Below are 64,928 nucleotides of genomic sequence, written 5' to 3'. Positions count from 1 at the left end.
GTTGCTTTCATGGAGGGAGGGGCGACTGACGACATGTACCCAAAGCCACCTGTGACAATGTTTTTGCCCCATCAGGCATTGGGAGCTTAACCCAGAATTACAATAGGCAGCGGAGACTGTGGGAACTGTGGGATAGCTCCCACAGTGCAGTGCTCCGTAAATTGATGCTAGCCACAGTAGCTGCTGACTTAATGCGCTTAGTGTAGACATACGCAATCTACTGTATAAAATCAATTTCTAAAAATTGACTTCTATAAAATCGACCTAATTTCATAGTGTAGACATACCCTGAGGCTAGCTTGTGATTGTGCATTTACCTCTGAGTAACAGGCAGCTTGCAGTGTACCAACCCATGACGAGCCCTGAGTGGCACCGAGTTGGACTCAGATTCTCATTGCTTTCTTGCCCACAAATTTGGAGGGAAATCATTTACTGCAGCCTTTGAAAGTGATAATAGTGACCATAATATAATTAAGTTTAATATCCCTGTGGCAGGAAAAACACCACAGCGGCCCAACACTGTAGCATTTAATTTCAGAAAGGGGAACTACACAAAAATGAGGAGGTTAGTTAAACAGAAATTAAAGGGTACAGTGCCAAAAGTGAAATCTCTGCAAGCTGCGTGGAAACTTTTTAAAGACACCATAATAGAGGCTCAACTTAAATGTATACCCCAAATTAAAAAAAAACATAGTAAGAGAACCAAAAAAGAGCCACCATGGCTAAACAACAAAGTAAAAGAAGCAGTAAGAGGCAAAAAGGCATCCTTTAAAAAGTGGAAGTTAAATCCGAGTGAGGAAAATAGAAAGGAGCATTTTACACTGGCAAATGAAGTATAAAAATACAATTAGGAAGGCCAAAAAAGAATTTGAGGAACAGTTAGCCAAAGACTCATAAAGTAATAGCAAATTTTTTTTTAAAGTACATCAGAAGCAGGAAGCCTGCTAAACAACCAGTGGGCCACTGGACAACCGAGGTGCTAAAGGAGCACTCAAGGATGATAAGGCCATTGGGGAGAAACTAAATGGATTCTTTGCATTGGTCTTCACAGCTGAAGATGTGAGGGAGATTCCTAAACCTGAGACAGTCTTCTTAGGTGACAGATCTGAGGAACTGTCCCAAATTGAGGTATCATTAGAGGAGGTTTTGAAACAAATTGATACATTAAACAGCAATAAGTCACCAGGACCAGATGGTATTCACCCAAGAGTCCTGAAGGAACTCAAATGTGAAACTGCAGAACTACTAACTGTAGTCTGTAACCTATGATTTAAATCAGCTTCTGTACCAGATGACTGGAGGATAGCTAATGTGACGCCAATTTTAAAAAGGGCTCCAGAGGTGATCCTGGCACTTACAGGCCTGTAAGCTTGACTTCAATCCGGGCAAACTGGTTGAAACTATAATAAAGAACAATATTGTCAGACATATAGATGAACATAATTTGTTGAGGAAGAGTCAACATGGTTTTAGTAAAGCGAAATCATCACCAATCTACTAGAATTCTTTTGAGGGAGTCAACAAGCATGTGGACCAAGGGGATTCAGTGAATATAGTACTTAGATTTTCAGAAAGGGACAAGGTCCCTCACCAAAGGCTCTTAAGCAAAGTAAAGGGATAAGAGGGAAGGTCTTATCATGGATTGGTAACTGGTTAAAAGATAGGAATCAAAGGATAGGTATAAATGGTCAGTTTTCAGAATGGAGAGAGGTAAATAGTGGTGTCCCCCAGGGGTCTGTTCTGGGACCAGTCCTGTTCAACATATTAATAACTGATCTGGAAAAAGGGATAAACAGTGAGGTGGCAAAATTTGCAGATGATACAAAATTACTAAAGATAATTAAGACCCAGGCAGTCTGTAAAGAGCTACAAATGGATCTCTCAAAACTGGGTTACTGGGCAACAAAATGGCAGATAAAATTTAATGTTGATAAATGCAAAGTGATGCACATTGGAAAGCATAATCCCAACTATACATATAAAATCATGGGGTCTAAATTAGCTGTTACCACTGAAGAAAGAGATCTTGGAGTCATTGTGGATAGTTCTCTGAAAATGTCCACTCAATGAACAGTGGCAGTAAAAAAGGGAACAGAATGTTTGGAATCATTAAGAAAGGGATAGCTAATTGGACAAAAAATATCATGTTGCCTCTATATAAATCCATGGTTTGCCCACATCTTGAATACTGTGTGCAGATGTGGTCGCCCCATCTCAAAAAAGATATATTGGAATCGGAAAAGATTCAGAAAAGGACAACAAAAATGATTAGGGTTATGGAATGGCTTCCTTATGAGGAGAGATTAATAAGACTGGGTCTTTTCAGCTTGGAAAAGAGTCAGCTAAAGGGAGATATGATTGAGGTCTATAAAATCAAGACCGATGTAGAGAAAGTAGATAAGGAAGTGTTGTTTACTACTTCTCTTAACACAAGAACTAGGGGTTACCAAATGAAATTAATAGGCAGCAGGTTTAAAACATATACATTTCTTCACACAGTGCACAGTCAACCTGTGGAACTCCTTGCTGGAGGATGTTGTGAAGGCCAAGACCATAACAGGGTTCAAAAAGAACTAGATAAATTCATGGAGGATAGGTCCACCAGTGGCTATTAGCCAGGATGGGCAGGAATGGTGTCCCTTGCCTCTGTTTGCCAGAAGCTGGAAATGTCAGCAGGATGGATCACTTGATGGATCACCTGTTCTGTTCATTCCCTCCGGGGCACCTAGCACTGGCCACTGTCTGAAGATAGGATACTGGGCTAGACGGACCTTTGGTTTGACCCAGTAGGGCCATTCTTATATTAAATCCCCACCCCCCCACCGGTGGGGAGGAGAGCTGAAACATCACCCCCAACCCCCTGTGGGCTGCTCCCAGCCACCATTCACCAGAGGTCCAGAGGACTCAGGAGGAGCAAGGGGGAGCTATGCAGCTGGAGAGAAGCACTGATTCTCTCTGGCCGCTGCGCGGCCACCCTGTGCTCCTCCTGCATCTCCCACCTGCTCCTCTGAGGCTACGGGTGTGCCTCCCTCCCTGTTCTCCTGCCCCCCACAGCCTCCCCTGTGGGCTGCCCAAGTGCCTGGCCCAGGGGCCCCCTGTTGTTGTGAGGGCCCCATGCCAGGGCATGGTATGTTTCATGGTAAAGCTGCCCCTGCATCAAGACCTGAGTACATTAAAAAACAAAAAACCTGCACGCAGGATGATTGGAATGTTGCAATGCTTAGTGTAACTTGATAAAGCTTAACCCAACTGGCTGCTCCTATTTGCTTTGCTGCTCAATGCAGGGGTAAAAAATGTAGCTCATTTTCATTTGTTAGGGCTGATTTGTTTGTGTTAAAAACATTTTCGTGGGTGTGTGCAAATTAGACCTATCTGATTTTTTCACAACTACATCACACTTATCCACTGGGTACGCTGAAACTTGCACTCAGTATTTCCCCTAACACATCCTTAAGGCAGAGTAGGTGGAAGGTCCCTTTTCTTACACAAGTGAAATAAATTGTAGGGGGTTTGTGACAACACTGTGAGATCTCTCCGAGAGACCGTGGGAATTTGCAATGGGGATCATAACCTGTGTCTTCCAAGGTTTCCAGAAATATGTTTCTATTAGAAAAAGAGTTTCCCAGTCCTAGAGCTTCATTCTATCATAGATTAAAATGGTCATATGATCAGTGTAAACACAGAGTTACGTTATTGACTTCCATCATTCGCTGCGACACCCAGACTTTTTTTTGTTAAGGATAAATCCAGCCCTTCCTATTATTTTCAATAAGCATGGAGTCATTTAATATTCATAATTAGCTCTCTCAAGATTTGTCATTGGTAGATACTAGAAATATGCACAAGGAACTGCAGGGTGGGCAGCTATCAGTGGACTATACATACTTACAGTGCTTCTTGATTCCTTCTTTGTCTACTTGGTGGAATAGTGGTGAGTTCAGTGAAGGTAAATCTTTTTGCTGACTTTCTGAGAACCTGGGAATTCACTTGGAGAATATGAATTCATGTGTTCTGTTTTCAGATTCTAGAGTGATGGGTGTCCTAGAGATACCTAGGATAGGTAATCAGACTAGTAGGATTAGGAATCGGGGGAGGACGATTGGAGCTCCACAAATAAACAGAGCTGGTATAAAGAAAAGGAGTACTTGTGGCACCTTAGAGACTAACAAATTTATTAGAGCATAAGCTTTCGTGTAGCTCACGAAAGCTTATGCTCTAATAAATTTGTTAGTCTCTAAGGTGCCACAAGTACTCCTTTTCTTTTTGCGAATACAGACTAACACGGCTGCTACTCTGAGAGCTGGTATAGATTTTCTGAAAACAGAAATTCTCTTTACAGATATGGGGTCCAATTGTTACCTCCAGTGGTTTCAATGAAGGAGATGAAGTGAGCTGAAAACTCTTCTGTCTACAAATATTGTCATAAAGAGATGGTTTGAGACAACACAGCCTCATTCCTTCCTCTCCCTTGCCCCCGTTCCTGACTCATTGGAGCTACCTCCACACAATGTAAATGTATATGGTGTGGGATGTGGAGGCATGGCTGTGTGAAGAGGGAGGGGGGGAGTCACCCTGCATGGTATCAGCCTCTTTCATAGCCACCGGGATTTTCCCACGTAATGCTTAAATTCTCTGTTTATATGAAGAATCCTGGCTCTTTCTCAAACTGTCCTAATGGGATTTTTTTTTGGTTCAGATACAGGTGAAGCAGATGATTAAGGTTAAGTGCATTTTAGCTCTTCCTCTCTGAACCTTTGTCAACCTACAGTTAAGGGCATAAAAATTTAACAGCTTTAGTCATGTGATCATCAACAGAACTTCTGCTGCCTAGTATCTTCACGGGATGGGACAAATGCTGTTCCACCTACCCAATCTTTGGATACTTGAAGCCCAAAATACAGAGGAACTGGCACAGCTCTGATTCATGGGGCTGGAGTGAGGCCAGATCTTGGAGAAGCCATGCACGGAACTCCACAGTTGACCTGCTTTCTCCCTTCCATTGCTGCCAGAGGTAATAATTTGTAGTAATTCCCAAGGATGCAGTTACTTTAGCTGGTGAGTTGTTAGGTGGTAGTAGAGAAAGTGAATATGGACAATGTTCCTGACATTTTTAAAACCACAACAAACTGTACATCACTGTGATGGCCTTTTCTTCTTTTCCCCCTCTTCCCCTCTCTCCTGAGTGCTGCGGTGTTGGTGGACTGCAAGTAACCTTTATGGCAGTACTTGCAGAGTTGTCACGCAGTGACAGCCTTTCCCTGTGGGCCTCCTTGGACAGTATCTCTAATGGCCTGACTGCAATATAGGCATTAGTTATAGATGGAGTCCCAAACACCCCTGCTAAAAAGATGGAAGTATTAGGTAGCCATGGAAACTGGACACAACCTATGTCACTGATGATTTCCCTGCTGAATAAGCCTCCATGACTTCAGATCCCAACTGTGCCAAGCAGCTCCCCTATGTTCCAAGCTATGTACTCATTTATGCCCAAATTTGGGTCCATTTGCAGGAACTAATACTTAATAGAAATCACGTACATTTATTACTAGGATAATATTTTTTTTCAGTTCAACACAACATGGCATTGTGCAGCATCTCTTCATAGAACATGTCCCAAAACAATATTCGTAATTAAATAAATGGTGGGTGAGGAGGAAGGGTCTTAAAATACGGAATCACTTAATTTTCAGGAATGAGAAAGGCAATGTAATATATACTATGTAAAATATTGCTATAAACTCTATATGATGGGTGGCCAACCTGTGGCTCCGGAGCCAAATGTGGCTCTTCAGAAGTTAATATGTGGCTCCTTGTATAGGCACTGACTCCGGGGCTGAATCTATAGGCACCAACTTTCCAATGTGCCGGGGGCTGTTCACTGCTCAACCCCTGGCTCTGCCACAGGCCCTGCCCATACTCCACCCCTTCCTGCCCCCGCCCTTCAGTCTGCCATGCCCTTGTTCCTCTACCCTTCCCCCATAGCCTCTTGCATGCTACGAAACAGCTGATCGGGAGGTGTGTGGAGGGAGGGAGAGGTGCTGATCGGCGGGGCTGCTGGTGGGTGGGAGGCCCTGGGAACAGGGTGGGGGAGTTGATGCAGGGCTGCTGATATATTACTGTGGCTCTTTGGCAATGTACATTGGTAAATTCTGGCTCCTTCTCAGGCTCAGATTGGCCACTCCTGCTCTATACACACATGCAAGTTATGCTGTGCAGAAGGAAATGTATTATTTCTCTTCTAAGATCAGTTCTAAATTTGTAAACATTGCTCTTCTACTTCAAAAATGGCTCTTTCCTTTTTAAATAATTTTAAAATTTCTTAAACATTTAATACATCAGGGGGCTGATCTGAGCCCAGAGACGTCACAGGGAGTCTTTCCATTAACTTCAGTGAGCTTTGAATCGCATTCTGTGTCTTTAATATCCTGTTAATGGGAAGCGCACGCAGCTGGTGAATATGAGCAGCTCTCTTCCTTTTTGTGGGCTTCTGATTTGCAGAGTGTATTGTCCCTAAGCAGTAACCTGAGAAGCTTGTGGGGGCTGGTTCAGTCACTTCAATTTCTCATCACCATTTTACATAGGGTGGCTGTTTCAGCTTTGAAAAGGCTATTTGGTGTCAGAACTTCTTCTGAATTATTCAGGCACTTTTCAGGGGCTAAACAAAAATTCCTTTACTTCTAAATTATTAACCATAGTGTATTTGTATGTGTGAAGGACAATGCGATTAGACATGCAGTACAAACACAATGGATTGCATAAAGCAGATATCTTTTTATTTCTCCTAGTGTTTCAAAAGTAACCTGGATATGCTTGGGGACTATTCTTTCTGAATGTATATTCCTACATATATGATTTTCCTGTGGTTTTAAACTCTTCTGCTTATCAGAAAAAATTTTGGTTAAAAAGACAGACCAGTCTTGAAATCTGTAAGATTCAAAGCAGTTAAGCTTATTGATATGGTTTCAGTGACGTGCTGGAATTAATTGATTCCATTTCCTGAAAGTAGACTTTGAGTTTTTGATAAATGAATATAACACTAAGGGAAGGAGGGAAATTTTGTCCTATGATTTCACTGGGTATCCATTCAGATGCCAGGATTTGCTTGCATGGATCCTGGTGCAGGATCTGGGCCCTAAAGGTCAAATTCTGGTTGCTTGCGGAAAGCCTGGATAAAAGGGAGTCATGAGATAAGACGGAATGCTCCCTCAGAAACAGGGCTCGTGGGAGTCCATTGGTAAAATTTTCCACCAAATTAAAGCAGGGTGGAGTGATTTCCATGCCTCCCGAGTTTACCTCTCACTGGATGCCATGAAATTTTTCCCATTAGAAATGACTCTTATCACCATGAATCATAACAAGATTGCCCCAAGCATTAGATATTGTCAGTATCCTTTCCCAAGGTAGGATACCTCAGACCCCTGTGCCAGGCATTCACGCCTCTCTTCATTTAAATTACACAGCCTGAATGCTGTTCTACACTACTCAGTATATTTCTGGCCAAGTGCATCTTATTATAAGTTTCTTTGCCAAGTGGTGATGCCGGTTTCCTTGGTTGTGAGAATATTTTTGTTTTACAGAGAAACAAGTGGATAGATTCCAGAGTTCCTTACTTCTCTTTGCAGGCACATACATTCCCAAGGCATGAAATTTATCACCCACTGAAGGGGAACATCTTTGTGCGAGCCACTTGTTCAAATATTGGCAGCACATCGCTGCCCTAGTCACCCATGCAAATCAGCTGTAGGTGTTTCTGTAGCCCTGAACTGTGTTGTTCAATGACACACTGTGTTTCCTGCTCTCCCCCACTAACACATGATCTGTGGCCAGTGGATTCACACTTGTCTCTGATCTACTAACCAGGTCCCTCTGTAGTTCCATGGAGGCACTAGATGGTTTGGCTTTAGAAGTGTTAAGACATAAAATAGATAAAAGGTCCTTTATAAAAGTGGCTATGGCTGCTTTATTCTGTGATGGCTGCAGATGCACTATTCAGTGGGATTGAAACAAATCTAGAAAATGGCCAGGTTGTGGCTGGTCTTTACGCTGGTGTGTGGAGGGGGAAGATACAAAGAGCCTTCCTGTTCCTCTTTGCATGATTCATGTAAGGGCCAAGCCCAGTTGTAGTCCCTGTACCCTGAGGAGCAGAGGTACTTTTTCCTCCCTATTTCTCAGGAGTGCATAGTGTCCTGAATGGGCCAAAAGGGGAAGAGGCGGGGTCATTACCCTGCTCAACCAGCAAATTGGCCCAAGGAACAAGACTTTTCCAAGGGTGTGGTGTGTTGAAGACTGTGTTGGAATCGCAAGCTATCACTTTGAGAGTGGGGGTGAGGGGGAGAAAGGGGAAGGTTTCCTGGTCCTACTTTAAGGCTAGGGGGTGCTCTGTAGTGAAGTACAAGCCAGTCCAGAACAAGGTAGGGTGAGTTATATCTCTCTGCCTTAGGGAGCAGTCTGCTTTCTTTCTCTCTTTTGGTTACTGTGTGTTGTTCTGGATTCTAAGGATAAAAGTACTGTAGTTACATTGCAACTTTCCAGAAAGAGTATTTGAAGTGTTTTTTATCTAATTTCTCTGTTGGTATGCCATGAACATAACAACGGGGGAGTATGCTGTACAGTTGAAGGGGGATAGCAATGGGTGTGTGCCAGGAAGGCTTTCTGTCTTCTAGAGTGTTGGTACTGTCACCTGGAATGCCCCTGGGACAGTGTGCTTCTGCATCACCACCAACACAGGGGCTGCACCTAGCAGGCACAGCTAAGCTCCAAAGTGTGTGTGGAGTTGGAGGGCGGGGGGCAGAAATAAGGATTTTGCATGATTGGGTATGTGGGAAGGTTGTTTCTTCAATATGTCCACTGTGGTATATTGCCACTTGCTGTATCCATGATGAGGTTCATGAATCCACTCTGCTGCTGAGCTGGACCTTTTCAATGTTGGTCTTTCAGGAGGTGCTACTGTGGGAATTACTTGTTCACTCAGGGCTGTATGTATTTATGCAGATATGTATATGTGTGCAGCCCATGTGTGTGTGTGTGTGTGTGTGTGTGTGTGTGTGTGTGTATGCAAGGAGTCTCCCCCTCCAGTCTTACACTGTCTACATAAGAGACAAGTAAAACTGCTGTCCTCTTTGGGCAGGAGTTCCTTCTATGCTGTGGTTTAGTTCTGCATTGTCCCCAGCTCAATATCATCAGCTGTCTGTGGTGGATGTGGAGCATCTCTGTAATAACTGATGAATACTGTATGATGTCCTGGTTATTGGAATGCTTACTGTATGAATATTTGGTTTAGTTTAATAAGAAAAACAAGCAGAAGGGAAAAATAATGGCTCAAGGTAAGCCCTTTCTTTGCAGACACTTGAGGGCTGTTAAGAGATGATGCCAGGACAGGAAAGGCCTGTGATCACAGAGCAAAAGAACTGTTGCAGGTTTATAAAGGAACTCTTTCAGGAAAGGGGGCAGTTGTTCGGGCAGTCAGACTGACATGGGTACTTGATGGTGTGTGTGAAAAAGTTAGGCCTGCTAGGTTACCATCAGGGAATAGTGAGCCTTTGGATAAGATAGACATGCATGTAGATTGTTTTAAAAATCTGTTGTCTCTAAAAGCTTTGTTCCTACTGCAAAATAAATAACCTGTTTTGTTTTGTTGTATTTTAAGAAGGCTGTCTGATCACTGCTCACAGACTCCAGAAGGGAAGAATCATAGGTGCCTGAACTCAGTCAGACCTGCAAGGTAAGCATAGTGAATACACAGGGTGCTGTAGCCTGGGGTCTAAGAGTGGGAGAATTGCAGAATTCTGCCCAAGGTTTGATAAAGACCCATGGCGTGCCATGACATTGTTAGTAAGACACGCAATTCTACACTTGCAGGCAAGGCATGACCTCACATGTATGGTTGCTTCAGGTCTATCTGGGGGCCAGATGGAATCATCCAATGGGCACAGTTGGTGAGAAAGTCACATTCAGGGCTTTCATGGGCATGCATTGCATACATAGACAGCATGCCACCAGTAAAGGTACAAGGCCCAAAACATGAGGGGATTTGCTCAGAAAGACTTACAGACTTTACCAGGAAGGGGACTGAGGTGTAACTAGCCCTGTAACTGTGACACTATCCTCAATGAATTGTATGGGGTCTTGCTGAGAAGTACTAGGAGAATGTTTGGTCTGCTTACATGTAAATCATTAATAGATAAGGTACCAGTAGCTGGTGCAAAATAATACATAGCATAGATCCTGGCAGAACTGTTAAGAAAATAGAATTTCCATGCCAGGGAAAATTTTGATATTTTGTCATTCATTTTCATGAAATGAAATGTCCTGAAAAATATTGATATGGAAACATCTAAGTGAAAACTTGAAAAATGCAATCAAAATTGGCATATTTCTGGGAAACTGTACATTTTGGGAAACAACATTTTCCATCAAGAAATACTTTTGCTGGAAAATTTTTGACCAGTTGTAGTTCCTGGCATCTGTAGGACTAATAAAACTTGTTATTGTGTGCACTTCAAATGACTTCCTTTGTATGCAGGTCTTTAGATCAGGCCTTAGAATAGGGGAGCTCCTATTTCTGTGTGTGAATGGATAAAGCTTGCATGTGTATGATTGTTGTGCTGTGTTTTTTTTCCTCTCATGTTCTGTGGTAGCTACTTAGTTTTTAATTCTCTCTTGTGTGTTGTGCTACTGTTTGAAAACATACTAAAGAAAGAACTGTGAGAACAGCAAGCACTGTTCTCCAGGAATTCTAAGTGCAGGGGAAGGAATTTTTCCATTGTTTCTTCCCTTTCATTGACTGACTAATCCTGGGGATTGTATTTCAAAATCCAGTGGTCTCTCTTCATTTTGGATGGCTTTGGGAAGGGAAACCTTCATTTTCAAGGGAGAGGTTTTGACATAATTAGACAATATACAGGGGTCCAGGATTGTATCTATGATGTGGTTGGATATACATACTGTGCAGGAGAAAGGGAATAAGTAGCTTGTCTTTTTGTTGTTGTAATGTACATTCAATATCCTGAAGTTTTCTGAATGATTCTCAGGAAATTGTATTGGCCCTCTGGCAATTTGAGTCATGTATCATAGCACACACTAAGGCCAAGAAATATCCTTCTTGGCCCGCCCATTTCTTGTGTCCCAATAGACAGAACTTTAAAAAAAATAAATCCCAAGCAGTTTATAAGAACTGTCCTTTGCTGCTCTGTTTATAAAGATAGATACAGCATCACCAGAACAGACAGTGGTGAAGGGTTTTTTGCACTTAACCCAAAAGGGGCATCTGGCTTTTTTGGAGATTTTGAGAAAAAGTAGCAGATTGTTTCCTGGCTCAGAGGTGCATTCGGCCTTAGGATAGGTGCACAAAACCCTCATTGGCTTCAGTTTTGGATGTGTTTGCAAATAGTTTCAGGGAGGAGTTACTGCTTTAGGCATTGCAACAGCTTCCATGCTCATAATGTTGTGCTGGAGGGTGTTGACGGCTGCCATCGGGCATATCTTTGACTTATAGTTAATCCCAGACCTTGTTGTAGCTGTTGGTTATGCTAGTTACCCTTCATTCAGGTCAAATGGAAGAAGCAATTAAGCTCCTTTCCTATAGAGAAAGATAGCTGGAGAAAACAGAAGCCACTGTCTAAGACACTAAGCTCACATGCAATGCCAAGCATCAGCAAAACTGTAATCAAGGAAACTGCCTGGTGGTGTTTGTTCCTTCTGTGTTCCAGGAAACAGGACACCATGTACAGTCTTTGTAAATAAACAGGATTGCCCCAAATAAACACCTGACTCATATAATGAATTTCTCCTCCTAATAGAAATCACCGGAGAAGGCCATAGATACTGGCTAACTAGTCAGGTCAAGGATCAACATTGTCTTACTTTACAGTCCTAATTCCCAAGTCAGGAAGTACCTGACACTGTTAGTAGCCCAAAGAAACTGATGGGAGCGCTCAAAGCGTTCAATGGAATTGAGCCTCCGAAAAGCACAATTCCTCCCTTCCTCCCCCTTGCTCTGGGAGGAGTTGGCAATATGTTGCTTTACTCCTTATGGGTTGTAGCTTACTCCTTTTGTGTGCCTACCCAGCTACTCTGGTCTCTGCCACCTCCTCCGCTCACACTTGCTCATAATGGGGAAGATACAAAGTGTTCCTGTTCTCCAGCCCAGTGCAGCTGCGGCCACAATTTGAGCAGTCTGTATTCAGCTGAGCAGGTGGGGGCTCACTTTTCTGTGCAGCCAAGTAAAGAGCAAGGGATTGTCTAGCTCAGAGAGCGCACATTGAGCAAGCTACCTTTGTTGTTATCAAAGACGGTTGTGCATGTTATCTCTGTTTAAAGCCAGTTCATGGTAATTTTGACATTGAATTTCCACAGACACCCTTGAAAATATTCCTTTTATTTGTACAAAACCACGCTGTGTACTAAATTTGGATCCATTTCAAAATACTACAGATAAAACAATGCGGACAGCCAGGTGGCAAATACTCCCAGTTGCCTGTATCACTGTAGCTTCAATCACTCTTCATCCCTTTTCTCAACACTCACCTCCCCCAGTTAGCCTTCAACCACTGACCTCCACTCCTTTGTCATCTGCCTCTGCCCTCAGGCCTGACTCTGTGTTCTCAAACTGAAGAGGAGATAAAAAGTGCAACTAATTGGGGGGCGGGGGAGAGGATGGGAACTAACAAGTATACGCAGCTTTACAAAGTAAAGTACTAGACACTACAGTGCTAATAAGCGATGCTCACATAAACACCACCCTATACCAGAAACCTACTGACCGCTATACTTACCTACATGCCTCCAGCTTTCATCCAGACCACACCACATGATCCATTGTCAACAGCCAAGCTCTACGATACAACCGCATTTGCTCCAACCCCTCAGACAGAGACAAATACCTACAAGATCTCTATCAAGCATTCTTACAACTACAATACCCACCTGCTGAAGTGAAGATCGACAGAGCCAGAAGAGTACCCAGAAGTTACCTACTACAGGACAGGCCCAACAAAGAAAATAACAGAACGCCACTAGCCATCACCTTCAGCCCCAACTAAAACCTCTCCAACGCATCATCAAGGATCTACAACCTATCCTGAAGGACGACCCATCACTCTCATAGATCTTGGGAGACAGGCCAGGCCTTGCTTACAGATAGCCCCCCAACCTGAAGCAAATACTCATAACACAACAAAAACTCTAACCCAGGAACCTATCCTTGCAACAAAGCCCGTTGCCAACTGTGTCCACATATCTATTCAGGGGACACCATCGTAGGCCCTAATCACATCAGCCACACTATCAGAGGCTCGTTCACCTGTACATCTACCAATGTGATATATGCCATCATGTGCCAGCAATGCCCCTCTGCCAGGTACATTGGCCAAACTGGACAGTCTCTATGTAAAAGAATAAAGGGACACAAATCAGACATCAAGAATTATAACATTCAAAAATCAGTTGGAGAACACTTCAGTCTCTCTGGTCACTCGATTACAGACCTAAAAGTGGTAATTCTTCAACAAAAAAACTTCAAAAACAGTCTCCAATGAGAGACTGCTGAATTGGAATTAATTTGCAAACTGGACACTATTAACTTAAGCTTGAATAAAGACTGGGAGTGGATGTGTCATTACACAAAGTAAAACTATTTCCCCATGTTTATTTCCCCCCCTACTGTTCCTCACGTGTTCTTGTCAACTGCTGGAAATGGCCCACCTTGATTATCACTACAAAAGGTTTATTTTTTTCTCTCCTGCTGGTAATAGCTCACCTTACCTGATCACTCTTGTTACAGTGTGTATGGTAACACCCATTGCTTCATGTTCTCTGTGTATATAAAATCTCCCCACTATATTTTCCACTGCATGCATCCGATGAAGTGAGCTGTAGCTCACGAAAGCGTATGCTCAAATTAATTTGTTAGTCTCTAAGGTGCCACAAGTACTTCTTTTCTTTTTGCAGATACAGACTAACACGGCTGCTACTCTGAAAAGTAAAGCATGTGATCTTATTCATTGTTACCCTCTCCCTTCCTGCCTAGCACTATTTGCCTCTGACATTGTTCACTGTATTTGATTGTATTTAAGGTCCAATCCTCTGCAGTGCTGAACCCCTTCAACTCCCAAGCATTTCACAGCAAGCACACAACAGCTTGTAGGGTCGAGCCTTTAGATAGTAAACTTTGTGGTGCAATGATCTGTCATACAGTTTTGAAAGCAACTGGGCATCTACATTTGAGTGCTGTGTAAATATTTATTGATAATTATACATGGTTTTCTGAATTTCTTTTAAAGATTTTTTATCTTAAGCCCCCCTCCCCCTTTTTTAAAAAAAGCTTTCCATTTCACTTTTAACTTTAATACTATTTTGCACCCATACAATCAATTTGAGTGTCCTTTCCATTTCCTTAAGGGACAGATTGTGATTCTCTTCCTCATGTTGAATAGTACCTTACACCATGAGCAGTCCCACTGAAGTCAACTCTGGCTCATAGTAAACACAATGGTACAATTAAGCACTGCTAGTTATAACAATAATAATTTAAAAAACTCCAACTGTATATAGTTATACACTGACTTCTTATGGCACAGATTTTAGAGATGCTCCTCATGAAAGCAGAATAGATGCGCACAGCTTTGATATGTGAAATATAGAAGAAAGAAAAGACTGCTACCAGTGACTGAGCATAATGAATACAAGTTTAGTTTTATTTCAGACAGCAGATCTTTCATATGCCACGGCTAGATACTACCATCCTTACTCACACTGGATCCTTGTTCCTTCTATCGGAGGTACTTGTATGGATCACCATAGCATCTGCGCACCTCACAGTCTTCAACTTGTTATCCTCACAATACCCCTGTGAGGTAAGGAAGTGCTCTCATATTCATTTTACAGATGGGGAATTGAGGCACAAAGAGGCTAAGTGACTTGTCCAAGATCACATAGGAATTCTGTAGTGGAGCAGGAAACTGAATGCAGGTCTGCCAAGTCCTACGCCGGTATCCTAACCACTGGACCACAAATCAATGGTTCTAGCTGATAGGTAAGACGCTATATCTATATCTATATCTATATATATAATGGGTATGGGTATTAGACCATGGTCCTATGTTAAAAAATGATGATGTAATTTTTAGAGCTGGTCAAAACATTTTTTAAATTTAAAAATAAGGGACAAATTTTTCACAAAACTATTTTACAATCTGTTCTAATGGTTTTTATTAATGTTGAGAAATTAACACTTTAAGGGCTGGGCTGGAAACCCTTACTCCCACTGACTTACTCCCACTGACTGGTGCCCCATACCAGAAGTGACCCCACAGGAGTCAATTGTGGAGTGAGGGGCTGGCAATGTGGCCCCAAGGCAGTTTGTTGGTCCTCACTGAATGTTGTCTACTTACACTTTCTATATGTAATAATGTGAAATATTTTGATTTAAAAATATTTGTAAAGTAAAAAGCTGTTAAAGTCCTTGGCTGCCTTTTTAGCAATAACACTTTTTGGCTGCCACACTTTATACAGCAAAGTTTCCTGGAAGGCACAATTATTCTGTTCTTCAAGCAGGTCAGAATTCATGTGTAACTGCTGACCTGTTTTATACCTGGTCTGTAGTATAAAAACACAAAGACAGCGGGACAAATTGTGAGCTGACCTATGTCATTATTCTAATTAGGGTTGCACGGGATGTAAGCAAATAAGAAACTTAAGTTGATATATTGTGTACAACTCGTGGAGCAACAGGATGCACATACAAAGCCATATTCTGCTTCCCTTGCCTCAGGGAAGGGCAAGGCAGGGCACGTGGCAAGGATGTTTGGTTTCGTTTGATTAGAAAATTGGCAACCCTAGTCCACCAACCTACTTTTACCAAAAATGGAGTCAAATCCTGTTTATTTCCCCCCCTCTTTTTCTTCTGACAAAACTCCAGGAAACTGACTACAAGATTGACAAGCTTAGAATGAATTAACAACATTTTGTAAATTAGAGGGGAAATGTTTACAAAGCCAGTTTGGCTCTGAAATATCCATCCAGCTTTAATAATGAAGATGATATATAAGCTAATTGCCCAATTCTGGGAGTTATACACATGTATGGCCCTAGTTTAGGAAAGCCCTTATTCACATGCTTAATTTTCAATATATGCTCAAGTTCCATTGCCTTCAATGGAACTGAAGCATGTGCTTAAGTGCTATCCTGCATAGGGATACTTTTCCTGAATCTTGGCCCAGGGCAGGGCAGAATTAGGCTCTTGAGCATTCAATACAATTACTGTGGGCTCCATGGATATATCTTCTTTGTATCACTCTAAATATTATACTCTATTGTTGCTCTTGGAGGTGAAATTTGTCAATCTCTCAGAAAAAACAGCAGAATTCACAAGTGGCTGCACAATCTTTCTGACTGCTGGATCTTACACAGATCTTACACACTGGTATTTGAAATTTACTCATTTTTCACATTTAGACTCATTCTTTATCTCCCTCCAAAGACCTTCCCAATATGTTCTCTGTATGGCAGTCATGTGGATAGAAATATGGGAGGGCAAATCTTGACAAGATGACACACAATGCATTCCAAATACAGTTTAGAAATCCTTTGTAACCCTTAACTTGTATGCTCACACCTCACATAGACATTGCAAAGCTACAAACAGAAAACCTGATTCTCTTCTTGCTTGCACAAGTATCAATGAAGAGAAACTCCTGAAGTCAAGGAAGTTATATTGGGATGAGAAGAGAATTAGGCCTAAAGTCTAGTAATAAGAAAAAGGAAATATAAATAAGGAGGATGAATCATTGGAATTTAAAACAAAAGGGATATATTTTACTTTGTCACATGTGTATAGCCCTAATTAATTAATTAATGCAGTGAAGTTGGATGCAAAATTTGGTCTTCTCTGTTTTGGAACACAGTTGGGTTAAAGTGCCACTGTCTGGTTAAAATTCATATAGCTAATACGAAAAAATTCCTGACATGACTTACTAACGCTGTAGTTTATTAAAATGGAAAGAGGATTTTTAAAATCTAGTTTTCCGTGCTGATAACAACTTGTTTACATTTGCTCTTTATTCAGCTAGGACAATCAAAATAGACTAGTCGGTTTTATTTTCTGGATCTTTTGCCCTAACACAATGATCCACCGCTTGGGTGCAAACAATGTATATAGACACAAAAAATTCACAATCAAATATTATTGTGAATTGTCTTCTTATAACCTCAAATTTTGCATCTACATTAAACAGACTTCGACATCATGTGACATCATGGTATTCAGCTAAAAGCTATCAGCTTTATACTTTGTGGAAAGTTTATAGATGCTGTTATTCTCTCTCTCTCTCACACACACACACCCTCCCCTCCTTTTTTTCTTATATTGCTGTGCACTGTATTTATGCAAAATCCAACCTTAAAATCTCAGACTTTTTCCCTGACCTGGTTTGGTAGGGTGGAGATAATACTGGAAGATTCAGGTCTGTAACTTTATGGGTATGCTTGAGTTGGACTAAGTTTCTCTTAATCTTCACATTGTTGTTGAAAAATGTTCTTGGGTTTTCTTTAGATTGCCTCAAACTTCTTACCATATGTGTTTGCTGTTGGGATATAGGGAAAATTGGTGGTCTTGAGCCATTGACCAAAAATGGAGGGGAGCCACTTGTTTGTTGCTGTGATGTTCCCAAACATGAAATCTTTTTAACTATGGTGTCTCTCCAGGCAGCTTGTCTCAGCCTGGGCAAAGGGAAAAGCTGTGGTGTTTCAATCATTAATAGATTAGGACTTTCCTTTTCTGAATACAACCATGTTGGAGTTGGAATATTCTCATCCATTGCTTTGAGAAGGTCTTTAAATCTTGTGTCCTGATGAGGTGTAGGACTGTAGTCTACAACTCTATTTTCTGTTAGAGACCGTGGTGTTACTCTGCTTGTACATGACATTGCAGATATTTGAGCCTGGTCGTTTGCAGAATGTGTTGGGTTATTTACTAATGTAGGAGGTGGTTTCTCAGGAAGATATGATTTCATCACTTCAGCTAAGTCTTTAAAATCATCCAAATTCTCCTGCAGATCCAAAAGTGGCTGATTCATTAGCTCACATGAATTATTTTTATTTGGTGATTTTGGAGGTTCAAGATGAACCCATTCTCTATCTGCAAACTTGGAAACTAAATGGAATATAGAATGGATAAGATCAGTTCACCCTGAAATGGTAGTGTCAATAAAAGTAACAAGTTATTACCAAAAGTACCTCCCCTTGGGACATGAATTTTGCTGACTGTTAGTAGAGTTTTTGCAATATTATAAATAATAAAAAAATCTTGATATAATGCCATAAATTTACACATAGGCTTTAAAAAGTAACTAGTGATTTTTAGTGGCCAACTTTAGATGCTTTAAAGTATTCTGATTTTCAGATGAGAGCTGATCAACACTCTGAAAATCAGATCCCTTTTGAAATAATGGCATTCAAGACTGAGGCAACCACAATCGCTAGTCACTGTTGAAAAATTACACCTGTGTGTAACCATAATTGCTTATAAGTGTGTAAGGTTCAGTAGCAGTGATGACACAGCATAGCTCACATCCAAATGAGGAGGAAGCTATTGATGCTAAGATGGAACAGAAAGTGAACAGCTAGGCATAGGGTTGCCTACCTTTTTGTTATTTCTGTAGAACTATTACTGGGGCTATTACTCAGCATTTATTAAAGACAGTATGAATCTAAAAATACATAGGTGCACAATGATCAGGTCAGAATCAATCAACATTTATTGAGAATTCAGATTCAGAGTTAGGGTCCAATTATCCATGGCTCTGCACCTTGCACTTGCTATTTACATCATTGCAAAGAAAATATAAACTGCCACCTTTCTGATTTGGTTCAGGGCAATGAAGAATGTAAGTGGGTGAAACCATGTTGAAGTTAACTAAGTTGTGACTCTTATACCAGACCTAGATTCAGCCTCAAAGTCTAAAGTCACTTTCTCTTTTTCTCTCCCAAAATAATCAGTGTTTGGAATTTCTTGACCTTGGAGGTTCCTCACAATCCTCCTTACTAGGACTCATGAGGAAAACAATGAAAATGGCTTTGAGAATGACATGTAATGGACAGTAACTTATAGTCAGTATATCCAGAGTAACAATTGGGTTGATGCTTAGTTATGGCTATTCTTTCTTACATGTACAAAGTTTTCAATTTGATCACCAAAACTTGGTATCAGGAAAGAATTCCTCCAAGAATGTAATGGCAAGGCCTTTGGACATATTGAATGATTTTTTTTGAGCATTGACTATCATCTATTGGGCATATCTCTTGTTGCAGAGGAGGGTGGATATGGGTGGACCTTGTTCTTTCCCATCACACTCCTCTCTGTTTCAAAGATGGTGTTCTACCATTGTCTTCAGTGAATGCAAAATCAGTCCTTAAATCTCCTTCACATTGACTTAGTTAGGGGAGCGCACACTTCTAAGTCTTTAAAAATCTGTTCTGGGGTAACAAACAGAATGTGCATTTAGTGTAATGCTGGAGATAGTTCTATGAGGGGAAAACTGTGGGAAGCTAGAGAACTGGAGCTGAGCTAAATTTTTGAACTCTCTCCTCCCCCTCAAAAAAAAATGGAGAAAATTTCTAAAAAAAATCATAAAATGTTTTCACTTTTTACTGACTTGCGTTAAAGGAACATTTTCAGATTAATAAGCCATTAATAGATTTTAGTACAGTACCTTCTGGTAAATTTTCTTGGTTATCTAAAGTAATTGCAATTTCATCTTCTTGAATGGCATCTGGAATTGCTGGGGTTAATGCAGAAGGAAATGTCTTATTGTCATAGTTGTTGAGGTTTTCTGTTGTGACCAGTTCAGCCTTTTGGGAAATCTGAATATCTGCATCTTGATTCAGGTTTCTAGGAGGTTTGCCATCACATTTTTCTATTACATTTTCCCTCTGAAAACATAACAGTCATAATTCATCTTGTCTTAAATTGAAAAGAAGCTTGAACGTACAAGAAAATGAAATACAACAAGCTCAGACACGTGCAAATGAAAATGTGCATCTTCCTTCCCCACCAGTCCTGCAGAAATCTCCTCCTGGGCCCCCCCCCAATATAGTACAGAATGAGCCAGCACAGAACTTGTTCATTGGTCTCCCTCTAATCCCCAAGATCCACACGGTTTGTGAGCTGGCAAGCGCTGCTTCCTGACAGAACAATTAGGGAGAGGGCTGCAAAGAGACCCTAGTAGATTTACTCTCTCTTAGCCCCCTCCTGCTGTTTTACCTGCAGAAGGAGGTGATCAGAACCTGGAGCAATAATTAATGTTGTCCATTCCCTCTTTGCATCTTATTACATTCTTGGCTTTAACAACCTCATGTGGTAATGAGTTCCATAGTCTTAACTGTGTGTTGTGTGAACAGTATTTCCTTTGATCAGTTTTGAATTTTCCACCTTTCAATTTAATTGAATACCTCCTTGTTCTTGTGTTATGAGATAGGGAGAACAGATGGTCCAGATCTGCATTCTGTAAATTATTCATTATTTTGTATACTTTTATCACATCCTGACTTATTTGTCTCCTTTCTAAGGTAAATAATCACAGTCTTTTCAATGGTTTCAGATTAGCAGCCATGTTAGTCTGTATTCGCAAAAAGAAAAGGAGTACTTGTGGCATCTTAGAGACTAACAAATTAATTTGAGCATAAGCTTTCGTGAGCTACAGCTTACTTCATCGGGTTTTTTCATGTCCCTAATTAACCCTCTTCCTGTTCTACAAAAGAATTTGTCATCTAATCAGAAGCAGAGCAATCTATAAATGCAGTGATCTTACCTCAATGATCCACTTAAAGTGTGGTTAGTCCTGTTCCTAATTCTAATGATTTTAGTTTGAAAATAATTTATTCGCAATATTTTAAGTGAGAAAAAAAATTCTCTCATTTTAAACTTTAACTTCTCCCACACTTAGGGGGTGTCTCACCTGAATGAAAACAAATTCAAAACACAAAATGAATGAAAAATGAAAAATTTTGTTTTTTTCAAAGTTTTTCACCAAGCAATCACCCCCCCACTTTTTTTTGGGTACCAGACCGGCTAGTAAAATGCTTCAAATTGCAGAGGCGCCTGCCCATAGGACAATAATGTACTTTATTTTTAAAGTAAAAAACAAGTGTTTTATTTTAACCTTTTTTCCTCTATTTTTCTTAGCTGACTCCACTAGTTGATTGCAGCTTCATGATAAGCAGCAGTAGGTGGGAACCTGGAATTTGCTGCTCCCTCCTCCAAGAGGAAGATCCAAACCCCGGTGATGCTAGGAAGCCAGCGTAGGGATGAGGGATACTCAGGCCAGGTTACTGGGGTGGGGTTGTAAGGAGAGATACTAGGAGTTGTTGGAAGGGGAGAAGAAAAGGAAATGAGAGAGGATGCTCTGAAAAGAACAGTTTCCCTTCCTCATTCTGGCTGAACATCTGCTCCCTGCTTAGTTGCTCCTCCACTCAGCACCTTCCCTGCCTGGCCCCACTGCATTCAGCAACCTCCTTCCTTTTCTCAAAGCAAGACCCCCATAATTACTGTTCTGCTTCTCAGCTGCCTCCTGAACTTAGGGAGTTTTGAGTAGGGATTAGAAATACACTGTAGGGAAATCAGGACCTGTCAGTGTGAGTAATGGGGAGAAAGGGAATCCTGCTGCCCTGACAAGGGTGCTTTAGCTCTTGAACGTCTAAAGTTCCCACCTTCAAATTTGATGGAGTGAACTCGTTCACTTGTTTCTCTGCATTGTGACTCTGCCCCCTCCCCTCCCGCTGTTGAACATCCAACCAGCTGAGGGCTCTCTACATCCCAAGGGTCAGAAAATGGAACTACACCCTGAGGTCTGAGGGGACTGGACTTGGGAGAGAGCTGGAGACTGCCTGGGAGCTGACTGCAGACGGAAGGCCAGGCAGCAGGCATCCTGAAGACTATGAGTCAGACACACACCCTGTTGCTGGCAGGGGACTAGAAGTATCTTTAGCAGAAAGATACCGAGCTGGGTGCTGCAGGCAGGAAAATAACATAGAGAGCCCCCGCAGTGAGACTTTGACCTTATTACTACTGTGTGCCTAGCCTTCTCTTAGGGGGTTTGTATTAGCAACTGTTGGTCTATCTTATGTTTTAACTAGGGCTATCAAGCGATTAAAAAATTAATCACGATTAATCGCACAATTTAAAAAATTAAGCATGATTAATCACACTGTTAAACAAGAATAGAATACCATTTATTTAAATATTTTTGAATGTTTTCTACATTTTCAAATATATTGATTTCAATTACAACATAGAATACAAATTGTACAGTGCTCACTTTCTATTTATTTTTATTACAAATATATATATTTTTCAATTCACCTAATACAAGTACGGTAGTGCAATCTCTTTATCATGAAAGTTGAATTTACAAATGTAGAATTATGTACAAAATAAACTGTATTCAAAAATAAAACAAAGTCCACTCAGTCCTACTTCTTGTAAGCCAATTGATTCAGCCAACCACTCAGACAAACAAGTTTGTTTATATTTGCAGGGGATAAAGCTGCCCACTTTTTGTTTACAGTGTCACCTGAAAGTGAAAATAGGCACTGTTGTAGCTGGCATTGCAAGATATTTACCTGCCAGAGGTACTAAAGATTCATATGTCCCTTCATGCTTCAACCACCATTCCAGGGGACATGCGTCCATGCTGATGACGGGTTCTGCTCGATAACAATCCAAAGCAGTGTGGACCGACGCATGTTCATTTTCATTATCTGAGTCAGATGCCACCAGCAGAAGGTTGATTTTCTTTTTTGGTGGTTTGGGTTCTGTAGTTTCCATATCAGAGTGTTGGTCTTTTAAGACTTCTGAAAGCATGCTCCACACCTCGTCCCTCTCAGTTTTTGGAAAGCACTTCAGATTCTTAAACCTTGGGTCAAATGCTGTAGCTATCTTCAGAAATCTCACATTGGTACCTTCTTCGGGTTTTGTGAAATATGCAGTGAAAGTGTTCTTAAAATGAACATGTGCTGAGTTGTCATCTGCGATTGCTATAACATGCAATATATGGCAGAATGAGGGTAAAACAGAGCAGGGGACATGCAATTCCCGCTCATCTCCCAAGGAGTTCAGTCACAAATTTAATTAATGCATTATCTTTTTAATGAGCATCATCAGCATGGAAGCATGGAATGGTGGCTGAAGCATGAAGGGGTATATGAATGTTTAGCATATCTGGCATGTAAATACCTTGCGATGCCGGCTACAAAAGTGCCATGCAAATGCCTGTTCTCACTTTCTGGTGACATTGTATATAAGAAGAGGGCAGCATTATCTTCTTTAAATGTAAACAAACTTGTTTGTCTTAGCGATTGGCTGAACAAGAAGTAGGACTGAGTGGACTTGTAGGCTCTGAAGTTTTGTTTTTGAGTGCAGTTATGTAACAAAAAAAATCTACATTTGTAAGTTGCACTTTCACGACACAGAGATTGTACTACAGTACTTGTATGAGGTGAATTGAAAAATACTATTTCTTTTGTTTATCATTTTTACAGTGCAAATATATGTAATCAAAAATAATATATACCTTGATCTCAACCACAGAATATAATATATATGAAAATGTAGAAAAACATCCAAAATATTCAATACATTTCAATTGGTATACTATTGTTTAACAGTGCAATTAAAACTGCGATTCATCGTGATTAATTTTTTTGAGTTAATTGTGTGAGTTAACTGCGATTAATTGATAGCCCTAGTTGTAACATTGTAAAAACATGTTTTTAATCTTATGTCCCATGAAAAATGTTGGGTATAATTGTGGGAAAAACAGATCTCTCAAAGCTTGAATACATTTTGTGAGTTAGCAAAATTCTTGGAAAAGTTTGAAGCTTACCAAACTTCAAACTCTTAGGTTAGTCCATGCCTACTACGCATTTGCAACACCCAAATCACAATTAAATAAATTGTCTTTAGAGTGTATGTAAAAACAAAATAAAATATGTTTAATTTGACAACATTGTTAAAACCACACTATATTAACTGGGAATATGAGATGTCATAAGTGTTTTAGGCAAAGCAATCAAATAGTCTCCCAGGATTTACACACTGCTTGTTAAGAAAACAAATTTTCATCTTACATTTTGCAAGCTGTCACCTTATATACAGTACATCAGAAAACTTGCCATGACTGGTTTTACTGCCAGACCTCTTAAGAGCTAATTGGTTAAGCACCTGGGCAGGAAGCTTTTTGGCAGAAACACTGTTTTCGACAAGGGCTAGCTATAAAGTTCTGGATGGCAAATTATAATCATTAAGGCTCTCTTCTACAAAAGAACACACATAATGCAAATACATTGCTTGGAGAAATTACCGTGCATGAAAGGACAGGCCATGTGTTATATTTATCCAATGACTTATGGCTCAAATTTGAACATGGAAAGAATCTTTTAAGGGTCAAACTTCCAACAGGCTTCTGTAATTGCACCTACAAAAATTGGAATTGCATTTATTTGCATTCACAAAAACCCTTATCTTCATGTAGAAATGCCAGTTTGAGTGTAAAACCAGCATTTGCAAACACAGCTACTCATTCAACTTAAGTAAATACAGTTTGTTGTACATGCAAAAGAATGCAGTTGCAATTTTTGAAGTTGCAAATTAGAAGGCTTGTTGAAAATTTGTCCTTAAGAGTTTACATTTTATTTTGATTTTGTGTGGAAACACTTTTGATTAATCTATGATTGAAGCAGGTTGAATATTACAAAAATAATGTTTGTGAATATTTGTTTGAATTCCAAACAGTTATTTGGTTTGACCATGTTACTACCTTTTTATTATATGCCATTCATGAACATTGTTGCCAGTGTTTATGTTAATATTTGATGAATCTTTTGGTTCTTTTTGGCCAGAATTTTCTAAAAGGAGTTAGGAACCCAAGTATCATTGAATTTCAGTGAGGAGTTGGGTGCTTAATTCCCTTTGGCTCCTTTTGAAAATCTCAGCCTCTAGGGCCTGATCCAAAATCAATGAAAATTTGTCCTCAAAGGGCTTTGGATCGGCCACATTTGCTATTTTTTCTTTGCTACGCATTGGTTACTCTCTTGGTTTTAAAATGTTTTAGGCTCCGGTTCTGCAAACACCACTTTGCTTTCATTTTTATGCGCCTGTATATTCTTACTGAGCTCAGAGAGACTACTCTTGCATTTACAGTAAAGCACAGTAAATGCATAAATTTGCAGATCTGGTGCCTTTGTTATTCAGTTGTGGATTGGAAACTATGTTGTGTAATTTAGTGACCAATCATAGTCTGTGACTAACAAATAGAAAATATTTGGCTTTATCTGGAATTAAAAGAGCATCTATGTATCCTCTTTAGGCATCTTTGATGAAATGTGACATACAAACATCAAATACCCACATCATTATAACTAAACTGCTGCAATATCTTCTCATGTAAATCACAACCAGAAGACCAGACAAACTAACAGATGAAAAATCCTCCCTCTCCACCAATTAGCCATCCTCATGCCTCTCCCCCACTTTCAAATACTTATGGGGGTGGAAGAGGGGGTGAGCTGGATTGAGTGCTTTGCTGCGTGCTCTACAGGTCTTTGGATTTGGGTTATTTCAGACCAAAGCAGAAAGGCCGCACAGAGAGAATGTAGCAGTGAAGCTTCAGAACAGGTACCTCTGCAAGTGTTGGCAGCACAGTCTAGTGGCACTGGGCCTAGGACTTAGCAGATCTTGGTTCTATGACTGGCTCTGACCTGCTGTGTGACCTCACGCAAGGGGATGGATCGCTTGCTGGATCACCGGCTCCGTTCATTCCCTCCGGGGCACCGGGCATTGGCCACTGTCGGAAGGCAGGGTACTGGGCTAGGTGGATCTTTGGTCGAACCCAGTATGGGCGTTCTTAACATCACCTCTCTCTGGTTTTGTTTCCCCTCCCGCCCTTTGTCTGTCCTGCCTCTTGGTGTTTAGCATGTTTTCTTTCTTTCCTTGATTATACTTTTAATGTTTTTTGGCCTGAGTTTTGCCTTTTTTGTAGATATAAGCATAAAATAGCTGTTGCTAAAGAACAGGCCAGGGAATACTGGGAAAATATTAACATTTATTAAAAAAACAATGATCAGTCTAGATGATACGTATTTTAGGATGTTAAGGGAATTGGCAAGTGGACTTTATCACTAGAAGTTATGATTTAAGAAACCTCATTGGGGGGAATGATTAGAAGTGTTAATTATCTATATGTCTTGGATAGATAAAAATTAAAAGCTGAACATACATGATCAGTTAAAAATATTTGTAGAGCATAAACACCAAGGTAGAGAAATTATTTATGGTTGTGCAAAAGGGTGTAACTAGGAGTAATGGGATGAAATTAAGTAACAAACAATTTGGGCTGAATATCTGGGAAAGTTCCCTGCCAGGAAGATCTACTGGGTTATTAAATAGTCTTCAGATAGAACTAGTAGAAGGCTTGAAACTAGAAACTTTTAAATGTAGACTTTACCAGCCACTTATTAATGAACAATAGGGAACAGATCTGCAATGGCAGGGCCATGGACAAGATGGAGCTACTCATTTTTTTCCATTTGTCATTTTTATGATTTTGTTATTAATATGTAACTCAGATGCTAAGTGAGTCAAGAGATTCTTAAGTTACCTGGCTTTGTCTCCATTGGAGTAGTGAGTGACATGTGCCCTGTTTAAATTTATGACTCGTTTTATTACAGAACACATATACGATCATAGTGAAAATACCTATTACTTTTTCTCTTAATCTGATCAGAAGCCAAATGCTAATGAGGTGTTTTCATTACATTAATTCCCCCATGTAGGATACATAATGGGAATCCACCCATTTAGGAAAACCAGTTTCAATGATGGCTTAAGAAAAAGTGATTAAAATAATAGGAATTTCCTGTGAAAATTCCTCCATTTATTCCTTATTTTTAAATTATTTTATTAAACCGTAGTCCTGTGCTTCCATTTATTTTATTATTTATAAATGTGTTGGAGGTATTTTGGCCACTTTTAAATATGATTTCTAATAATTTATCATCTATAACTAAGGACTAACTGGTTTAAACCTTTATTACAGTATTTTTTGGGATTATAATTTTTAATTCCTAATTGTACCTGCCCTCTCCCTAAAGAATGGGCTATGCAGGCTTCTTCCTCTGTTTTGCTGAGTAACCTTCATTAACTGGCTCTGAAGCTACTCCGAGGCCTATGGGTGGGATTCCTTCCCCCACTAGATCCTCCTACTCGGGCTGGGTACAAGATTTATGAGTTGACCGTTGGAGCACGTATATATTATTTTGATCTAAATGAGATTGTGAAAATGCTTTTCTGGGCCAGACAGAATGTGCAAAATCCAAACTGCAGCTAAATAAATCCTGCCATCATTTGTGCAGGGTGCCCAGGTATCCAACCCACTCCTTCTGCACCATGAAGGCCTGATCCCTCAAAACTTCTCTTGACTTAATGAGGCCCCTAATTTGCACTAGTAATAGGAAGGAGGAAAAGGTATAGAAGGAATGTAGCTGAGGCTGTGGCTGGGATTCTTTTATCCGTTTCCTGGAGGCATAAGTCTGGTACACATGACAGGGTTGCTTATGATAGGGTGGGGGAGGCAAGTCTAAACAGCCTTGGGGGTCCCTTTTGGTTTGTGTCTTATATTCCTAAAATTACATACTTCAGAGCTTCTGCTGGTCACCTGCAAGGGTCAGGAAGGGATTCGCTCCTCCCCCAACGTATTCCATTTTTTTGTCCCCTTTCTCTGAAGTACCAGGGATGACCATGGCTGGAGATGGGACATTGGACAGGGAGGGCCAGGGCTCTGAAGTGTCCCCAAGCATTCTCTCTCTAAGGTGTTTTCTTCCATGCTCAAGGTCTAATTGATTGCCATATGCTGAGTCAGGAAGGAATTTCCCCCCACATCATAATGGCAATGATCTTGCCTATGATGGGGTTGGGGAGGCAAGGCTAAATAGCCCTGGGGGGCCCTTTTGGTCTGTGTCTTATATTCCTAAAATCACTTCCTTTGCAGCCCACAATATGGGTCACTTGCTGAGATTATCTGCGTATCTCTGAGTTAGGCCTTGTCTGCTCTTGCAGCAGCGTGTAGGGTATGTGTAGCTACATGCTGCAGTGAAATGCAGGCTGTGTTCACACTGGTGTGTAGCTACACCCAGAAGTGAAATGGTCTGGCAGTGGGAAGGCAGTGGAGAAAGGCTCCAGCTGCAGGTGTGTTTTTCCCCCTTTCCCCACTGCTAGAGCCATTGCCCACTCCCAGAGCCTTTCACTGTGCTGGGGAAAGACTCCCGCGGTCTCCTTGATGCTAGAAACTATGCTACTAAAAATGGAAATGTAGATTGAGAGGCACTCATTGGGTGCATCAAGAGCCATGTAGGGTGTGTACCCCAAGGTTCTGGCGTGTCTGTAGTCTGCTCACCTAAGCAGTGCCTGACTGTCTACTCTGCCGACTATACCCATGTTATATTCCTGCGGGAATTCTGCACCAAAAAATTAAAAATTCTGCACACAATATTTTAAAATTCTGCAAAATTCTGCATATTTTATTTGTTAAAATAACATATAATCACTAGTTTCAATTATTTTGGTAATTTATTTCAAAATACCTGTCAGCAAGTAGGTCTGTAACAATACAGACAACAAAAAAGACAACAAAAAATGTTTTTTGACAAATAGATTCCTTACCAGGCATATTAATACAGAACTCTGAGTAATAATTCATTTAAATGACAATACAGAACCATATTTCCTGCACCCCTCAGAAGCAGTGCAAAGGCTTGGATGAGTCAGGGGTAATGGAGGAGCTGAGGGAGAGGGAAGTAATTGCTGGGAAGGAGCCTGGGTATGAACTCGGAGGGTTATTGGGCATGAGTGGGAAAAGTAAGGAACAGGTTTTTTTGGGGGGGGTTGGGAGGGATTGTTAGGGAGCTTCCCCCATGCAGATCCTGGCTGACCCCTAGCCTCTCCCATTCAGTCAGGCACATCTGCCCCTGTCCCCATGTGTCCCTGTACCCTCATGTGCCCTTGCACCCCCTGTCCACATGTATCCCTGCACCCCTCCCCTGTCCTTCTGTGTCTCTGTGGCCCCGCTCAGCCATCCTCCTTCCCCCACATGGCCCATCCACTCTCATTCAGCCCCTGCCCCAGTCTGTCCTCCCCCACTAGCCCTTCTGAGCTGTGTCTGACCCCCCAGTAGTCCCACACCATCTGTCTCTCCATAGTCCCTGTCTCCTGACCTGGCCTAACAGGTGCTGTGAAGACGGCACTGCAGGATCTTTCTCTTCCCTAGCTGGCCGGGAGTGGCTGCTCTGTTCTAGCACCACACGCCTCTGGTGGGCATAAGTTGGAACTGAAGCAACTTCCCAGCAAAAGCTATTATCTGCCAAAAAAATAAAAATAAAAATATGGGCAGCACATTAATTATGTGTGCGCGCACTGCTGAAGAATTCCCCCAGGAGTAATGCTAGCTGGGTATGCAGTGTCTGCGCTCTATACTCTGCCATAAGTGTACACATTCATTTAATTATTTCCCTGCAACTGCTGGGGCCAGTGGCACTGGAATGGGGGGAGGGGGCCATGCCCCCCCACTTTTAAAAGTGGGAGGACTGTGCCCACTCACTTTTGACCGGCCGTAAGGGCAAGCAATGGTGGGGGGAGGAGGTGGAGAGGAATGAGTGGGGGTGAAGTCTTGGGGGGGGAGAGGCGGTGAAAAAGCAGGGGCTCAGGGAAAGAGGCAGTGCATAGGTGGGGTCTCGGCAGGTGACTGGGGGCGCACGGTTTGGGTGCCTTGGGTTCCCCACTTTTAGGACACTTCCGCCACTCCTGGCTGGGGCACTGGCCACTGGTGCACCTCGATCCTTCCTGTTCTCTGCCTGTGCTACCTAGTATAGTCTCCTGTGGACTGTAACATGTTGGTCTAATATCAGTTGTTGGGTTTAGTGTGCAGGTGCTGGGTGATGTTAGTGGCCTATGATATGCAGGAGGTCAAACTAGATGATCTGGTGAATCCTTTCTGGCCTTAAACTCTTCAAAACCTTTTCAGGTACTCCACAACTTCAGGAACATAGACGTGCACATTAGGATGCCAGGGGTGAGCAGGACAGGGAGTGGTGCTGCCATTTGCTTAGATAAATCTCTTTCCCTTGTTCATATGACTGCTTTCCCATTCCACCTCATGCAGGATCTTGCCCAAGGTGTTTGTGATTTGACATTAAAGGGCCAGATGCTCAGCTGGCATAAACTGTCATCAGTTCTTTGACTTCAGAAGAGCTACACCAGTTGAGGATCTGCCCAGTAGTCTTCCCACAAGAGCTAGTTTTCAATTATTTATAATTCAGCAAATACAGTTTTTCTTTAAATGAAACTATTAGGAGAGGTAAGGACCCACTGCATCATGACCTGCAAAATTTTGGTTTTTTTGGGAAAAAAGAAGAATAAACCAATTTTTTGGGTTTTAGATATGACTATGTGGGGCTACCTCCATTCCTCCCCATGGTGAGATGGAATTAGAGTGGAAACACTACATATGTTAGTGTGACTCCAGGGTTGTGTTCTGGAATGCAGATCTAGACCTACTTAAGCTCTGCTCACTAATTTCTAGAGCAGTCAACTGGACCATCTCAAAATATAGTTTGTCCGGGGCTATGACTTTGACTGGGATTCTAACCTCTGATATACATTGTTTAGTAATTGAAACATTCCCTACTGCACTTGTGTGTTAGAAGTTGGAATCTGGCTTCCTGTCTGCCTCGTTTCTGCCTGAAGCAAAATTTTTATGACTGAACTGTGAACCCCTTAGTAAAAATGGTTGTAAAAGAAAAGCTTACAGACTTTTTAGCTAATTGTGGCCTCAGCAATTATTGCTATATAGTATTTTCTAATCTTAGCTTGCTTCACTCGGTTAGTCGGCGTTAAAACCTGAACCTAACTATAGTGGTAGAAATTCTACAATGCACACAGGAGACAAGAATAGAAATGTGTAACTTTTCAGACTTGCATTCACTTTAGAGAACTTAAAATTAGGCCCTCGCTAACCAGTCACAAGAGTAAAGTGGTGTGAGGTGAGGCAGAAACTAACTTTCCTTTTTCTGATTGGAAAAATCATGTGTTCTGTAAAGAAACAAATTCCCATTAACCTTGCAACTGTCAGTCCTAATTTGATTGCGTGTAGAGAAAACAATATACATTTTCTCTGGGAAAAAAACTGTTACAGTAATCACCTCTGAGAATGCCATGAATAAGTCTCTTTAGACTATATACATGGCTGTACTTCTGTTACCAATTTTTCCATAGTTTGCAGCATTAGTGCTATACATAATGTATTTAGGGGTACTTTACTCTCACAAGCCCTCCTATTGATTTTGTTACTCACATGAGTAGGGTGAACAGAGCCTGGTCCTTAACATGCGCTTTATGAATTGATGTCTTACCTTCATTGTTTCGTGTGCTTTTTGATACTTGTCCAACTTCTTCAGTAATAAGCAATAAGAAGCCATGATAGAAGATGGTTTGTTATTTATCAAAACATTGATAACATCTGAAAGCCTGAGCTCCATTGTTTCTGTCATGTAGTTTAGAACAACAGGGTTCAGTTCATCAGGACGAAGTCTGAAAAATTAGGAACGTTAATTTAAACAAAAAAAAACCCCAAAACCAAAAAATGTACAAGTGTAGTTGCATGGATTTATAAGTGAGCAGCGCAGTCATTGTGGGCTATAAGTAATTTGACAGTCCGGATATTCAACATATTTTACATATACAAAACTTTGAGATACAGAGTTACACAACCTTAAATATTCTGTTGGACAACACCAAGTTCATTGCTGGACTAAGACTCGTTTACAACATTGTTAGATATTCCACTGCTGATGCAGAGTGGATGGATTAATTTGAAAGGATGTTTCCCAAGATTAAGACTGCAGCATGACAAGAAGCAAATAGTTAATGATCTGTCATGATATCGTTTGTTTGTTTGTTTTGTTTTGTTTTTTGGTCCTCAACATAGGAGTCTGGGAGGGAGTAATTAGGAGAAAATCTGTATGTGGAAAAGGATGGGAAGTTCTGAGGAGGTTGGAGGATCTCAAGGGGTAAATAAAAGATCTTAGGGAAGTTGGAGAGCATTTTTATACATAAAATTATTCAGTAAAGCTACAATTATAAATCACTTTCAAATAGACATGTAAGTGTTTTCATAAGCAGATTGAATGAATTTGGAGGGGGCACTATTGAAATGTCTAGATATCTGATTTAAAAAATTCCAAAGCTTATTTTCCAAACATTTTTATAGTATTACAGGAAACAGGGACAAAGTCAATGCAGCTGGTTTGAGCCCCACCATAAAGGAACTGCAGATCAGATTTTTGTATCTGTTTCATAGGTGCAAACCCACTGACTTCTACAGAATTGGGTCCAAACATCTTCTCTAAATCAAATGATTCTTAGTTAGAAATAATAAAAGCTCCATCACTGAAATTAGATATTTTAGAAGAGCATGAAAATACTAGTATGAAACACTAATTAATAAAACTGTGAAGGTGGAGAATTCATGTATAAAGTGTCATATTACCTCTTCAGAGACAGACAGTTAAGAAATAATAAGACAATGGGCCAAATTTTATTCTCAGAGTGGGAGATGTGTGTGTATATATAAGAGAAAACAACTGGCCTGAAAAGGCAGTGTTTGGTGGTATCTTGCATCTGTTTGCACACTTCTGCTGTTTAATAGGTACAGTGATTTGACTGGGAAAACATGAACTACAGTAGAGCCTGATTTTGCAGATATGGGAGAATAATATGAATGTAGCAAATTCAGTATAAGTTTTTTCAAAATCTCTCAGATGGAAATATACTATGTAATTCTGTAGTGGAGAAATAACTAGGATCAAACAATCTAGAAATTTAATGTCACCAATGAAACATATCCAGAAAAAAAGTAATGCAATATATGCACATAGCAACAAATGCATTTTGTTATGTAAAGCAGACCTAAATTCATGAAGGATAAAGTAAAATTTTACTAATTATTGGTCGTACTGGGATTAGCTGAAGCCTGTGAAACTCCACGGAGCAGATACAAGTAAATGGAAGAGAGATTTGAAATTACCTATTTTTATATGTAATAGAATTCAGTGGTTTCCTGATGAATACTTCATTCAGCCATTTGTCTTTCATTGCGTCTTTAACAGCAGGCCGTTTAGCAGGATCAGGCTCAAGTAAGGAATGCATGAAGTGCACAGCTCCTGTACAGAAATTCAGATGAAATGGCTTGACCTCTCTAGTAGTGTCTGTTCATTCACACAGTGTGAAATTAATCATGTGTAGAGGCACAAAGTCAGCCCTATTCTGAGGATCTGGGGCATGGTCAGGTATTTAAGTGGGTTATAAGCAGAGCTGCCTGGGAAAAGATTTTCCTGTCCCTTGAAAATTTTTGAGATGGCAAAATTTTTTCCCATCCCAGATCAGGATGAAAAATCAAAATCTTGAATTTTTTTGCAGACCAATGATCCAAAAAATATTTCAGATTGGGTGGTCAATCAAAATGTTTCTTTTTGATAATTTTGAAACGTTTTATTTCAGTTTCAACCTTTTAAATATTTTAAAACTTTTTTAGTATATTTACTAAAATTTTGAAACAAAAAGTCATGTTGAACTTACGAAACTTTTAGTTTTGAAAATGTCAAAACTATTTGACAATTTCAAAACTTTCCAAAATTTTTCAAATCAGGAGATTCATCAGAACTGAGCCATGAACAGTTTGAGTTTTAATGAACTGGCATTTTCCTTAAAAAAAAAAATTTTTTTGTCCAAAAATTTCTGACCAGCACTAATTATAAATCTGATCCTCTGCTCAGTAGTAATTTCACTCACACAGTACAGCTAATCTCCCTGACAAGATTTATTGTTTTGTGTGCTTTTGGCACATTTTAGCTCTCATGAAAGAGAGCAACTAATAATTTGGCTTCATCCACTTGTAACTCGCACAGATGAAGTACATGTAAATATCCCTGTAAATAGTGTAACTATGTAATATATGTTAATAGTTCTGCTTATGGAACTCAGTCTCCTCTTTAATACTGCTAATATTTCCAGTTTTGGCACATTCCTGAGCAAAAAATGCTAAATGGGGAGTTTTAGAAGTGGAAAAAAATGTTAGATGAAGATTAGACTAGGACCATAATATTTATTTCACCTGTGACCTACCGTAGAAGAACTCAGGTCTTCAAATATGAAAACCTCATTCATTACTTCCCTGACATGTCTAACCTTCAACTAGGAAGGTTATCAATTAGGACAACTGAAATTTTCACACTGTCTCACTAACAATAGCTTTTAATGGAGAAAAATAGAGGATGAGATAATACACTTCCTGTTAACCAGCCCCTTTATGATGATTAAATGATGTAAGAAAGCATTACAAATGATGAATATGTATGGTATTTATCCCATTCTAACATTCTTTGGGAGCAATCATCTACCTTATCATGTTATTTCAACATTGTAATTCTGAACTAGATCTAGACAGATTCAATGAGCTGGAATTCTTCACTGCATCTACACATCTGTACAGAGTTTGAGCTCAGTCAGATTCTACCCATCATGACCCCATGCAAAGGTAAAGTTATGCAGCAGGGGAAAACTTTAATTTATGCCATTGGTGAACTGGGCAAAGCAAAGTCTTGCTCTACTCTGTCCCCTGCCCCTCACACCCTTCCCTTGACACGCATTGAAACCAATGGAGTTACCCTCATAAAATTGCTGTGAGAAAACAACCCAAACCTGTAATGTGCAAGTCAGATGATGCTAAAATGTTATCAGTCCAACTGGAAGGAGAATGTAAACTAAAACCAGAGGTACTGAATAAAAGAATTGTCGAAAGTCTAATGCCAGTGAAAATAAATTTTGGACTTCTAGCCCCAAATTCGTATTCACCAATATTATCTCTGGCTTTTAAAACCTAGGGCCAAATCCAGATCTAGTGATTATGATAACTGCCTTTTGAGAATTGGACCTAAAAGTCTCCATTGACTCTGCCTTGCTAATGAAGGTGATAACTAGACCTGGTGTAAACATATTGAGTTTCAATTTTTTTAAATGAAAAACAGGGATGGATTTTTCACAAAAAGTTCTGTTATCAACCAGGTGTAGTTATAAGTTTGAACTTCGAAGAGTTATGCTTAGAGCAAAAAGTGAGGGAGCTCTTTCACACTACTTATCAAAGATTTTCATAGCTCTGCTTTTGTGTGTATTGAACAGATGGCTTCCTAAACTGGCACACAGCCCACTAAACAAAACCCTATGGGTTTGAATCTCATTTGCACTTAAGGCCACTTTACATCAGTTTGGCAGCATAAAGGGTCCTTAAAGCAAGTGTAATTTTATGTCCACTCTAACTTTCTTTAGTGTAAATGAGAATTGAGCTGTGATCTCTCAAGTTTAAGCAACAATGTTATCATCTCTCTCATCTCTGAGGCAAGATTGAGACAGTCTAGATAACGTGTGATCCTGTCTGTAATAAACAGAACGAAGAAAATGGAAGAGGTGGGTCTTGTCCACCATGGGAATATGATCACATTACCTCCTGATAACATGGATGCTAAACAAGGTATTCACGCTGTCTTCCTTATTGTGAGGTTGTTACATTAACTTGGCTACTGAGGTTAAAAATGTTATCTTATCTATATTATATATCTATATATATAAAATAAGAGTGGGTTACCAGAAGAGATACTGGATGGAATGGGACTGATCGCACCATTGACCATCTTTTGATGTAGTTGCTTGATGTTGAATGGTTCCACAATGAAGGGCAATGTGCCAGTTAGCATAGCAAATGTGCTAACCCCTCTGTTAAGGAAAAACACAATAAATATGTCAGAGCTACAGATAACTGTGGTAAATACAGGAAACAAAATCCATGGTTTAGGTTTCTGAGTCTTATCTTTTGACATCATGACCAGGCTGAAAATCATCTCTAAGTAGTGATACACATTGAATCACCAAATGAAATTATTTTCTCTATGTGCATGCCATTTAGCCTTAGAAAAGCATTCTACAGTGTAGACAGTAAAAGATTAAATTGTGGGTGGATGGGAACATTAATCTGTTTGAGTGGAAGATGCGGGATGAATAGTATTGGAAGTAGAAGTCTGCTATTTGTTCAGAAAATATGGACAGCACATGCAGTGACCGTGCACCATTCTTAGCCCATCCAAACCAAAGGCTTTGGCTTTGACATGGACGGCCACCCAACAGGGGTTAAGATGATCATTCAATCCTTGGAGTATTTGCAGAGACTGTCAATCTAGGAGTTAGTTAGCACCTGTTGTCACTAGCAAATTTAATTAAAGATCACAGATTCAGTGTGGATAAGTACCCACACGTCTGAGTGCTTATCCAACTCTCTTCAGTTTTCAAACTTGGTCTGAATGTCTCATGTGAACAGTCCATTTCACAATATTCATGGCACTTCCTGAACTAGTTGGGTCCAGAAATACCACACCATCAGCCTGGTATTCTGTCATTCCTGCTTCCAGCTGGACCAGAAATTACCAAAGACTGTGAAAATGAAAAATCTGGTCAAACTTTATTGACCTGGAAATAGGCTTGATTCACTTCAAATTTCAGGCACTTTTTATTTTGTTTGAGCTGGTATACTTATTACTGCAGATAAATTTGATGATGATACATGTGATGCAGACAACTGTATTTGAAGATCACTGTCTTTTCTGCAGTCACACCAAAGAATGGGATGGGATGGATGACATGTTCTGCTAGTTACTAGCTTGAACCAAAATTGAGTCAGCCACCTCAAAATGAAAATCTTTATTATCCTCATTATCCAATCTTTCGATACATCCAGTCCTTGAATGTAATATTTCCCCAAAATGTCCTGATTAAGCTTTCAGCCAGAATAATATTGAGTAGAGGGGTGTTGGTGAGTGTGTATAATATTGCAGTGAAACAGCATTGATGTTCAAATTGATTGAATTAGTGGCATCCAAAATTCTAGATACACAGTATAATCTCATTGAAAATGGATTAAATTTAGCTGGACTGAAAGTAAGAGAGGGTCCCTAAATATTTTCTGATAGTTGGAAAGAATACGTTGTGCAAATGGATGTGTAATGGCATATAACATTAAGTACATTTGTCTTTTCAACATTGTGAACACTTCCTTTGCCACACACTTTAAATTGCTGTTGGTGATATACATGAGTTGTGCCTTTATGACTGGCAATAGTTTTTTTCATCAGCTTACTGGATGTAAAATCCCCAGTGTATGAGAATTTGGGAATGGGTGGGAGCTACAACCATAATATCTTTTAATATATATATATATATATATATATATATATATATATATATATATATATAATGCACAAAATGTAGTTACTTAATAACAGTGTATTTAATATTTGTAGCTGGAAACTGCTGCTCTTCCGTCTTGCTGAAATATTTGGCTCCATTTGAATATAGCAGCTGCTTTCTTAATTCAGCTGATGTATGAAAGCTAATAATTTTCCATTCCTCCAAAGAAGTTTAAATTCTGATGCACAAAAACCATTTATGGTCAAAGCTAGCACTAGTATTTTCTCAGTGGAATCCTAGTTGTATTACTGTTCAATCTGATTTGGTTGGCTGAACGTGATTTTGGATTAATTCAGGTCTTTGTTTCTGGTGACAAACATTAACAATCTGTCTCTATAAAGTCAGCACTTTTACACAACCTAGTTGGTATACTTATTTCATGATAGTTGAACTGAAATAGAAATAACATCATGAGAGTTAAAATTTCACTCTGTCAAAGCTCTTTTTCCATGCTGAAGGTCTCAGCAATAACAAATCAAATTGTACATTCATTTTTTATGTCTTAAACACAGAAAAATGTCTAAATTAAATACCAAAGGCCACATATAAGTTTTATACAACTCTTTGTGTGTGACTCATTGACAGAATGACATCAGTAAATAGCTTTAAGGTTACTATTTTGCATCCATTTTGCAGACATCTCAAACATGAACTAAACTAAATCAGGTTTCAGTTGCTAACAACATTGTCTCAACCAAATTCAGCTGTGTAACTCCTTTGTAAACTTAGAGTAGCACTCTTGAAGTCAATAGCAATACTTCAGATTTTTACTGATGAAACTCAATAACATTTGTTCCTCTGTGCTTAACTGTCTATATACTGTATGTTTGTGGGAGAGCAGGAAGGGAGAGATGTAAAGAGTCATGGTTAATCCACAAAATACTGTTATATGGTATGTCCTCCACAACAGTTCTCAAGAACAAATGTGCAGTTAGTGTATGCTATAAAGTCAGTACTATGAAGGTCTAGCTTACACTCTTGGTCACCTGCAGGTATGTAGCTTGACAGGGAACTATCTGCTTACATACATTTTTATACATCAATTATCTCCAAAGTGTCCAGCAATTCAAATCCAAATGATCACTCAGGGACATTGGGTGGACTTGTTAGCATCCTGGTGGACTTTAAGTCCAAAAGCCAAAGAATAGATGTGTTTTTATATGTATTGTAACATGTAATGTCTGTCTCTGTCTGTCTATAATTAATACATCTGTGTTTGTATATGCACATATACATATCTGGGGGAATTCTATGCCACCGCACACATGCATAATATTTTTCAGCAGAAAATAACTTGTTGGAAAGTTGCTGAAGTTCCGCCTTTTGACCACCAGCACTGTAGCACTAGAACAGAGCAGCCACTCCCTGGCGGGAACAGTACCAGCTGCTGACAGGGAAGGGAAGAGGTTGCCTGCCCAGTTTCTGTGGGACCAGGTCAGGAAACAGTGGATATGGAGGGACAGACAGTGTGAGGCTGGGGTGGGGGTGGGGGGCCACAGACTGAGGTTCATAAGGGCTATTGCGGGAGGACAGATTGGGGCAGGGGCTGAATGGGAGTGGAGACACTAGCCCACATGGGGATGGGGGGAGTGGATGCAGGGCCACATGGGGGAATGGGGATGGCTGAGTGGGGGAACAGAGACACATGGGGACAAGGAAGGGGGTGCAGGGACACATGGGGTTGGGGGGATGGCTGAGGGGGCACAGAGACACATGGAGATGTTGGGAGGGATTGGGGTTGGAGAATGGCTGAGTGGGAGCATAGAGACACGTGGGGATGGGTAGGGGGTGCAGGGACACATGGGGATGAGGGGAGTGGGTGTCTGAGTGGGGATGCAAGGACACATGGGGGCATAGGGACACATGGGGATGGGGCAGATGTGCCTGACTGAATGGGAGAGGCTAGGGGTCAGCCAGGGTCTGCATGCAGGAGGCTCCCTAACAATCCCTTCCTCCCCCCGCAAAAAAAACCACCCTCTTTGATATTTCTCCCACCCACACCCAACAACCCTCCAGGTTCACTCCTAAACTCCTTACTTCCTCCTCAGCTCCTCTGTTACCCCTGACTCCCCCAAGCCTTTGCACTGCTTCGGGGTGGGGGTGGGAAGGTGGGGGGGGGCAGAAAATATGGTTCTGTATTGTACTTTAAATTAATTATTCAAAGTTCTGTATTTATATGGCCTAGCAAGGAATCTGTTTGAAAAAAAACAAAACATTTGCTGAATATTTTTCATTGTCTCTATTGTTACTGACATACTTGCTGAAATAATTTTATTTTTATTTATTTATTTATTTATTTTTTATTTATTAATATAGGTATTTTGAAATAAATTACCAAAATTATGGAAACTCGTGTGATTATATTGTGTTATTTTGACAAACAAAATAATGCAAAATTTTGCAGAATTTTTAATTTTTTTGGTGCAGAATTCCTCCAGGAATAGTATAATATATGCACAGGTAGATAAATTAATTCAGAGAAGTCCTGTGGCCCGCGTTATACTGGAGGTTGGACTATAAGATCACCAATGGTTCCTTCTGGCCTTAGTCTATAAGCTTTTGACTTGGGTCCATTTTCCATTATTTTTTTGTGATTTTTCTTGCTGAAAATTGGGTTTCTGGTAAATGAAAAGTTTAGAAAATGTTTTTTAATAAAATATTGATAAAGAATGTTAAAAAAATTTGTGAAAAATGGAAAATGTTGATTAACGCTGACAATTTCCCACAAAAAGTCATTTTCAGCAACAAAAAACCTTTTCTGTTTGAAAGAAGTTGACCATCTCTAGCTATAGCAATGGAACATAGTTTTATGATAGTGAACTTTTTCAGAATAGCAAATGAGATGGAAGTTACTTATACAAATAGTTTTTTCAATATGTACTGGTTAAATATGACGTATTTGTAGACTGCCTGTTATTGTTAGTAGTTATTGTTCATAGTAATAAAATATGGTCTATTCTTATCGTATCAAGTGTGCAGCATGCCTTATAGATAAATAAAATACATGGTCATTGCTCTCAAGAGTCTCCAGTTTAGGGATCTAATCCTGAAAAGAAGTATGGCTGTGCTTACCTTTGCACCCTATGGTCTGGTCCAAGGCGAATGGAAGGACTCTGATCAGGTCCTATGAGTTATTCCACTGACTTCAGTGAAATATTCACCGTGCATGAAGTTAAGCACATGCATAAGTTAAGCTCAACATGATTGAGGCCTAAAAGTAGCATAATGTAATAATGGCTAGAGGTAACAAAACAAAGGGAGCAGGAAGGAGAATGGAAGACAAGCCCTATCTCAGTGTGATCATGAAGTTGCTTTGATAGTTATGCAGGTATCAGAATGGGATTTTTGTAGTGGTCACCTTTGGTTGAAATGGAGATGGGTGACAGGAAGGGGATGAACTTGTGGGAACAAAAGCCTGGGGAAGGATCAAAAGTTGGGGAGAAATAGAGTGAGGACAGTGGGTGGAATCTTGATCCTATAGAAGTCAATGGGATTTTTGCCATTAGTTTCAGTGCGGCCAGGAATTCAACCTATTTCTTATATATACTGTGGCCTGGTCTACACTACAGAGTTAGGTTGACATAAGGCTAACATCAACCTAGTGCTATAAGAGTCTACACTAAAATGTAGCTCCCACCGATGTAACATGCCTACTACACAGACTTAATAACTCAAGCTCCATGAGAGATATAGTGCTTAAGTTGATGTAGTTGACTTAATTTTGTAGTGTAGACTTGCCCTGTCCGAAGTGATGGTGTGAATGGGTTTACAACCCCAAGATGTCTAAGACAGGGGAAGGACTGGAGCAGTACTGGACTAGGGAGGCCCTGTCCCCTTGGTACAGACACATTTGTATAGAGGCTGATATATGGGCAGAGATATGGATTAAATATGAACTATGTTTGGCAGAATTATATAACAGAAAGATGGTTCTATAGCCAAAACCATGAAAATCAAAGGACAGAAAAATGGGTCAGATATGAGATAGTTGTCCTAGCTGCATGCAGTAATACAGCAAAATTGGCAAACTAAACACATAGATTAGAGAAAGGGCAGAATTTTGCTCTATACTTAGAACTGCATCCTGCCTGTATAATAAACACATATTAAATCATTAGTTTGAAAAATACCCTTCTAATGGTGCTTTCTGCCTTTTTCTTTTATACTAAAGTCATCTTATTCTGTAGATGTGATGTTCCTGGAAAAAACACAGATCACTGAGACTTATGTCCAACAGGAAATATCTCCACATGCTAACTGTAACATTATCTTGAGCTCAGCATTCTGAATATGACAGAAACTGGTGATAATGAGAGGAAAGAGCCCTTAACCAGTTACTTCATAGTAGCTAAGGCAGGAATACATGGGTCTCAGCTCTGTATTAGCTCTTGGTTCACCTATCTCCACCAAATGGCCACTCTCCTGGCCATTATTGACAATCAGGAAGGCACCATGACTAAAGATAGAGATTCAAGTATTAGACCATGGAATTGAACCATAGAGACTAACAGAGCAATATTATCCTATCCTCTTCTCTGGAGTGCTAGTTGGGGTATCCCTCAGGGTTCAGTCCTCTAATTTATCTCCTCATTTTCCCTGTTGCTGCCCCAAAGCACAAGTGCCACCAAATCCTGTATTATCAGAGACTAAATCATTCAATTTCATAACTTACTGATGAGTATATTTTTATAAATCTACTTACATGGACCAGACATCCACCTTTGGGCCATATTTCTTATGAGCTAGGAGTTCTGGGGCAGCATAGGCTGGGCTTCCACACTGGGTGTTCAACAGCTCCTGAGAGAGACCCTCAAACTTCATAGTATTGCTCAGTCCAAAATCTGCCAGATTCACAAAAACAAAGAATTTGTAGTCTCCTTTGGGACTTATTTATCCTTAACATTTGGTCAAAGACAGGGAAAAAGGTACAAAAAACCAAAACACTGAAACAAGCAATGTTATGAAGGAGGTGACTAGGTACTATTCCCAATTTCCTTTATTTATTTTTTAGCATTTATAATTAATATTGTAACTTTGTTCTTAGAATACAGTATTGCACTGATTGCTGAATGTGCTCTAAATCTGTAAATAGAATAAACATTCTGCACTTAGAGCTTGTGCACTTATACTAGTGCAACTTCCTTAAGTTAGAATATGAATTTAAACCAATCTAGTTAAATGGATGCCAAAGACTGTGGGAAATCTAAGTTCAGTCTAAGTGGCCTATTTCACTTTAGCTAAAGTTGATTAGTGTGATGGTTCCAGGGTGAGCTGTATCTTTGATGCTTCTCCTTCTTCTGTCTCCCCGTGAGCACCCTTTCAAAGCAAAGGGCCTGTACGTCTCTCAGGGTTGATTTTCACAATTCAGCCCACTCTTACAGTGGAACCCCCGGTCATACTACCCCTGTTTAACACTATATTACCTCAGCAGGCCCAAATGGGTTTTAGCCTGCTGTCGACTTCCCTTGAGGAGTCTGGGACCTGTATAAAAATGTAGTGTTCAAGACCAGATTGTTAAATAATACTTTGTTTTGATCTATCCATAAGAACAGAACAGGGAAGAAATAGCAAAACAACAAAAGCCTAAACTTTTCTCTATTTTCTTCTCTAAACTTGGCATATCTCTCAAACAGGTAGGCCCAACAAGCCTGGGCACGTCATCACACCCATTCCCCCAGGACCAAGTGACAACCTGCTCCTCTGCAGACCCTGTTTCCCCTGTGTGCTCAGAGGGGCAGTTTATAACCATTTTAAAGCTCTTTGTTTAAGAATTCCCACCTGAATCTCCCTGAGGAGACTCCCTAAGACTCAGAGTCTTACTGCTTTCCATCCACAGCATAAGCCAGATACCACATAAGGAGAAGTAAATTCCAAAAGAATGAACTCCTATATTGTCTGGTTGAGTACCAGCCATTGTGGCTATCTAAAACCATTGAGTTTGGTTTCTGCAGGCCAAAGTTAACTAAGGCTTTATCTACGCTAGTGACTGCACAAGTGTCCACACATGTGGCTGTGCTCTAACCCCCTGTTGTGCACATCTAAACTCCAGAAACTTGTCTGAAGGTGAGTACAGGGTGAGTAAGCTAGTACATGCCTTGGGCTGTGGCATGGACCCAGACCCATATGCAGTGTGGACGGGGACAAAGGGCATGTACCAGGTCTCCAGTTTCGATAGTCCTCCATCCCTGTTTCCATAATTTAATGAACCCCTTTCTGCCTGATCCTTACCAGCCTAGAAAAGTCCCTGTCCCTCTGTTTTCACCAACAGTACTGAGGTGCACTGATGACATCAGAACAGTTTTCTGCTGCACTGTTTTGATCTGAAAAAGGGAACATGGATCCTGCTCCAAGAGCAGCTGGTAGGCCTGTTGACTGCACCCAGGTGCTGATCAATGTGTGGTCAGAGCACACTGCCTCCACAACTTTGCCTGGAGTGACAGGAACATTCGCCTGTACTGGGAAATGTCATGGGGGCTGGAGAAGATGAGCATTGAACAGACACTAGCCCCATGCCGGCAAAGCACTTGAGGCTCCTGTACAGAAGGTCAAAAGACTTAAACAGTCATTCCTGGAGGGCTACGAAGAGCTGGCCCACATGCTGTCAAGAGCTCCCAGTATAGACCCTGAAGTGGCTTATGACCCCCGCTCCTCAACCCCATTGGTCTCATTGTCTGATAAGATGCTGATGAGGGCCAGAGTGAGGAGGCAGCAGGGACTCTGGAGAAGCCCCAGAGGATGAGGAGCATGTGATTCTGCACCTCTACCTGGAAGCGGAAGCCCCCCTGACAACTCAAGGAGAACTCCAAGCAGAAGCAGGAATCAGAACCCAAGGCTGGTAACTTACAATGGATCCCCACTCTGCCTAGCCATATTCCCTCTTGCTCTGGTGCTACATTCCTGATTTTAAGCCCAGCTCCTCCTCCACTTCAACCCTTAAATGATCCTGTGCAAGACACGGCTATAAATCAATGGTTTTATTGATTTCTGATGAACTACTAATGCAATTGGCAGATGCTATAAAACAGATTATTAATGAACAATCATTGTGCCCCTGTGTCTGTGTGTTTCTTGGACAACAATTAGGCAGTGATGGGCCTGGTGTCATGTAGACTGGAGGAAGGGAGTGGACAGATGGAAAGGTCCTGGTAAAGAACATATGGTTGTTTGTCTAAAGTTAGTAACCGTTGTCTTTTGTCCCTTGGAAGATTACACAGTTTCAGTGCTTCAACTCTTGCTTTCCAAATCTTATCATCCCCTTAGAAATTGGAGCCACGCAGAATGGTGGGTGGGTTGAGTTGGAGAGGGGTTAGGTCCAGCAAGAGAAAGGAAACACTTTGCTTGTCTGAGGGTATGTCCACCCTACGAAATTAGGTCGAATTTATAGAAGTTGGTTTTGTAGAAAGCGTTTTTAAACGGTCGAGTGTGTGTGTCTCCACACAAATGCTCTAAGTGCATGTAGTCGGCGGACTGTGTCCACAGTACCGAGGCAACCGTCGACTTCCGGAGTTTTGCACTGTGGGTAGCTATGCCACAGTTCCCGCAGTCTCCACCGCCCATTTGAATTCTGAGTAGAAATCCCAGTGCCTGATGGGGCTAAAACATTGTCGCGGGTGGTTCTGGGTACATATTGTCAGGCCCCCCATTCCCTCCCTCCCTCCCTCCCTCCCTCCCTCCGTAAAAGCAAGGGCAGACAATCGTTCCGTGCCTTTTTTCTGTGCAGACGCCATACCACCGCAAGCACGGATCCCGCTCAGATCACTTTGGCAATTAGGAGCACATTAAACACCACACGCATTATCCAGCAGCATATGAAGCACCAGAACCTGGCAAAGCGAAACCAGGCAAGTAGGCGACGTTAGTGTGGTTACGAGAGTGATGAGGACATGGACACAGACTTCTCTCAAAACACATGCCCTGGCAATGTGGGCATCATGGTGCTAATGGGGCAGGCTCATGCAGTGGAACACCGATTCTGGGCCTGGGAAACAAGCACCTGGTTGTTGCAGGTCTGGGACGATTCCCAGTGGCTGCGAAACTTTCGCATGCGTAAGGGCACTTTCATGGAACTTTTTGACTTGCTTTCCCCTGACTTAGGCGCAAGAATACCAAGATGAGAGGAGCCCTCACAGTTGACAAGCGAGTGGCAATAGCCCTGTGGAAGCTTGCAATGCCAGACAGCTACCGGTCAGTCAGGAATCAATTTGGAGTAGGCAAATCTACTGTGGGGACTGCTGTGATGCAAGTAGCCAACACAATCAAAGATCTGCTGATATCAAGGGTAGTGAGCCTGGAAAATGTGCAGGTCATAGTGGATGGCTTTGCTGCAATGGGATTCCCTAACTGTGGTGGAGCCATAGACGGAACCCATATCCCTATCTTGGCACCGGAGCACCAAGCCGGCGAGTACATAAACCGCAAGGGGTACTTTTCAATAGTGCTGCAAGCACTGGTGGTTCAGAAGGGACGTTTCACTAACATCAATGTGGGATGGCCAGGAAAGGTACATGACACTCGCATCTTCAGGAACTCTGGTCTGTTTCAAAAGCTGCAAGAAGGGACTTTCTTCCCAGACCAGAAAATAACCATTGGGGATGTTGAAATGCCTATAGTTATCCTTGGGGACCCAGCCTACTCCTTAATGCCATGGCTCATGAAGCCATACATAGGCAACCTGGAGAGTAGTCAAGAGCTGTTCAACTACAGGCTGAGCAAGTGCAGAATGGTGGTAGAATGTGCATTTGGATGTTTAAAAGCGCGCTGGCGCAGTTTACTGACTCAGTTAGACCTCAGCGAAACCAATATTTCCACTGTTATTACTGCTTGCTGTGTGCTCCACAATATCTGTGAGAGTAAGGGGGAGACATTTATGGCAGGGTGGGAGGTTGAGGCAAATCACCTGGCTGCTGGTTATGCACAGCCAGACACCAGGGCGGTTAGAAGAGCACAGGAGGTTGCAGTGCGCATCAGAGAAGCTTTGAAAAAAAAAAACAGTTTCATGATTGGCCAGGCTACGGTGTGAAAGTTTTGTTTGTTTCTTCTTGATAAACCCCCCCCCCTTGGTTCACTCTACTTCCCTAGGGTGCTAACCACCCTCCCCACCTCCCTTCGATCACCACTTGCAGAGGCAATAAAGTCATTGTTGCTTCACATTCATGCATTCTTTATTAATTCATCACTCAAACAGGGGGATAATTACCAAGGTAGCCCAGGAGGGGTGGTGGAGGAGGGAAGGACAAGCCACACAGCACTTTAAAAGTTTAAAACTTAGAATCATAGAATCATAGAATCATAGAATATCAGGGTTGGAAGGGACCCCAGAAGGTCATCTAGTCCAACCCCCTGCTCAAAGCAGGACCAAGTCCCAGTTAAATCATCCCAGCTAGGGCTTTGTCAAGCCTGACCTTAAAAACCTCTAAGGAAGGAGATTCTACCACCTCCCTAGGTAACGCATTCCAGTGTTTCACCACCCTCTTAGTGAAAAAGTTTTTCCTAATATCCAATCTAAACCTCCCCCATTGCAACTTGAGACCATTACTCCTCGTTCTGTCATCTGCTACCATTGAGAACAGTCTAGAGCCATCCTCTTTGAAACCCCCTTTCAGGTAGTTGAAAGCAGCTATCAAATCCCCCCTCATTCTTCTCTTCTGCAGACTAAACAATCCCAGCTCCCTCAGCCTCTCCTCATAAGTCATGTGCTCTAGACCCCTAATCATTTTCGTTGCCCTTCGTTGTACTCTTTCCAATTTATCCACATCCTTCCTGTAGTGTGGGGCCCAAAACTGGACACAGTACTCCAGATGAGGCCTCACCAGTGTCGAATAGAGGGGAACGATCACGTCCCTCGATCTGCTCGCTATGCCCCTACTTATACAACCCAAAATGCCATTGGCCTTCTTGGCAACAAGGGCACACTGCTGACTCATATCCAGCTTCTCGTCCACTGTCACCCCTAGGTCCTTTTCCGCAGAACTGCTGCCGAGCCATTCGGTCCCTAGTCTGTAGCGGTGCATTGGATTCTTCCATCCTAAGTGCAGGACCCTGCATTTATCCTTATTGAACCTCATTAGATTTCTTTTGGCCCAATCCTCCAATTTGTCTAGGTCCTTCTGTATCCTATCCCTCCCCTCCAGCGTATCTACCACTCCTCCCAGTTTGGTATCATCCGCAAATTTGCTGAGAGTGCAATCCACACCATCCTCCAGATCATTTATGAAGATATTGAACAAAACGGGCCCCAGGACCGACCCCTGGGGCACTCCACTTGACACCGGCTGCCAACTAGACATGGAGCCATTGATCACTACCCGTTGAGCCCGACAATCTAGCCAGCTTTCTACCCACCTTATAGTGCATTCATCCAGCCCATACTTCCTTAACTTGCTGACAAGAATGCTGTGGGAGACCGTGTCAAAAGCTTTGCTAAAGTCAAGAAACAATACATCCACTGCTTTCCCTTCATCCACAGAACCAGTAATCTCATCATAAAAGGCGATTAGATTAGTCAGGCATGACCTTCCCTTGGTGAATCCATGCTGACTGTTCCTGATCACTTTCCTCTCCTCTAAGTGCTTCAGGATTGATTCTTTGAGGACCTGCTCCATGATTTTTCCAGGGACTGAGGTGAGGCTGACCGGCCTGTAGTTCCCAGGATCCTCCTTCTTCCCTTTTTTAAAGATGGGCACTACATTAGCCTTTTTCCAGTCATCCGGGACTTCCCCCGTTCGCCACGAGTTTTCAAAGATAATGGCCAAGGGCTCTGCAATCACAGCCGCCAATTCCTTCAGCACTCTCGGATGCAATTCGTCCGGCCCCATGGACTTGTGCACGTCCAGCTTTTCTAAATAGTCCCTAACCACCTCTATCTCTACAGAGGGCTGGCCATCTCTTCCCCATTTTGTGTTGCCCAGCACAGCAGTCTGGGAGCTGACCTTGTTAGTGAAAACAGAGGCAAAAAAAGCATTGAGTACATTAGCTTTTTCCACATCCTCTGTCACTAGCTTGCCTCCCTCATTCAGTAAGGGGCCCACACTTTCCTTGGCTTTCTTCTTGTTGCCAACATACCTGAAGAAACCCTTCTTGTTACTCTTGACATCTCTTGCTAGCTGCAGCTCCAGGTGCGATTTGGCCCTCCTGATATCTTTCCTACATGCCCGAGCAATATTTTTATACTCTTCCCTGGTCATATGTCCAACCTTCCACTTCTTGTAAGCTTCTTTTTATGTTTAAGATCCGCTAGGATTTCACCATTAAGCCAAGCTGGTCGCCTGCCATATTTACTATTCTTTCGACTCATCGGGATGGTTTGTCCCTGTAACCTCAACAGGGATTCCTTGAAATACAGCCAGCTCTCCTGGACTCCCTTCCCTTTCATGTTAGTCCCCCAGGGGATCCTGGCCATCTGTTCCCTGAGGGAGTCAAAGTCTGCTTTCCTGAAGTCCAGGGTCCGTATCCTGCTGCTTACCTTTCTTCCCTGCGTCAGGATCCTGAACTCAACCAACTCATGGTCACTGCCTCCCAGATTCCCATCCACTTTTGCTTCCCCCACTAATTCTACCCGGTTTGTGAGCAGCAGGTCAAGAAAAGCGCTCCCCCTAGTTGGCTCCCCTAGCACTTGCACCAGGAAATTGTCCCCTACGCTTTCCAAAAACTTCCTGGATTGTCTATGCACCGCTGTATTGCTCTCCCAGCAGATATCAGGAAAATTAAAGTCACCCATGAGAATCAGGGCATGCGATCTAACTTCCTGAATGCCAGCCTTCTGTTACTTGGGCAATCCTCTGAGGTGGAGTGGCTGGGTGGCCGGAGGCCCCCCCCACTGCATTCTTGGGCGTCTGGGTGAGGAGACTATGGAACTTGGGGAGGAGGGAAGTTGGTTACACAGGGGCTGTAGCGGCAGTCTGTGCTCCTGCAGCTCAAGCATACGCTGGAGCATATTAGTTTGATCCTCCAGCAGCCTCAGCATTGAATCCTGCCTCCTCTCATCATGCTGCCACCACCTTTCAACTTCAGTTCTCTCTTCAGCCCGCCACCTCTCCTCCCGGTCATTCTGTGCTTTCCTGCACTCTGACATTGTCTGCCTCCATGCATTCGTCTGTGCTCTGTCAGTGTGGGAGGACAGCATGAGCTCAGAGAACATTTCATCGCGAGTGCGTTTTTTTCATCTTTCTAATCTTCACTAGCCTCTGGGAAGAAGAAGATCCTGTGATCCTTGAAACACATGCAGCTGGTGGAGAAAAAAAAAGGGACAGTGGTATTTAAAAAGACACATTTTATAGAACAATGGATACACTCTTTCATGGTAAACCTTGCTGTTAACATTACATACATAGCACATGTGCTTTCGTTACAAGGTCGCATTTTGCCTCCCCCCACTGCATGGCTAACAGCGGGGAACATTTCTGTTCAGCCATAGGCAAACAGCCCAGCAGGAATGGGCACCTCTGAGTGTCCCCTTAAGAAAAGCACCCTATTTCAACCAGGTGACCATGAATGATATCACTCTCCTGAGGATAACACAGAGAGATAAAGAACGGATGTTGTTTGAACGCCCGCAAACCTACACGGCAATGCTTTGTTCCACAATGATTCCCGAGTACGTGCTACTGGCCTGGAGTGGTAAAGTGTCCTACCATGGTGGATGGAATAAGGCTGCCCTCCCCAGAAACTTTTTCAAAGGCTTTGGGAGTATATCCAGGAGAGTCACGAATGCCAGGGCAAATTAATCATTAAACATGCTGGCTTTTAAACCTGTCCAGTATTTTAAAAGGTACACTCACCAGAGGTCCCTTCTCCGCCTGGTGGGTCCGGGAGGCAGCCTTGGGTGGGTTTGGGGGGGTACTGGTTCCAGGTCCAGGGTGAGAAACAGTTCCTGGCTGTCGGGAAAACTGGTTTCTCCGCTTGTTTGCTGTGAGCTATCTACAACCTCATCATCATCATCGTCTTCCTCGTCCCCAAAACCTGCTTCTGTGTTGCCTCCATCTCCATTGGAGGAGTCAAAGAACATGGCTGGGGTAGTGGTGGCTGAACCCCCTAAAATGGCATGCAGCTCATCATAGAAGTGGCATGTTTGGGGCTCTGACCCGGAGCGGCTGTTCGCCTCTCTGGTTTTCTGGTAGACTTGCCTCAACTCCTTAAGTTTCACACGGCACTGCTTCGCGTCCCTGTTATGGCCTCTGTCCTTCATGACCTGGGAGATTTTGACAAATGTTTTGGCATTTTGAAAACTGGAACGTAGTTCTGATAGCACGGATTCCTCTCCCCATACAGCGATCAGATCCCATACCTCCCGTTCAGTCCATGCTGGAGCTCTTTTGCGATTCTGGGACTCCATCATGGTCGCCTCTGCTGATGAGCTCTGCGTGGTCACGTGCAGCTTGCCACACTGGCCAAACAGGAAATTGAAATTCAAAAGTTCGCGGGCCTTTTCCTGTCTACCTGGTCAGTGCATCTGAGTTGAGAGTGCTGTCCAGAGCGGTAACAATGGAGCATTCTGGAATAGCTCCCGGAGGCCAATACCATCTAATTGTGTCCACAGTACCGCAAATTCAACCCAGCAAAACTGATTTCAGTGCTAATCCCCTTGTCGGGAGTGGAGTAAGGACATTGATTTTAAGAGCCCTTTAAGTCGAAAAAAAGGGCTTTGTCATGTGGACGGGTGCCGGGTTACACTGATTTAATGCTGCTAAATTCGACCTCAATACCTAGTGTAGACCAGGGCTGAGGAAGTCAGTTAAAGCCGTCTTTTCTCCCTTAGAAGATTACACAATTTTCCCATTCTTGTCCCTGGTTTTGGGCCTCTCTCCACGGAACCGTGCTGCACAAGCCAAGGGAAACAGGTGTAAGAAGGAAGTGTGGGGTGGGGGGTCTAGTGGTTGCATAAACACAGTGTGGTGTCCCTTCGCTGTGAAAAGGTGAGGGGCTTGTGGTGTTGATCAGAAGTGGTAGGGAAGGAAATAAAGTTGTGCTGTGTTTCTTTCCCCCATTGGCCATTTCACCATTGCTAGGCAGACGTGGGAAAGATTTTCTGATGATGCTGCGGGTGAGAGGAAGTGGAGTGCATGGGCAGTTTCCATGGTTCACATCTTGTATTGCATGGAAACTCTGTACGCTAGCTGAGTATATAGTCAATTTCCAGTGAAGTGCCTCCTAGTCTTGTAAGCATATTTCAGCAAATGTCTGTTATAGCAGAAACTCCAGCTGGGTCTTGACATTCAAGAGCAGTTCAAATCTGCTTGGTCTACCTTCCTAGCTGACTAAACCTCTCCATTCAGCAGTAAGAAGAGGGATGACCAACAGCAGAAACATCTCTTTGGCATAGATTGCTGGATCTCCCCCACAGGATTGGAAAGCCACCTCTCTTCTATTTTGGTACCTTGGAAACTGCAGTGTTCTTCAAATGTTAGCCAGCCTTTAAAGAAGAAATTGCAAACTGGTAACATAGCTCCTGGAAGGAACTGCCCCTCTTCCCCTCCTCCCCTTGAGACGCTATGAAAATTTAAATTTTTTTAAAAACATGACTACATGTCTCTTACCATTAGTAGCCTCTTCTCCTTCCTCATGGGCTGCAAAAGTCTGAGAATCAAGGATAGTCACATTCCTGGAATGCTGAAAAGTATCAAAATTGTGGCCTTCTACAGCAAAGTTATGTTATGTGGGGGGATTTCTTGCCTTCCTCCAAAGGAGAAAATTGTATAATGCTGTACTTGTCTTTGAATGGCAGGACCTCTGGTTCCCAAGAAGGAAACCAGTCTGCTAAACAGCAGGAGCAGCGCCCAGAGACAGCAGAGGCAGACAGAGAAGGACCTTGGAGGAGCTGCTCATTGGAATGGACAGGAGGAATCAGGAACAACTGGAGTTTCTCAGGGCATGGGAGGATCAGGCTCTTCAGCAAAAAGAGGTACTGATAACTGGTTCATGGAGCAGGAGGCACACCTTAGGTATGGGAGCACATCCAAAAGAAAAGGCAACATTCCCTTATGGAGAGGCTGATAGACCTGGTGGCCAAACGTGTTCAGGGTGCACCTGCTGCCGTGGCCACTATACCTGTCTATGTACTGCTGCCACCACAACCACCTCCTCCTCTGGCTGCCACCCAGCATGCTGCTGAGGCAGAAGATTCCTCCCCACGAGTAGGAGCCTGCAGGACTTCTGAGACCACACCCTCCACTGGAACTGAAAACCGCTTGCAGGGGAACCCTCCTGAGCATCCGGAAGGGAATGAAGAGCCTACAGGAATCTCTGAAGTGGCCACCAAGTGCCCAGCCCCCAAACATACACAGGAGACATCCCTGTTTGTCCCCAAGAACAATTTTCCCCAGTTGTTCCCTGTCAGGGGAGGAGGAGGGGGGCAAGGAGACAGGTGCAGAGACATTAACATTTGCCCGTTGTACATGGTTTCAGTCCCATTATGTTTTATTGGTTTCCCTTTTCTTTTAAAAATATTTCAATTACCCATTCTATAGTACTTTGAACAATGTTATAATTTCCTTGACACGTATGTGGACTCCGCTTCCTAAATATGATGAGCATACAAAGTTTTCAGATTTGAGACTGGGCCCTGCAATTCACAGCACATGAACTGGAAAGGTGTAACTGTCTGGTGCCATCATACTGCAAACAGTTTTCTGTCCATCCCTCTCCCTCACCTTCAGATTAAGAAATGTCTGAAGTCCCAAGGGTCCTCAGGAGGGATGTGGAAAATGTGTTGTTAAGTGCTTAGAGAAAGCATTGCTAGTTGTAAAAGCAGCAGAACTCAGAACACAGAGATGGGATAGATAAATATCTTTTTATTAGGCTTAGGTCACAGGCTGAAAAATGAAACACAATTAAAGTAATAACACAGGCATCTGCCACTATCCAATGATTAAATCCCCGCCCCCCCCACATTTTGATTAGTGCTCCATGACAGCCACTCTTAAAAAAATGTTGATAAGATCATTAAGAGATTGAGCGATCCTGATAACAGGTCTGTAAACAAGCGTGAACATTTAAGACAACAGCATCGCACAATGACTGCATTACAACTGCCACCTTCCACAGCACAAACCCACCCCTAAGGGGATAATCCAGTCAAGATGCCTCTTATAATTGCCTACAATGGGTGAAAATAGTAACAGAAACAAATGTCTAATGGCCATCAACAGGGGAACAAAAACCCGCACAAAGCTATGAAGGCCCACAAGTATGTGCCAATGGTTCCTCATGTGTTTTCCAGCAGCTGTACAGGGTAAGAAGTTGTTCCTTGGCACAGGCAGATGTCATCCTCTGTTTCCCTGCTGTGCCAAGATGTGTGCACATCTGGCATCCCCGATTCCCTTTCCCACTGGAAACCAGGACTGGTATGCATATGTGTGGGATCCAGCTGCCTGTGCTGAATTTGTAAACCAGACTTGTCCTGTGCCCACTCGGGATGGAAGCACTCCCTTTTATCTTTACAAACATGGAGTGTGCAACAGCTGACGATTAGGTGAACAGTTTTGGACACATTGGCATCCAGACAGCTGTGTAAGCAGCGCCAACAAGATTTCAGCCTATCAAATGTGCACCTCACAATATTCTGGATCTACTGATTTTGTAATTGAATTCCCTTTTTCCATGGAACCATACTTCATGTTGGGGTATGGTTTCATGAGGCAAGTTAGGAGCTGGTATGCATGGTTCCCCCAAAATAACAGTTGGCACAGACACAGCATGGAGAACCATATGGCTTCTGGGGAATAAAGTCCCATCTTCCCCCTTCAAGTACAATACCAATCACCTGAGCACCTTGGTGTCATGAATCTTTCCCATGTTTCATACGTTGGTATTCATGCATCTGTCTTTGTGGGCTACTAAGCCTTACAGAATGAGTGAATAATTTTTGGTTCACATACTCATCCTTTCTGGTGAGCAAAGTATTGGGATGTGGGTGCCATCAATGGCCCCTGTACAGTTTGGAAAGTCCATCCTTTGAAATCCAGGTATTATGTCTGGAACTTTGCTTACGGCAGCCACCCATGGGTAAATCACAATATTAGTTGCCTCGCAAACTTGCAGAACCACAACTCCAGCAGTGGACTTTCCAACCCCCAGAGTGGTTTGCAATTGACCATTAGCTGTCTGGTGTTGCCAGCTTCCATAGGGCAATAGTCACCTGCTATGGCTTTCCTTTATTGAGTGTTCTGGTGCTGGAGGTTTGGTGCAAGCTTCTAACACAGCTCCTTAAAGGTCTGTTTTGTCATTTGGAAATTCTGAATCCCAGGTCATCCCATTGTTTCTAAAACAATGTAATCCAACCAACTGTGCTGTTGATTGGATTACATTGTATCAGAAGGGATGGCCAACCCATTGGCATACTGTAGCAATACTGTAGCACACTGTAGCATTCACCGTATCTGTTCCATGGGAGCCAAATTGGATTGTCATTGACTCTCAAGGTCAGCCAACTTTGTCATTTTAGAAAGTTCTGCCCAAAGTCCATCCAACATCTTGCCACTCACCTGCTCCACAGCATAAACATTTGTCCACTAAGGAGCAGTAGTAGAACCACATCATCATTCCATTGATGCATGTCTTCCACCCAGTTTGGCAGGAGAGAATGGTGAGCAGGAACCACCACTGGCAAATGTGTGAATGGCTGGGACAGTAGCAACAATATGCAGCAAAGTGGTTCCTAGAGCGTCTCCTTCTGATGCGTAGAATCCTGTGATACCACCCATGAAATGGTAGTGCTAATGTTGCATAACAACTGCGGCAGTGTGGATGTGTGTATACAGCGTTATATCCAGGTTCAGCACAGGATATGTGGACACTCAGCATGGATATAGGGAACATGCGCAAGCATGTACATGGTCTAGTAACCGAGTATGTACACCTAAGACTGATTTAACTGTTAGCTACATTTTAGCTGGCAACACAATAATCACCAAACCCACAATGATATATATCTAACAGCTATAAAATAAATACAGATTTTGCCCACGTTCTTTACAATTAGAAACAGGTTTAACTAAACCTAAATAACCCATGCTTAAAGTTGAAATAAGAATCCCCATAGCCTTTTGGATCAATTTAATTTTATCTCAGTAAAAGCCAAGTCTAGTTATGCTAATGTAAGGGTACCTCTATGCTACGGAGACTATACTGGCATAGCTATGTTGCCACAGCTGTTTTGGCATAACAACCTACACCAATGGAAGGGGTTTTTCTATTGAAACATCACCTCACTGAATGATGGTAGCAAAATTGATGGAAACATTCTTCCGTTGACATAGTGGCAGCTACACTGAGGGTTAGGTTGGCATAGCTGTTTCAGTTGGGGGGGGGTTATACCCTGACTGTCATAGCTATGTTGATCAAACTTTTAAGTATGGACCATGCCTAACTTGAGTAAGTAATCCCTCCGGTGTGGCTCTGTAAGATGCTGAAGTCACTGGGAGATGAAGACACTCAGACCACTGTTAGGTCAGGTCTGTAAGAAACTATTAGCTAAAGCATTGTTTCCCAAAGTGCAGGGTTGTACCCCATTGGTACAGTGATTGGTGGGACTTGAATCTAGGCCTGCAGGGCTACCTGGCAACCAACATCCCCACAACGCCACCTGGCAGCAGCTATAGCCTATCTACTCTCGGTGACCCACAATGCACAGAGGTTTAAAGCCATGGGGTGTTCTGCCTTGAGTGATCAGGCTGATAGTGGTCTCAGTGATCTCTAAATGGCTCCTTGTCCTTATATAAGCTCATGATAGCATAGTGTTGTTGCCTGGACAGGAAGTGTCCAGGCAACAATGTGAATCCCTAGCTAGCTGCCACAACTGCTCTGCTTCTCTGGTCTTGAATGCCTGGTATTGATCTCAACTCTAACTTGGATTCTGACTCCCAATTGTCCTCTGGAACTCCAGCAAGGACCCTGATCCCTGTTATGGACCCTCAGCCTGATACCTGCCTCTGTCTCTAGCTTTGACTCTTGGCTTACCTCCTGATTCTGGCTCTGGCTTGACTCTTGACTCTGATACTGGCTCTGACCCCTGACTTCAGTTCTGGAATCCAAAGCTCCTGCCACTAATCCTGCCTACCTTTACTCAGGATCTGGACAACTGCGGTGTGTGTGAAGTTCTTGCCAAGAGGGGGGCCTCTCAGTTGTTGTCCAGAGTTTTGACTTCTGTTTTTTTAAAAAAGTAAATCTTTAGCCGTTATATATGGAAAGAAAATCATGACAATGTGGCCCAAGTGTAACTGATGAACAATGTCTTAATGAGCTGGAGTTCTTAATTAGCCTGAAACAATAGCTCTTAGTATTAACTGTCCCAGTCATTTCAATGGGTGCTGGCGCAGGTCAAAGGATGAAACATTAAATGTCAGCATTGTTATCTATTGCACTGCTTATCAAAGCACATAAGAAAGGAATGGAAGTGTTGTATTCTGAAGAGCTATGTAGCATGGATAGGAAGGAAAGAGGGTTGTGAAGGACTAGCTGTGGGTGGGCAAGATGTGCCTGTTTGGTTTCCTTTTTCTGATGGGAGTGATGGTTTTCAAAAGTGTAGGAAACCTGTGCTACGCAAAGGTAAGTTTGTCTGCAGAATTCCGTGAGGTTTCTGTAAAATAAATAAATGCCTTTCTGAGCCGTGTTAACTGCTTGGTGCAAATTCCCCCAATTTAACAGTAGTTTGCCTCACCTTTCAGCACTCTAGCAAAACTTCAATTAGTGACAGAAACAGTTTTCTTTTCAAAAGGTTTAATGATAAGAGGTCCGATTGAGGGCATTAGTCTATAGAAGCCTCTGGAGTTGTATCAGTTTAGTATAAAGTTTATTTGCTTGTGTCTATAATTCACCTCTGCTTTTCCACATAAGAGATCTATAATTCTTAAATTGTTTCTTGTCCCTACAACATACAGCAAAAGAAAACTGAATCCTATGCAAAAATACTCTTCTCTACATATTTTAAAAATAAATTGAATAAATTCACAAATACAGTGTAAAGGCACACTTGGGCAAAGATTGTTCCAATCACCATCTCACCCACAAAGTTTGGAGTTTAATCAACAGTTGATAGTTTATGTTCATGCTTTCTATGACTATCAAGTCCAGTAACCAGAATCAACCTTCTGTGTTTTTTATGGATGATATGCACCTACCAACAATTTTGATGTTGTTGTTTTCATCCAGAAGAAAATTCTCAATTTTCAGATCCCTAAGCAAATCAAGACAGAAAGCAAACCTTAAGATGTATATTGAAACTTAACATTTATATTTTAATTCTTAGCAGACTTTTTAAAACAAAAGTTTCAATACAATAATGGTAGTACCACACAGCTCAGAATGTACAATTATAACAGGATCCTGCAGTTTTCAGTTAGTGGAATGGAACTTTCATGAAATTACTGAATATCTTATTGAATATTTTTAATGAATACTCATTTTAAAAATCATCCATTCTGTTAATAACTTTGGGTTAAGTCAATACCATTTAATTATTATTTTGCATACTGTAGTGGTACTCTATTTACTAAGTCATTGCATAGCAATTCTTCAGGGCTTCAAAACTTCAAGGCAAATGTCTAAAATATAGCTATTGATTTTCCTGTTGCATTACTTCAGTTTTTGTCTTTTTATATCTTTGCAAAAATATACTTTGACTATAGAGCATTCAGATTTGCACTTCAAGTTTATAGATAATGGAGTGTATTTTCTCTGTTGCATTAAAGAGGTGATTATATTGCAGTTCCTTTCGATGTGAGTAATTTAATTGTGTTCAAGAAGTATAAAAGAAAGGAGGTAAATTGAAAAGTGAGATCTGTCTTGTGTGTGAAGGAGAATAGTCGGATCAAAGAAGGGCAGAAATAGGGACACTGTAGATGGAACCATCCTTGCAATGATGTTCATATAGACTGGATTAGCCAAAGTCAACTTCTTATAGCAAACAATGATGACTAGGTCAAAATACTAGGTGAGATAATATAAATTGGCTTAGCTGAACATGTGCTTATTATGGGAATGTTTGATATCCTGTTAAAAAAAAAAACTAAGAACTAGAACCTGGCTTCCACTCTGATGGTGCCAAATGGCTAGAAAGTTGCCCAAAAGGGGCAGCTGAGGGTTTTCCATAGCACAGGGGAATCCTCAGCTGGTGTAATCTTGATATTGGGAGCATGTCCGGAGCCTCTTATGCTCCTGTGGTCCCTGCTGGCATAACAAATCCTTGGACACCATTGCAAGCTGGTGTAGTTTAGAGCAGTACTAGGCTGTCCTAAAGTATGCTGGGGTCAGGGATGGCAGAAGTGGGATGGAGAACAAGCAGCTCTTTTGAAACGCATCCCCTGAGTTGCAACCAGCACTTACTGGAGGCAGCTAAGGACTCAAGTTGAGACAAGACTTAAGGAGGGATGGAGACTGGGAGGAAGGAATGGGGCAGGGTGAGGAATTATATAATACTATAGTAGTTGCACAGGGTAGTAATGCAAATATCTTGAGATTAATCCAGTGTTTTGTGTGGATTTATATGTGTGCATAGATCTATTCATTGTTTGTAGGTCTTAAGAAAGTTATTAGTGAAGTGCTGATTCAGAGGCACAATAGAAATATTAGAGATGAGGGAAAGCAAAATAACAATCAAAATAGGAAAAAGGATTCCTGATGATCAAATATTCCTTGTTTTAATATTAGAAGTGGTCAAGAAATGGATCAGTATTTAGTTAAATATGTGACAAACTCAATAGAAAATGTTATTTGTCCCAAGGTATATTATAGAGTTAAGTCAAGGGTGTCCTAGTGCCATTCCCAGGCAAAACCACTGATAACCAAGCTCCAACATGTGACTTGTGCCAATGTCATGGCTACTTTGCAGTCAAGTTTAAAACCAGGATATAGCCTGGAGTTGACCTTAGGAGCACTAAAAGATGGCCTCGTAGCAACAGGTAGAGGTTTCATCTCCAATGCTAACACTATTTGGGTTTTCTGCAGCTACTGACTCAATTGACCACAATGTACTGATGAGCCCTTTGTATCTGGAGTAGATTGTGCAGGAATATGATGGCTCTAGCCATTCCTCTCTAATAGGACCCAGAAGGTGGTTACTCAAAACTCACCTGCAGAGTTCCACAGGGATCTGCTCTGTCCCTACCACTCCCTTCAATATCTCCATAAGATAGAGTGGTAGAGGGACACCTCTGACTCCATGGCCAATAGCACACTGACATTCAGCTGTATGGTTGCTTCTGTGGAGAAGAGGCTAACACCATCACAAGGGCTGCCTTGAAGAGGTCAGCACTTGGATAAAGAGCAGCAGGCTCAAATCTGAGTTGGTTATTGGTACAAAGGACGAAACTCTTTAAAGGACAAGCTAGGTCACTATCCACCTCTTCCATCACAGATATCTGCTCCCAACTTCCTCCTTTCATTAAAGTGATGCAAAGACCTGGGGTCCTGACCAACTCAGTACTTGAGCTAGAAAACCAAGCAGCATCAGTGATGAAAAATTCCTTTTCAAAGCCCAATTTGCTAGGAAACGTTGCCCATTCTTCTCAGATGAGGATCTGTCCAAGTGATCTGTCATGTCCAGTAGGGCTGGCTGAAACTCAGGGGTTTGGGTATTTATGATTTTGCTTTTGTTCCATTTTAAAGCAAAAGTAAATTTACCAAAATTTGCTAGTGAACCAGTGACCCCGAAAAATTTTGTTTCAGAAAACCAAAATATGGTGTTCGTGAAATGAAATTTGAAATTGACATTGGTGTCATTCACTGAATATCAGTCATGAAACTGACAAGAATGTCAATTTCACGAGCTCCATAGTTCTGTTAGAAAATTTCCAATCAGCTCTAATTGCCAGACTTCCATAAAATTTCAATGCATTAGCGTTAAAGCACTGTATCTGGAGCTGAAAGCAGAAACAATTCAGAGGCTCCATTCAGAATGCAGCACTCCAGCACTTCAACAGGACAGGTTCTGCGAATTCATCAGCTCTGTGATCCAATCCCTCCACTAGCTCTGAATCTGCTTGTGTTATGAGTTCAAAGCCTTAGTCCTGAATTTCAAAGCTATCAGCAGGTCAGGAGCTAACTGTATCAGTGACTATCTCTATACCTTTGACTCAGCAAGGCAACTGTCTTCCTCTGGGACAATGTAGCTGACAAAACATAGAAGAGGCAGAGGTAAATTGTTTTCAGTCCACAGGTTTGCCGGTGGAAAGAACTTCCAGAGGAGCAGAGACTACAGTGTCTGACTACTTTCAGGGTGTGCTGCAAAATGTCTCTAAGACAAAGTCTTCCCAGCAAAATCACATTAATGGGGAAGAAGGAAAGCAGGGGAAGAAAACAAACAACGTCACTGTCCATTACGTACAACTGGGGGATGTTGTCATGGAAAGAATTTAAACACTATTGTTGGGACTGTTAGCTAATATCACACATATATTTAGAAGGCTTTGTATTCAAAGCACTTATGCTAACTATGAACCAAACTGCCAGCATGCTTTGCACTCATGCCAAGCTTATGGTGAATTGCGTGTAACTTCTGTCTGTGCATGGAGAAATAATGTGGAATATGAACAGTGTGCTAAGATAATTGGGATAACTGGTACAAAGTCTTGGTGACCTTCAAAATAATTAAAAACTAGATAAGATTTTAGAAATAATTGGTAAAGGTGTTCTTTGACTAGATAAAGATGCTAGACCAATTAGTAGCAGTGGGGGAACTAGGTGTGGTGGGGATGCTGCTGCACCCCCTGGCTTGAAGGAGTAATAACAAATACATGGTTTACATCATCAGCACCCCCACTATAAAAATTGTTCCAGCACCCCTGCTAATTAGTCATGAAGTTCTACATACCCTGAAAAATAGGTATGAAAATCAGATAAGAAAAAGGATGAAAAGTTTGTGCTAACTGGTGAAATTTCTGTATTGTCATTAACAACCTGTGTATAAGTATACCCTAAAGTGAGCTGATAGTCAGTGGAACAGATTAGAACTATGGAGTTGCAACCCAGATTGGTATGTATTGCCTATCTGTACCATGCAGCTCTATCTATCTTTGATTATTAATAAGATGAGCTATTTGAGTTCTTCAGCAATAATCCAACTCTATGTTGGTGGGCACTAAAGAAAAACCCTAATATAGATAGGGTAGGAACCCACAAAGGCGGTGAGGTCAGGCTGGGATAGTCGGTGAGGTTTCTCTTAGGACACTTTGCCGCTTATAATATCTAAGCCATGTTTTTATTTTGTAATTTTGTTGAGTTAATTCTTTAGTATTTGAGCAAAAAGATTGGTACAGAGCAATGGATACAGGCAGATATTTACTGTTGGATTACAAGAAAGCAGAACACACCACACAAAGCACTTGTAAGAGAGTTAATGTGCTACCTGCTAGATGAATATTTAATACTGCTTGCTGGCTATTGTTAAGTTACTATAAGTTTGATTAAGTTCGAGGGTGGCTAGAGCTTTATATATGGGTGCTTTTATTGTTCTTTAAAGCTATAATAAATTACAAATTATTTACAAAAATATAGAAAATGTGAAAGATCACTGTGCAAGGCGGTAAGGGAGGCATAATGCACCCTCTTAGTCCATTGTGCCCTCTACACACCCCATGATTCACAGCCTGGGGTAGGAGAGCAGCCTCCAAAGAATGGCTACCTATCCATGAAAGTGGATGACACATAGGTAGAGCCTTGACTTTGATTCCACATCTCATCAATGAGCTCTGCTAAGACAGCATGGAAAGGTAAACAATCTGTCACTGGTCTAGAGCAATGTCCCACTGCTTGCTCCCTGGAGCAAGTGGGAACAAGAAAATGAACTGTGACTCTGAATCGCAATTTGTTCCCTGGTCTGCCCTGCATACAACACAATAATTTGCTGCCCCTTACTCAGGTCAGATTAAGTCACAATGGATTTTATCACAACTAAACCAGTATTTAAATTAACAAATATATTGAGTTATTTTTATTTTGTGTGATAACACTTTGACCCAAATTAATTAAAAAAAAAAAAAACCAAAATAAACAAACTTCCAGGTTAGTTCCCTAACCTACATTATAAAATTCATCCTCCTCCCTGGCTCTGGAATTCCCCACTCATCATAAACATCATAAACACTTTATTAGAAAGGATTGAAAAATGGGGGTAAGGATTGTGTGAAAATATTGAGATGAAAAATTGAAAAATGTTGATTTTCTCTGGAGTTGACATTATCATTATCAGTAGGGCAGGTGAAATAAATAATTTCCATAAAGAAAAATACTACCCATTCTGGAATTATTGATTTTGTCACTTTTATTTGAAGGGGAGGGAAGAACCCTACCTGTGGACAATCCCATGGCGATGCAGATGTTCAACAGCAGACATGATCTGCCTGGTATATTCTCTTACTTCCCTTTCTTCCAGTTTCTTTTTGTCACAGATTCTGTCCATGAGGTCTCCACCTAGGCATAGTTCCATCACCATGTAATAGGACTTTTCAGTCTCCAAAGTCTCATATAGCTGAACAATATTAGGATGCTTAATCATCTGGTGTATCCGGGGCTCCCGCTTCATATTTTTTAAAACGTAGGAATCCTGCTTGGCTTTTTTCTTGTCAATGACTTTTATAGCTACCTAAATTGTAGAATATATGCAAATTGGCAACACCCATTTCAACTTGAGCAACATAGATCTATTTTCAAAATCCTTGGGGAATAAGTTTACTTTAGTGAACTCCTGATTATTTAGACTGATCTTGACAATTTGTTGATGCAGAGAGGATGCATTTCCAGAGTGAAGCATAAGCTTTCTGTCTCCCTCAAGAGTCAAAATCTGCCATCTGATATCCACATCATACCTATATCTGTACCTCTGTATAGCCCACTGATTGCAGTAGGTAAGGTGCACATGTAAAGCACACCTAAAGACAAAAAATAAATATGTACCTTTAAATGAACTGTATACTGGAAAGTGGCCAATGTGTTCTTTTTCTAACATGCTCCCTTAGGGCCTGATCCAAAACCCACCAAAGGCAAAAGAAAGGTTCCCTTTGGCATTAGCAGCCTTGGATCTGGCCCTTTAGAAGATTATTCAAACAAAATAAAACTAAATGTCATAAATAAAGAAATATCATATGTTGTTTAGAGCCATTCAAAAAATAAAGTTGACAACAAATACAAATTTAATAGTACATAAGACAGCTCCATAAAGAAGACTTGTGGCACATATTTTTGTATTTTAGCTGGGGAAAATATATATTAACTAACTACATCCTGTCATCTAAGATATTGCTGTTGCAGTGGGTAGTTTTTCAATAAGCATTTCTCCATAGCTTTAAAGGATCAAATACAGGATACTAGTTAACTCAGGGAGGATTACTGGAGAAAATAGATTTGAGGTTGTAATTTTGCCACTATCTTTTCCCTCTTTCAACAGATGATGGCTTTGCTGTCAGAACTAGCTCAATATCCAGTTACATCTACATGAAAACAATTATACGAATTTACATTCAAATGTATGACTGGCTTTTAAGTGAACAGTAAACTATTTCTGAAGCCAGACAGGTTCAGTTTTAAGACATAAGGTGGGAGTTCACTGAGTGACTGTGGTTTATGGGATTAAAAACAATCATCTGAATTCCTAATTGCACTAATCTCATATGATACAGTGAGATTAGTGGCAATTATTAGTTAAATTTACTCCATTTTGAGTTTACCTTCTCCCCTGTGGGGATGTGTAGTCCCTCCATCACCTTGGCAAAGGAACCTTTGTTGATCATTTTTCCCACCAGGTAAGTCCCAACTTGTTTGGTGTGAGGGAAATTCTTTCCAGGCTCTTGGGGAATCTTGCTAAAACAAGAAGGTATCTGCATATCCCTGCTGTTTTTCTCCCATTCTGGTAATGTCCTGTCGAGGTTGCTGGTGTCTGTTGTTATGCCATCCAAAGTTGCTTTGATTGCTGCAGGCATCCTTGGGAAGGTCAGATTTACTGACCTCACTCTCTAAATAGTGCTGCCTTCCAGGTGTAGCCTGTGATTAATAACAAAGATGAGCATTAAATCTGTACAGCTTGGAATGAAAGTACAATCCTATTGACCATCCAGTATCTAATCCTTTCCCTGGAGACTTCCTTTTCTTCACTGATCTCTACCCCCCAGGCATTCAGATCTGCTCAAGCAGAACCAAGATGCAGATTATTAACCTAACCTGATACATGATGTCAATTAATGCCCCAGCGTTGCCAGCTCTGATGACACACAATCCCAGCATTAGCATGGAATAAACCATCCCCTTTCACATAGAATGAGACTGCAACCAAATGGTCAGTGCACAGGCAGGTAACACCAATCAACTAAATGGGACTGCAACCCTCTTTGTCTGTTTTTCCAAGACAAGAGCATAGCTGCTCATTGTAAAAACATCTCATTAGTTTGCATTTAGAGAGAGTTTATTCAAATAGAAGATAGTAGTAAATATCTAAATATATCACTTGCATCATCATCTTTAAGTCAGAGAATCTTAGCTTGCATGTGAACTTTATTTTCAGGAGACATTTTGCATTTCCTGTCACATTATTACAAAATTAGCTTCTTCAGAATATTCC

The 64,928-nt window shown here is 41.5% G+C and overlaps 1 protein-coding gene across 1 annotated transcript; it reads right to left on the bottom strand.

Moving 5' to 3' along the window:
- Positions 1 to 15,423: 15,423 nt before the first annotated feature.
- LOC119852962 (serine/threonine-protein kinase MARK1-like) lies at positions 15,424 to 64,489 on the bottom strand. Its single transcript, XM_038395195.2, has 10 exons — positions 64,042 to 64,489; positions 62,668 to 62,960; positions 57,502 to 57,557; positions 42,093 to 42,231; positions 35,739 to 35,866; positions 33,126 to 33,261; positions 31,453 to 31,630; positions 19,707 to 19,926; positions 17,568 to 18,148; positions 15,424 to 15,594 (listed from the first exon to the last, which is right to left on the bottom strand). The coding sequence occupies exons 1-10, from the start codon at positions 64,291 to 64,293 to the stop codon at positions 15,424 to 15,426; spliced, it is 2,154 nt and encodes a 717-aa protein (XP_038251123.1). The 5' UTR covers positions 64,294 to 64,489.
- Positions 64,490 to 64,928: the final 439 nt, after the last annotated feature.

This window comes from Dermochelys coriacea, chromosome 3, assembly GCF_009764565.3.
Source record: "Dermochelys coriacea isolate rDerCor1 chromosome 3, rDerCor1.pri.v4, whole genome shotgun sequence".
In the NCBI taxonomy this organism is placed as follows: Eukaryota; Metazoa; Chordata; order Testudines; family Dermochelyidae; genus Dermochelys; species Dermochelys coriacea.
This window is presented reverse-complemented; position numbering and strand designations above follow the sequence as displayed.

What these genes read in the sequence shown, in the direction of transcription:
- LOC119852962 (XM_038395195.2), bottom strand. Translation starts at nt 64,293, where the DNA reads ATGCCTGCAGCAATCAAAGCAACTTTGGATGGCATAACAACAGACACC. An exon ending in TCTATTACATATAAAAATAG is followed by an intron (nt 31,631 to 33,125) that starts GTAATTTCAAAT and finishes CTAATTTTTCAG; the next exon opens with ACTTCGTCCTGATGAACTGA. An exon ending in CCAAGAAAATTTACCAGAAG is followed by an intron (nt 18,149 to 19,706) that starts GTACTGTACTAA and finishes TATTCCATTTAG; the next exon opens with TTTCCAAGTTTGCAGATAGA.